We start from the raw sequence: 65,239 nt of genomic DNA, 5'->3' as shown, positions 1-65,239 counted from the left end.
ATATTTCTGATGATATATTGCTGTCACAGGTTGTCGCAAATACCTCTCTCGCAAAAAAAATTATTAGTGACGGGCCGTCGATGATTGTATATTTCTGACCATTTATGGTCATCATCATTAATGTATTAGCAGATGAGGAAAATGAATGATGATTTTTTTTGTGACAATAAGATATCCATTTTTTGTGAAAATGAATGTGATCTCTTAAGCTTGGGCATAGCATTTTTTTCAATTGCCCCTTGTTCAGTGTTTTTCAGGTTCTCTATCTTGTCTACTGGTATCTACAATTGCTTGATCAAAATGCATTCCCCCTAGATCTCTTAAGCTTATATGGAATTTATAATTGTATACATTATACATATAGGTACATCCATATATACATGCATATTTTGTGTGTGTGTGTGTGTGTCTATATATAGTTTGACTATTGGGAAGTGAGGCATACTATTTTGGTGAGTAAATTTGTTAAAACTAGAAATAAAGATGGTGCTGTAGACTAATGAACTCTATTAGTTTTCCCATGTCCTCTACTCATGCAGGAATTCTTTTTTTGAGAATCATTTTCCCTCTCTAAAAGTCAAATCCCATCACAAAAAAATATTTCTGATGATATATTGCTGTCACAGGTTGTCGCAAATACCTCTCTCGCAAAAAAAATTATTAGTGACGGGCCGTCGATGATTGTATATTTCTGACCATTTATGGTCATCATCATTAATGTATTAGCAGATGAGGAAAATGAATGATGATTTTTTTTGTGACAATAAGATATCCATTTTTTGTGAAAATGAATGTGATCTCTTAAGCTTGGGCATAGCATTTTTTTCAATTGTCCCTTGTTCAGTGTTTTTCAGGTTCTCTATCTTGTCTACTGGTATCTACAATTGCTTGATCAAAATGCATTCCCCCTAGATCTCTTAAGCTTATATGGAATTTATAATTGTATACATTATACATATAGGTACATCCATATATACATGCATATTTTGTGTGTGTGTGTGTGTGTCTATATATAGTTTGACTATTGGGAAGTGAGGCATACTATTTTGGTGAGTAAATTTGTTAAAACTAGAAATAAAGATGGTGCTGTAGACTAATGAACTCTATTAGTTTTCCATGTCCTCTACTCATGCAGGAATTCTTTTTTTGAGAATCATTTTCCCTCACTAAAAGTCAAATCCCATCACAAAAAAATATTTCTGATGATATATTGCTCACAGGTTGTCGCAAATACCTCTCTCGCAAAAAAAAATTATTAGTGACGGGCCGTCGATGATTGTATATTTCTGACCATTTATGGTCATCATCATTAATGTATTAGCAGATGAGGAAAATGAATGATGATTTTTTTTGTGACAATAAGATATCCATCGCAAATAAGATTCAACCATCTCTATCTACATTCATTTTGATTAGATTCGATCAGAGATCTTATAAATCTAAGATATATATATTTTATTAATATAAGCTTGTATGAAGAATCGAACCTAAGACCTATTGGACATTTGTCTACCATCTAACCACTAGGACAATATTAACATCTCATGTGAAGTCATAATTTATTATACTTATTTAAGACTTTTCATATTATAAAATATTTTTATTTCAAATATATTATGACATATTTTATTTTTTACTATTGTTTTTTATAACAACTTAATCATCTTCTTTTTCTAATGTCCTTTAAAAGTAGATAATATATGACTTCTTTTATTTATGCTATAATTAATAAGTAATAGTATTTAATATAGAATATTTATTATACTTATTTAACAAGTAATAGTAAATTATGAAGTCATAATTTATTATACTTATTTAAGACTTTTCATATTATAAAATATTTTCATTTCAAATATATTATGACATATTTTATTTTTTACTATTATTTTTATAACAATTTAATCATCTTCTTTTTCTAATGTCCTTTAAAAGTAGATAATTTATGACTTCTTTTATTTATGTTGTAATTAATATGTAATAGTATTTAATATAGAATATTTTTTTTAATATTTTATACTATATATTTTAGTGAAGTTAGATTGATGATCTAAATCCTTAGTTAAATCGATCTCCATGAAAGTTTTTAGTAATTATATTTTAAATTAACAATTAATAATCACGACTAACTTTGGCCCTCATAAATAGGATACTTTCAGAATAAATTTTATATTTTTAATGACGTCCGATTATAAATAATATACTTTTTATGCGGGCATAGATTCATTCGTCACTAGTATATTGATATAAAATTGACGCCAATGCTTTCCTCTAAAAAAATAATATTTATGATGGCAAAATCTAATATTTGTGACGGCATTTCAAGGTAATTACCAATATATTAAAATCTTGACAACTAATAATGATGACTGAGTTCTGTCGTCATAAATAAGGCTTTTTGTGAGGTTGTTAGTGCTCCCTCACTATATTTTAGTCATAAATGAATATGTTATTTATGAGAAAATCTTAATGTAGTCAGTAATGTATTGAGATTTTAGTAATTAACAATGATGACTAATTTTGGCCCTCGTAAATTAGATACTTTCAAAATAAATTTTATATTTTTAATAACGTCTGATTACAAATAATATACTTTTTATGAGGGTGTGGATTCATTCGTCACTAGTACATTTGTATGAAATTGGTGCCAATGCTTTCCTCCAAGAAAATAATATTTGTGATGAAAAATTTAGTATTTATGACGGTATTTAAAGATAGTCACCAATATATTAAGGTCTTGATAACTAATAATGACGATTGAGTTTTACCGTCCTAAATAAAGCTTTTTGTGAGGGTGTTAGTGCTCCCTCACTATATTTTGGTCACAAATGAATATATTTTTTGTAGTACTTTTTTAATGATGCATCATATTGAAAAATTAGAAATAATTGCTACATGATAGAAAAGTTGCAGTTGCAAAAAAAAATCATTCCTAAATCTTCAACATGCAATGTCATGGAAATACCATTTGTATGGGGTCCAAAAAATTGACGAATATTTTTTTTTTAATGTTATATGAAATATGTTATATTTTCTTATGTTCAAGTACATCATGGACACCATGCCTTGTCTTTATATTGATCAAATTATGTGTATTTTCATCCACTAGTTGTCATATTGTTACATTAGCAAAAATGATCAGAAGTTTGCATGATTTAAATTTCCTTATATTATAGTTTTTGTTTACTAACACGAGATTGTATTGTCATTCTGAATATTAGCAACAATATTAGCATAATGTTTGATCTCTTCAACTTCCTATTTGAAAATGGGTATGATTTAAAGATGTCTGTGCTCTCCTCATTTGTCATCAGATGCCAATTTCTAAAGCATGCTCCCATTTAATGCAGAATATTTTCAGATCAACCTCTTTGTGCTCCATCAACACTGCTTACCAGCTAATCAAACCTGAATAACATGGATAAGATTATCCATATTGAAGATATATGCTGTGCAAATGGATACATATATATCATGGTGGGATCAGTATGCATAACAAATCGAATCTAGTGCTTCAGCTGTGCCTTATATAATTACCATGGATGATTCAATTCGACACCTCCTCCACAGCTGCAAGCCCTGGGTCGAACCTGGAAGGCCTGAAGGATGTCATAGTCTTACACCAAAAACTATCTATACTTCCTCATATATGCATTACATGTGCTGAGCACTAGTTGTTATGTTCATTTATCATCTTCTTTTTTTGATATTAATATAGCACACTTGATTTAGACTTATTTAACAAAAAGAGATGTTGACAAGAAAAAAAAAAGGAGAACCTTCCAATCATATAAGGTGCAGCTAAAGCACTGGATTCGATTTGTTATGCATACTGATCCCACCATGATATGTATCCATTTGCACAGCATATATTGTCATGCCCCAAATATGGGACATAACATGCACGGCCATACTACTGAGGAGTGCCGTCCTTGAAAATACGAAGCCTATCGATCATAATTAGCTAAAATCTATCATAAATAAGTTATAATAAAAGATTCAATTCTATTATTCATCAAGCAAATAAATCAAAATTTTCAAGCATCTAATCCAAAATCAAATATCAAACCTATATCTCAAAGATCAAAAATAGTTAGACTACAAATCCATAATTATCCAATAAACTAAGATTCAACCATAAAATCTCTAAGCTCGTTAGCATAGACCCTCAAGCCTAGATCATCCTTCATTCCTAATCTTATTCATCTAGATGAAAAAAAAAAAAAGAAAAAAATATGAGCTACACCAGTAAGTAAATCTTACATTATCTTATCTGTATTAAGCATAAGTTTATACATGCATCAATAAATCATTTAGAGAAGATTATTATTATAAGATAAAACTTTCATAATAACAATATATCATAACTCAATGAGGCTCTTGCATATGCATAAATCATGCAATTTACAAAAACATAGTTTCTGATGCATAGCAGAAATAAATTCATAAATCATATTAAATTTATAGATAAAGTAATAAATCATATACCATTTTGTCATATCATAATTTTTAATACTTCTTTCAAACTAAATGCTAAGATTACTATTATACCCATGATAGGGTCGTGATCATGTATCAACTACTATTATCCATTGGCAGGGTTGTACACTAACTACTATTGTTCATTGGCAGGGTCATGTACCAACTATTATTACTCGTTGGTAGGATCGTATACCAACTACTATTATCCATTACCAGAATCGCATGCCAACTACTATTTTCTATTGCATGTCCAACTAAGACTCTATTATTTATTTATTTATTGTGTGTGTTCTATTTGAAATAAGAGTAAGAGTTTGTATTGTGGTGGATTTTTATTTTGTGAGTCAAGATAGAAGTCAAACTCCCATCCATATGGTGGTTTATTTAAAGAGACCCTTGGTGTCTCCTTGGTGAGTGGAAAACTGTAGAGAAGGATGCGGAGAAAAGAGAGAGGAGAGACTATTTATGCGTGTGTAGACTTCTTCGTGAAACACCTTTGTGAGATTTTGGTATTTTTTCTTTTTGAATAAAGTATTTGTCTCTTCTAATTTTTTGTTCTTCCACAATTATTTTTTTCTCGCTATCTCCACAATTTTTTTTTTGTTTGATGTTTGTTTTGGATCTCGGGCTGGCACGATCGATACACTACGTGTAGCGTGCCATTCTACAAACTCCATCCTTTTCCAGAAAATCAAATAGCATCCAGAATTTGAGATAAAGATTTAGAAGATCTTCTGATAATCTGGTCATTCCTCAAAATCCAGATACACGAGAACATATGTTGGGCCAAAAGAAAAGTAACGATCCAATTGCTAAGTCCATTGGCTAAAAGAAGCTTAGAATCGGAATCAATCAAGATATATAAATTTTAAAATATGTATCAAGGAATACTTTGTGTGGGAACAAAGAATTAGAAAAAGGTTTAGCTAACTGCTATTGCAATGTAAAGATCTCATAAGCTGTTTCCTGCAAGGAAAGAAAGAAAAGAGAGAGAAAACGAAGATAGGTCAAGGCAAGCTATATACCTGGAAAGAACTGTAACCATCATTGAAAGGGAGTACAGAGGGGGCGCGGATTAGATACCAGTGCCACTGCTACTTGAGGGCATCCCAGAACTGCTGCTGGTGGTGTTGTCGTCGAAATTGGTAGTGAAGCCGAAGGGGGACTTGCTATACGAGGAATACACCGATCTATCTTGTGAGTATACATGCACCTCCTGGATGTCTTGGATCATTGGCCACTCTGGGCTGGCCCTTTGGCAAATCTTTCTTATCAGTTCCATGCTGCAGTGGATCTCCAGCCTCTCCAGATGTGCTACTTGTACTCTTTTTCTTTTCTTTGTATCTCTTTGCACTCTTTTCAGCAAATATTATGGGAGTGATTTCATGTCATAATCTCTCAGTGTCATCATTTTCAACGATGGAAGATTTTCCACAACTTTCAATTTTGGGCACTGCTCAATATAGAGGGCTGTGAGCGCAGGGAGGTTCTCGATTGTTGTTAGGCTGCCAGCTAGCTAGATTATCAATTTTGTCAGGGAGGTTGTGTGGAGTAGGAGACCCTCGGGAAAAGACATCAACTTGGGGCAATTAATAAGGTACAGATACTTTAGACATGGCATTGCTTGTGTTCCTTTATCCCAATGCCATTCCTGCCAATTAGGCATATCAGAAAACCATATTTCCTTCAACTCGGGGAATGCATGCTTGAAGGTATCTACTGCTATTCTGCCGCCGCCTCTACTAATGCTACTAGTACCAACCGAAAATTCAGGTCCAACGTCTATGACTGATGCACTAGAACCCTCAATGCTAAGATATTCTAGATTAGGGAGCAGCCCACAAATGCTGAAGAGAACTCACTCTGCATACAACACGCTAAAGAGTCTTGTACAGGGCAAGGAGACGTTTCAAAACTGTATCACTAAGTTCATAAGATAAAAAACTAATGCAACTGTAAGTACCAAAAATTGTGAAATAAAAACGTTGCCATTTGAAACTAAGTAAAACATGGCCTTCTAAATTGATCGAAAGCAGATGCATATTTAGCACCAAAAATTGAACTCCATTCTTTTTAAAAAAAAATTCAATATCATACAGAATTTGAGATAAAGATTTAGAAGATCTTCTGATAATCTAGTTATTCCTCAGAAACCAAATCCACAAGAACAGATATTGCTTCGTCTATTGGCTAAAATGTAGCTTAGAGTCCCTGTTCTTCTAGTTTGCTTAACAAGAAAAATAATTCTAATAAACTTTCTCCATTATTGGAATTGTCACACCCCCGAACCAAAATTTATATCAAAATAATTTTTGGGGACTTGAGCAACCGCCGCATACCTATAGAGTACCCTCCCTATAGGCATGCAAGGCATTCAACCTGGCAAAACTTTAATATAATATGAAAGATACCATACTCATTGCACAGGCGACGGTAGAACAGAATAGCTACTATCTATTTCACCGATTAATTAAACTTCAAGTTTATAGAATTTACATCAGATAAGTACAACCATCAATATACACTTACTACCCAAGGAACTAACCACCTTTTGCAGACCGGCCTCACCTTCTACATACAAATCTCAAAAGTCAGGTCTGGACCCAAAACTAGTCTCGAAATCTGAAAACAATAGATGAAGATTTATGAGCTTCATGGCTCAGTAAGTAACAGATACATTTATAAACTAAATGTAAATCATGATGTTATGCAATTCAAATACATCATACAGGATATGATATCAATCTGATCAAGATCAAAATCATGTAATTAAAGATATTCAAGATGCAGCCTCATATCAGCTTTTCAATGATGTGGAAATCGATTAGTACAAAAATCCAATATATATATTCACTTTCATTATACTATACTTAAACATGAGTACCCAATTCTTTTTGCCCTCAGCCCTTACCATGGTGCCACGATTACCCTCGTGGCAAGATATCTCAAAAAGTCCACGCTTGCCCTCGTGGTGGAGATCTCGAATCCATGTTTGCCCCCGTGGTGAGGATCTCAAATCCACATTTACGTCCCGTGATGGGTATCTCAAGTCCGGACATCAACGCAGTTGGGCTGAGAGTCAAGTGATACATAATATTAACCATGATTTATATATTCCTTTTCTTTTCAATACATCTTTTATACAGCTTTGATATAACTTGATACAACTCTGATACAGCTATGATGCACGCATTTCAATAGGCAATAATCACAATTTATCAAGTCTGATCTGATCATAGCATGCCAAATCATTCAGTTCAACTTACAAGTCTCAATTCATGAATCAATGATTCATAATATATAATTTTTCATGATTCACATCATTCAAGCATAATTAGAACAAAAATCAATTATAGTGATTCACATCAGATCAAAGAGATGATACAAAGCAATTTGATGCATAATCGGATCTGATTGAATCTATTATAGTCTGTATAATCTCAAATAAATAAAAGGATCTTCACTTGATTCAAATTGATCATGATAAAATATAATCGATTAAGATGATTCTCATATGAATCAAGATAAAATGTAAGTGTCACATATGATAATTCGTATCATGTCAAAGAGATGATATGCCATAATTTCATTCATTATTAGATCGAATATACCTACAATGATTTGCACTGACTTAACTGAACAAGATGATTCTCATTTGCTTCAGGCAATCATGTTAACATGCCAGTGATATTTGCAATAATTCGTATCATATCAAAAGATAAGTGTTACTTACAATCATTTATATCATATCAAAATATAAATATTACTTACCTCACAGGTTCCAACAACCAGCAATCTAGGTGCACCCATGGGGTTCCTCAGGACCTAAAATTTAACATCACATATATGTATCAAATTAATGGCACAACAACATTCTTAAATTTAATTTCTAAAACCCTTAAGAGTCCCAACATTCTTCCTCAAATTCTTAAAATTCTAAACTCTATTTTATATACTAGCTATTACTATAATAGGGAAGCTACTAACCTTGTCCAATTTTCTAATATCCAAGGTTTTCCAAACCGGTACCGACGGCCGTTCCGACCGGCCAGCGGTACGGTACGTTATGATTCCGTACCATATTGAATCGAGGCGAACCAATGAAGGAACCCAGAGCCCAATTGGGAGAAGAAAAAGAGAGGAAAATAGAGAAAAAAGAAGAAAGAAAAAGAGGGAGGGGAAGGAGCCGACGGGGCCGTCGGACGGCCTCCGACTGGCCGCTGTGGCCACCGGAGGGTGCAGTCTACGCGCGCGATGCCGCGGGCATGAAACAAAGGAGACGCCCATGTTTCACGAATTTTTTTTCAAAATCGAGTTTTAAGTGAAGCCAACTGATTTTTCTTTTTTTTAAATTCTAAAGTCGGCAACTGGGTTGCCGACTTTATGAGTTTAAAACAAAAAAAATGGAAAGAGAACGCCGTCTATTTCGAAAAAGAAGAACTGTGGCTTCGCTCGCTCGACCATCCTCAGGCCGTCGGCGTCGGCTCATCGGCTATCGGGAACCTCGCGATGGAGGCGCCATCCGTCCGGTACGTCACCCCCCTAGTCGAGTGCTTTCTCTCTTTCTCGCTCTTTCAAGTTCTTTATCGGACGATAACGAGACTTGAAAGCCCTCCGACGGCCGCAACAGGCCACCGTCGGCCTCTGACAGCTCCCGCCTCCCTCCTTCTCCTCCTCTCTCTCTTTCTCACTTTTTCTCTCTTTTCCTCCCGGTACCCCCGATATACTATTTGAACCGACCGAACCATGCCGGTTCTCCGTCGGTTCGGTACGGTACGGGATGTACCGATCGGTTCGACACGGTACAGAAAACCCTGCTAATATCCACAGGACGAGGGCACAGCTTAAGAAATTTAAGAGAAATGATAAGGATATCAAAAGAAAGAGAGAGAAATCCCCTCCTTTTTCTTCTTTTTTTTCTCTTTTTTTCTTTTCCTCTCTTTTTCCTTATTTTTTTTCTTCTTCTTCTTTTCCTCTTCCTCTGTTTTTCCTTCTCTATCCCCGCTCACAGCACACACACAACACACACACCACACACACACACACACGTAGAAAGAGGGGGAAAGAGAGGGAGAGAAAGAGAAAGCGGGAGAGGGAGAGAGAGGGAACACGGGAGAGATCGAGAGAGATAGGCGGTGAGAGAGAGTGGGAGAGAGAGGGAGAGCATGGAGAGGGAGAGAGGGTGCAGGAGAGGGAGAGAAGAGAGAGAAAGAAAGAAAACGGGAGAGAGAGAGAACGTGGGAGAGAGCGGGAGAGAGAGAAATGGTAGGAGAGAGCGGGAAAGAGAAAGAGGGGTTTCCGACACTGAACAGGGCAGGGAGAGGGTTTTTTTTCCTCCGCAGTGGCGTGCGCACGGCCTTCTCTGCGAGCAACCACAGGTCTGCAACATGCGGACTCCCACGTGCAGGCAGGGAATCTAGCCTTGGGCCAGACCAAGCTGGGCTAGATAGGCCGGGTCTCACAATCCTCTCCCCTTAAATAAATTTTGTCCTCAAAATTTACACCTTCAAACTCGAATTTATTTCAGATCCTAAATTTGTTATTACTAAATCCATATTACTAATCACAAGCTCTATTAACAAATTCCATCATCATTGCTCACATACTAATCTCCGGCTAAAATCTTAATGGTGGACCTTACTCTAAAGATTTCTAATCTCTGAGCTTATTAGAGTTCTTGTAAATTTTCAAATATACTTATAAATAGTTAGTTTTACTAAATTTCACATCAACTCTTGATACCAGCATCTAAGATTTAGTATCAAGAATTAAAATTCCTTGTTCTGCCCATAAGAATCCTATATTAGCTAGTCTTGGCAAATTTCAAATGTTTTATAATTAGGGTACCAAATGATAATTATTTTAGTGTATTAACCTAGATCATCAGAATCATCTTAACATTTATACCAACATAGTTCTGCTCTCTTAACTATCTTAATTCCAATTTCAGCATTTCTTCTAATATCGAACTTTCTAGAACCTATTAGTTCTTCCTTCGTTTTTCTTAACAACCTACATCAACATTTATTTCACTAGATTCCATATATTCTTCTACACGATATGCTGGAAACCTTTGCTAAAATCATTTCCTTTCTTTTCATAGCATTACTGTAATCAGCATACACTTAACTCTTCCCAAAATAATTCCAATCTTTCATAACTATATACATATTTATACTATATCTAATGCAAGAAATTATATTAGTAGAATTTTAAATGAAACTTAGTATGTCATTTCTTATTCATTCCAAATCTTAAATTTATTTCCAAGTTCATTAAAAATCTTAATCAACTACCAATCTTTTAAACACAGATATCACCTTGAGTCTTTTTCAAACCATACCAAGCATGTGGGTTATGGGACCCACCATACTTCTGTTGCACTACTTTGATCATAAAAAAAAACTTTTCAATGCGGCAATCAAAATGTATGATCAATAACTATGCCTAGAATAACAAAGAAATTATTATTATTATTATTATTATTATTATTATTATTATTATTATTATTATTATTATTATTATTATTATTATTATTTTACATCCTATTGTCTAATAACTATCCTACTTACATTCAACACATGCCTTGATCCTAATACATTCCTATAACTTAAACCTATGTGCTAATACCACTTTAACTGTCACACCCCCGACCCAAAATTTATATTAAAATAAATTTTTGAAGATGTGAGCGGCCACTGCATACCTACAAAATACCCTTCCTACAAGCATGTGAGGCATTCAACCTGGCAAAACTTTAATATAATATGAAAAATACCATACTCATTACACAGACAGCGGTAAAACAGAACAACTACTATCTATTTCACCGATCAATTAAACTTCAAGTTTACAAAATTTACATCAAACCAGTACAACCATCAATATACACTTACTATCCCAGGAACTAACCATCTTTTGCAGACCGGCCTCACCTTCTACATACAAACCCCAAAATATCTTAGGTCTGGACCCAAAACTAGTCTCGAAATCTGAAAACAACAGGTGAAGGTTTACGAGCTTCACAGCTCAGTAAGTAATAGAAACATTTATAAACTAAATGTAAATCATGATGTTATGCAATTCAAATACATCATACAGGATATGATATCAATCCGATCAAGATCAAAATCATGTAATTAAAGACATTCAAGATGCAGCCTCATATCAGCTTTTCAATGATGTGAAAATTAGTAAGTAGTACAAAAGTCCAATATATATATTCACTTTCATTATACTATACTAAAACATGGGTATCTAATTCTTTTTGCTCTCAGCTTTTACTGTGGTGCCATAATTACCCCCATGGTGGGGATCTCAGATCCACGTTTGCCCCCATAGTGGGATCTCAAATCCACGTTTACATCCCGTGGTCGATATCTTAAGTCCGGATATCAACACAGTTGGACTGAGAGTCAAGTGATACACAACATTAATCATAATTCATATATTCCTTTTTTTTTTGATACATCTTTTATACAGCTTTGATATAACTTGATACAACTCTGATACAGCTATGATGCATGCATTTCAACAGGCAATAATCATAATCTATCAAGTCTGATCTGATCATAGTATGCCAAATCATTTAGTTCAACTTATAAGTCTCAATTCATGAATCAATGATTCACAATATATAATTTTTCATGATTCACATCATTCAAGCATAATTAGAACAAAAATCAATTAAAGTGATTCACATCAGATAAAAGAGATGATACACAGCAATTTCACGCATAATCGGATCTGATTGAATCTATTATAGTCTGTATCATCTCAAATAAATAAAAGGATCTTCACTTGATTCAGATTGATCATGATAAAATGTAATCGATTAAGATGATTCTCATATAAATCAAGATAAAATGTAAGTGTCATATGATAATTTGTATCATGTCAAAGAGATGATATGCCATAATTTCATTCATTATTAGATCTAAATATATCTACAATGAATTGCACTGACTTAACTGAACAAGATAATTCTCATTTGATTTAGATAATCATGTTAACATGTCAGTGATATTTGCAATAATTCGCATCGTATCAAAAGGTAAGTGTTATTTACAATCATTTATATCACATCAAAATGTAAATGTTGCTTACCTCATATGTTCCAACAACCGACAATTTAGGTGCACCCCTGGGGTTCTTCGGGACCTAAAATTTAACACCACATATATGTATCAAATTAGGCACAACAATATTCTTAAATTTAATTTTTAAAATCCTAACATTCTTCTTCAAATTTCAAATTCTAAACTCTATTTTATACTAGCTATTACTATAATAGGGAAGCTACTAACCTTGTCCAATTCTCTAATACCCACGGGACGGGGCACAGCTCAAGAAATTTAAGGAAAATGATAACAGTATCAAATGAAAGAGAGAGAGATCCCCCCCCCCCCTTTTTTTCCTTCTTTTTTTCTCTCTCTCTTTTTCTTTCTTCTTCTTCTTCTTTTCCTCTTCCTCTGTTTTTCCTTCTGTCCCCACTCACAGCACACACACGCACGCAGAAAGAGGGGGAAAAGAGAGGGAGGGAGAGAGAGAGAGAGAGAGAGAGAGAGAGAGAGAGCACGGGAGAGAATGGGGGAGAGAGAGAGCAGGAGAGAGAGGGAGAGCGGGAAGAGGGAGAGAGGGCGCGGGAGAGGGAGAGAAGAGAGAGAAAGAAGGGAAACGGGAGAAAGAGAGAGAACGCGGGAGAGAGAGACGGTGGGAGAGACAGCCGGGTTTCCGGAATCGAACAGGGTATTACGAGGATTTTTTTTTTTTTCCCCCCCGACGGTGCTCGCGGCCTTCTCTGCGAGCAGCCACGGGTCCGCGACATGCGGACCCCCACGTGGCAGGCAGAGAATCCGGCCTTGGGCCGGACCAGGCCGGGCCGGATGGGCCGGGTCTCACAGGAATCAACCAAACTAATTTTTAAAACAGGGAATATTTTGAATGCAAACAAAGAATTGGAAAAAGGATTTAGCTGGCTGCTATTGCAATGTAAAGATCTCATAAGCTGTTTTCTGGAAGGAAAGAAAGAAAAGAGAGAGAAAATGTACCTGTACTCTTTTCCTTTTCTCTGGACTTCTTTGCATTTGTTTCACTAAGTATGATGGGAGTGATTTCATTTCGTAATCAAGCAGTGTCATTCTTTTCAAGGATTGAAGATTCTCCATAAATTTCAATTTCGGGCACCACCAAACCGTGAGGTTTGTGAGCGCGGGGAGGTTCGAAACTTTCTCCAGTTTCAGGCAGGCATTAACCTGGACGGTTGTGAGTGAAAGGAGGTTCTCAATTGTTGTTAGGCCGTCGGCACTCCAGATCTCCAATTTTGTCAGGAAGGATGCGTGGAGCAGGAGACCCTCGGGAAGAGACATCAACTTGGGGCAGTTGAAAAGCCTCAGATACTTTAGACGTGGCATTGCTTGTGTTCCTTTATCCCAATGCCATTCCTGCCAATTACGCATAATATTCAAAATGTATAGCGACTTCAGCCTGAGAAATGCATAGTTGGAGGTATATACTGCGGCTGTGCCACCGCCGCTGCTAGTACCAACCGAAAATTCGGATCCAACATCTATGACTGATGCAGCATCAAAGATCTTAAGGTATTCAAGATTAGGGAGCAGCCCGCAAGGTGGAAGCTGCTCACAGTACTTGCAACCTTGTAGATATAGCCGCCTCAAATTTGGAAAAATAATTGATGCTCATGAAGATGTCACTGCCATCCATTTTGGGAACTCACAGCCGAAGGAATTGTCGATCTGCAGTTCTTCTAGGAAAGGTGGAGGGTGTAGCTCTTCAAACACCTCCTCGATTCTTCTCATCTCTTCCTCACTGGGTTGAACGTCTAGCGTGCATTGTAGCCAGAGGGTCCTAAGCTTGGTTTTGTTTCTAAGTTCGGCTGCTCTTGTCTCGGAGCTGCTGGATATACACTCCAATTTTTCGATTGAGAGGTTCGTGAGACACGAAAGAGATCTCAGTTCTTCCACCGTGCACCATCCCTCTGACCTATTCCTCTGCAGCGTAAATCCTCTTAGTGTATGAAGATTTTGAAGCCTTCCTAGCCCTGCCGGCATCCCGAACACCTCCATTTCATAAAGATTGAGACTCCTTAGGTTGTGTAGATTCACGATATTGTTGGGAAGGCGAGAAAGGAACCTAACAATGAGAGAGATCCAAAAACTGTAGATTACTAAGATTCCCTATGTTTTCCGATATGACGCTTATCCAGGTCCATGAGATATTTAGATACCTCAGGTGTACGAGGTTACCCAAGGAATCTGGCGATCTTTGAATTTTTGAGTAAGACATATCCAGCACTCTCAAACGAGAAAGTTTATTAAAAACGACATCCATCTGAGCCTCAGACATCAAACAACAATGCCACAATAGAGTTCTCAGCGACCCCTGTTTTACAAATACCCTCAGGGATTTCCGTTGCTTCATTGTCTCTCAGAAATACATGGCGCTGCTTCATCAACTCGTTACTGCTGCCTACTTCGTGCACCTTCCTGAATCCTCTGATCATAATACATCTTTTTAGCAAGTGTGGTCTTGCCAATTCCCCCCGCACCCACAATTGCGAAAACAAGAATGTTTCTCCGTCTGTCATCCTTAATTAGCATATCAACCAAGCTCCGAGTGTGCTCTTCAATTTTAGATCCTACGATATCGATCTCACCTACAGGAGATGTCTTGTGAAATGTCACTTGCTGCTTGTCATTGGAAGTAAGTTCGAGATTGAATTCAGACCTCCACCTCCAGATCTCATCAATCTTCTGATTGAGTTCTCTAATTTTCGTGCCAATATCATGAGGCGCTTGGATCCCAGAGAGAAAGGGAAAGGAGAAGCGTACCGAAGAAGTGGAGGAAGATCCTTCGCTACGCTTGTCGGCTTCGATGCGACTGAGGTCGAGGATGTCATCGGCATCATACATAACATCCTTGAGCTGCTCGAGCCAGTCATCAACGGCCTCATCATTCAACCTCCTCCTCTCGGCATCGGCAAGGACTTTGCTGATCATACGGAGCTTGTTTTGGAGCTTTTTGATCTCACCAGGCACACCAAACAGCATTTCAACCTCTTCCTTCCCCAAATCGAATAGTAGTTCACCAAATCTCGAGACGAAGGAGCTCAATATCATCGCCATTTTCTTCCTCGACGAGTTGAGACAGGGAGCAAAGGAAGAGATAGCTGCATCTGATTTCTCTCACAGGCTATCGGCGATCAGGACCGGGTGTCAATGCAGGAATCATGCAAGAAAAGCATTGTCTCCATGGCATTAACTCCAATCGGGATCCTCTGCGGTGCGGGGTTGCACCATGGAGAGCTGTACAGCACTCGGTCACCCCCACATCATCCGTCATGGATATGCTGAGGACAATAAATTTAGAATCCAAAAGGAGATTTTTACATGAGAAAGAAATAACATAATTAACTCTGACGGAGATCTGGATAGAAGTGAAGGAATAATAGGAAATGAAGTAAGATGGATAACGGAACACGGCTCTATCATGCCCACTAGCTGTTGTCTTCTTCTTCTTCTTCTTCTTTATTTTTCTGAATATATATAAAGGAATCCCACTGGCTGTTGTCACTTACTATAACTAAAGCCATCAACAAATGACAGATACATATGATCATCCTTATGATACATTAAGAAGAAATAATTTAGCTCATCTCAACTGGTCACAACTCGTCATCACCATAGCCCATATGCTGGGGATAAAGTTCCAGAGTTTAATCCCGGAAAAATGAAGCATTTAGAGGAGCTACCACATGATACCTGTTTGACCATAGCCCTTTAGCAACAAAGAAAAAGAAAAATACATCAACCAACTCCACCAACTGACATGATATCTGTTTTATCGTCTTCAGAGCTGATTTTGTGCTGATTTGAAATTTGAATTGTTCCAGCTCCACCAACGGATTTTCCCCATCCTGATGTTCTTGGGAAGCTTACAGAGATGATTCTGCCTGTTGCCACTGTCCCTCACATCAGAACAATTTAGAGGCCTGATCAGCTATAGCCATGTTACTACTGCGGGTACCGGTCTACGAAGGTAGGAAACCAAAAAATCACAACCTACATGATGACCATAGAAGAACTATTGTTTAACACATTTCGTTGGACACCATGGAAATCACTTTCAATGGACATGAGATTGACAAACCTGGGCCAGCATGCTTCTTCCAAAACCTGGTGGGTTATTATGCATCAGATAACCAGATAACCTAGCTGATCGACTATACAACAGCCGATGTACAGCTTCCAAATCCCAAAGAACTCGGTTTGGCGAGCAGAAATTCACTAAAAAGAAGGGTTTTAAAATTCATGAACATCATATTATCTGATACACTTTATTCAATTTAAAAAAAAAAAAGAGCTGCAAACATACCAGTGAAACCCAAGGACCACGAAAATACCGGAAAAAGAATTGATTACTTTGAAACTGGAGCACAAGTTGAATAGTCCTGCTGCCATTTAAAAAAAAAGGGACCCTAAGATCAAGCTTCCTGGTCATTGCTATTGATACTATTGAACAATTCCGCACCCCAACCCTCCCATTTCACTAGAATCCTATAATGTAAATTAATGCTGCACCAATTATAATTACAACGGTTATCTGATAACCTGCCATCATTGCTCTTTTAGTTGCTAAAGTTGATCCTTCATGGTCCTCCTGTCCAATCATCATTATCATCTTCTCCATGCTCATCATCTTCACCTTTATCCCACGGTCCTTTTCCATCTCTCAAACTTCTTGGAGTAGGGCGTTTCCTCTTGGCATTAGCTCTGTATGGAGCATAATTTACAGTATCTTTCCTAAGCAACCTCTCAAACTCCTGCATTACAACATCATATTATGAATTATTGCAATCCGGAATCTTATTTTATTGTTAGGGGCACAAGAAAAAGCTCAACACTACAAGATAATAGATTTAAACATCTAAAGCACAGTCAATAATAGGGCCATGTATTAGGAATGTCCAGAATATTAGAAATGTGCATTGTCTAGAATAATTTGTAATTATTATAGCATGATTCTTTCGGATTGGGAGGATCATGATATTAGGAATGTATATTGGCATGATTTCTTTGGGATTAGGAGAATCATAATATTAGGAATGTACATTACCATGGCATGATTTTTTGGGATTAGGAGGATCACGTGACTGATATCATAATCTCCCAATTTTCTGTCTGATTCTCTCTTCTTCACCTCTATATATGGATGTACATATCACAGTAAAATATAGTGAAGAAATCTTTTCCACTTGCTTCCTTGCGTTTCTCCTTTCTCCACTCATTCCTTCATCTCTTGGGCATTTCTTTACATGGTATCAGAGCGGGTCGCCTTTGATCCGAGTCATTCTTTCGATTAGCGCTTACGGCAAGTTATTGCTGAAGCGCCTTCTTTGCACGTAGCTGGAGGCAAGTAGTTGCCACATCTCATCTTCATCAACATTTTTGACCAAATCGATCAGAGCACCATAATTGAATCTATGGTGGATGGTTCGTCATCGACCTTAAATACTGTGCATGATCTAGCATCTCCCTATTTTCTGTCACCTTCAGAGATTCCTGGGAATACTCTTGTGATATCTCTAAAGGGATCAAACTACCCAGCATGGCGAAGAGCCATTATCACAGCTCTTCAAGCTAAACGAAAGATTCAGTTCGTTGATGGGACACTCGCACAGCCTACAGATGAATCGTGGGACTATTTTCTATGGGATACATACAATTCAATGGTGATGTCATGGATCTACAACTTCATTGTACTAGAAATCTATGACAGCATCTCTTTCTTTGAAAGTGCTCCAGATATTTGGGTCGATCTTGAGGAAAGATATCCTCAAGGCAATGCTCCCCGTATTCATGAGTTAAAAACCCAAATCTGGAGTCTCAGGCAAGGCCATGACATAACCATTGCCACTTATTATGCCCACCTTTGAGGCTTGTGGGAGGAATTTGCCGCTTATTCTAAGGTGCCGACTTATTTTTGTGGAGCCATAAGATAGATTCAAGTTGAGAAAGAAGAAGAGAGATAACATCAGTTTCTTTTCGACTTCAAGGACTCCTACGATACATTGTGAGATTAACTGCTATTTATGGAACCATTACCAACAATCAATAAGACGTATGCCTTATTGATTCGAGGAGAAAAGCAGAGGAAAGCTGCCAGAGTTAGAACTTCTCAATCTGAAGCCGTGGCTCTCATTGTTAAGGCCATGACAAAAAGGGTGAACAAGGAGATCGGCCCTGGAGAGAAGAATAAAAAATATTCTCGGTGCGACCACTGCAAGAAGACAAGACATGTCACTTGACAGATGCTTCGAGTTAATCGGGTATCTACCTGGATGGCAATTCAAGGACTGAGTTAAGCGTAGAGGCAATGGAGCAGGGACCGATAGTGAGCATAGAGGAGGGGCTGCTGTGAATGCTACCACATCACCAACTATAGGCGAAATCTCCCCAATATTGAGTCTTTCTCTCACAAAATATCAGCAACTTATTTTCCTCAGAAAAGGTAAGACTCAAAGTGCCGTAAATTTTGTTGTTAAGGCCTCCTTTGGTTTTTGTCATTGTTCTTAGATCCTTGATAGTGGTGCTTCTGAATATTTAATTTTTTGTAAGTTCTTTCTTCATGATATTAAATTCCTTGACATTGTACTCTCAGTTACTCTACCTAATGGAGTCAATATGCCGGTACATTCATATAGTAATATTATCTTAACCAAAGATATTACCTTACATCGTATTTTGTATGCTCCTAATTTTATATGCAATCTTGTTTCAGTAAGCAAGCTTGTTCGAGACCTTAATTGTATTGTTCTCTTCTTTCCCATATTTTGTGCTCTACAGGACCTTGCCATGAGGAAGCTGATTGGATTGAATGAACTCCCGAATAGTCTTTATTATCTCAAAGACTTGACAATAAGTCCTGCATGGGCAAATAAAGTCGATGTTTCGGTTAATCTCTGGCATGCTCGGTTAAGACATTGCTCTTTCAAGCATTTGAAGCTTGTCCTTTTTCTTTCAAGTACTTCTTTTGATTCCATGAATAATTGTTGTGACATTTGCTATCATGCCAAACAGACAAGAAAGTTCATTTCCTTGAGTATTAATAAATCTGCTTCACCATTTTAGTGCATCTTGATATATGGGCCCCTTATCGCACCTCATCACACATGGAAGCACATTTCTTTTTCACTATTGTCAATGATTGCACAAGGGCTACTTGGGTTTATCTGTTACAAAGAAAATCTGAGGTATATCAATGCTTTGTCAATTTTCATGCTATGGCCAAAAATCATTTCGATGCCAATCTTAAACACATATATAGTGATAATGCTCAAGAGTTTGTAGACGGGCCATTGAAATCACATCTCCTAGAACATGGGATTATATCATAAACTTCTAGTGTCAAGACATTAGAACAAAATGGGGTGGTTAAGTGCAAATATCGACATCTATTAAATGTTGCTTGTGCTCTAAGATTTCAAGCCAACTTGCCTGTGTCATTTTGGGGTGAATGTATTTTGACCACTGCCTATTTAATTAACTTGACACCCACACCACAATTGAATGGCAAGAGTCCCTACGAACTCTTATTTCACAAACCACCCACCTATGATCATCTGAGAGTATTTGGTAGCCTATTTTGTGAGTTCCTAGATCATAGACATGATAGCCCTTTCATGAGAACATGTTTTCTTATTCTCAGACATCATCTTCTTCTTCAGTAGTACCTTCTTTTCCACAACTGTACCAAATTAGATGGACTATGACATGTGATTTCCTTTGGCAACCAACAATTTACCACATGTACTTAATTTGGGCCAGGCTCAAGGACAAGTCTCAAACCCTATTCTTTCTCATGAGTCAGATCAAACGCAAACCAATTCTATTGATTCGAACCAAATGTCAAGTCCAAACCAAACTCTTGATGCAATCAATCGACACTATCTCTCCTGAGTAGGCTTCATCTTCTAAGACCATTGGGCCTAACTCATGGCCTGTCAGAGATTGGAAGCAATCCGTAAAATTACAGGACTATATCATCGATGCTCCAGAAGTGAGGAGACCCCGCACACATTTGCCAATTCAATGACCTCAACTAAGCCTTATACTATTTCTTGCTATCTCACTTCTTCAAAGCTTAATGCTTCCCATCAAGCTTTCCTTTCAACTATCACCACTCATGAAGAACCTAAAACCTTTTCCCAAGCTATAAAGGATCCTAAGTGGCAAGAAGCAATGGAGGCCGAAATTACAGCTCTCCAACAAAGCGGTACTTGGACCTTGGAGCATCTACCTCTCAAAAAAAAATCCATTGGATCGAAATGGGTATACAAAATTAAATACAAGGCCGATGGCTCTATTGAGCAATACAAGGCTCGATTAGTGGCAAAGGGATACATACAAATAGAAGGTCTTGACCACACTGAGACTTTTGCACCGGTGGCTAAATTGACTACAGTGCGATGTCTTTTAGTTGTTGCTTCTGCCAAACATTAGCAATTACATCAATTGGACGTCAACAATGCTTTCCTCCATGGCGACCTTCATGAAAAAGTATATATGACACCTCCATCAGGATTTCTAAAACCAAGTGATACATGTATTTGTCGGTTGCATAAGTCTCTTTATGGGCTCAAGCAAGCATCGAGATAGTGGTTCGAAAAATTCTCCCACTCCTTGCTCCAATATGGCTACACTCAATCCAAAGACGATTACTCTCTGTTCACCAAACAGGATGAAGATTCTTTCATTGCCATTCTTATTTATGTAGATGATGTGATTATTGCAGGGAATAACCCTTTGAAATATCGGGCATTAAAATATTTTTTGCAATACAAGTTCTACATTAAGGACTTGGGCATCTTAAAATATTTTATTGGGTTAGAAGTGGCTCAATCACCTTCAGGCATATTTGTATCCCAACAAAAATATACATTTGATATTCTCCAAGAGATCGAGATGTTAGGGACCAAGCTTATGAAATTTCCTATGCAGCAACAACTCAAGCTCTGGTGGATGATGGGAAACTACTTGATGATCCAGGTCTATATCATCGATCATTGAGCGACTCATTTATTTGACCATTACCAGGCCTGATATTGCATACTCGATGCATGTTCTGACATAGTTTATGCAATCTCCTCAGCAACCACACTTAGATGCAGCCTTTCACATTTTATGGTATTTGAAAGGATCTCCAGACCAAGGCATATTTTTTTCCAAGTATCAATACTTTTCAGTTATATGCTTATTATGATGCAGACTGGGCAAGATGTCCCATAACCGAGCACTCTACTATAGGTTTCTATGTTTCCTTAGAAGATGCTCGATTTCTTGATGTGCCAAGAAGCAGACAACAGTATCTCGTTTCTCCACAGAGATCGAGTATCGAGCTATGGCGCACACCATCAGTGAATTACTATAGCTTCGAGCCCTCTTATCCGATCTCAATATTTCACATCATAGTCCCATGTTCCTTTATTATGATAATCAAGCAGCTTTGTACATCACCACAAATCCTATGTTTTATGAGTGGATGAAACACATAGAAATCGATTATCATTTTGTCAGAGAGCGACTGCAGTCTCAAGACATTGCTACACAATATGTTCCTACATATCGTTAGCAAGCAGATATCTTTATCAAAGCTCTCGACTGTGATCATTTTCAAGAGATTCTATGCAAGTTGGGCATTCAAGATCTCAATGCTTCAACTTGAGGGGGACTATTAGGAATGTATAAAATATTAGGAATGTACATTGTCTAGAATATTTTATAATTGCTATGGCATGATTCTTTGGGATTGAGAGGATCACGATATTAAGAATGTATATTGGCATGATTTTTTTGGGATTAAGAGAATCATGATATTAGCAATGTACATTACCATGGCATGATTTTTTGGAATTGGGTGGATCATATGACTAATATCATAATGTCCCAATTTCCTGCCTGATTTTCTCTTCTTCACCTCTATATATGGATGTACATATCACAGTAAAATATAGTGAAGAAATCTTTTCCACTTGCTTCCTTGCATTTGTTCTTTCTCCACTCATTCCTTCATCTCTTGGGCATTTCTTTATACCATGGTTGGGAAGTAAAGGGAAATGCAACATGAAATATTTTCAGCCAAGTATTGCTTTATAGTTATATGACTAATTAGCCAATAAAATGAAAGCATATTTACTTTAATGTGATGCTGAAGATTGACCAAATTGTTGATAGATTTATGTCCAACAAAATAGGTTTTCAACATAAGATAGGAAAAACGACAACCAAATGTCCTGAGGTTCCAAACCAAACACTTCATGGTGAAAAATATGAGACTATAATATTCGTAGTGCGGAAATACCGGGTATAAATAAAGAAATCTAGAGTTTCAGCAGCAAACCTGGTACTTTTTAACCACATCTTCATAGGAAGTAGGCAAATTGGTTGGAGCATCATGGATGTTGAAGGAAATATTTTGTTTAGATATCATCTCTCCAAGCTTTGGACGTTCCTCTAGAGAAAATGCCTAATTTGGAAAGAAATAGAGATTTCATTAACTGGCTTGAGATAATTAGATGTACATGCTCTGCAGCTACATAGAACAGGCAAGAAATGACTACTAAGTTAAGAAAAGAACAAGCCTAGCACCAAGCATCATTAAAACCATACACAAATTTTTAAATGTTTTTTTACATTTAGGAGGAGTTGCAGAGATATTGCATCACGGCAATCAGCCTGAAAAAACAAACAAAATGTCAATAACCAATAGTAAATAATTTGTAAATGAGACTAAGATAACAATACAATAAAACTACCATTATGGCCAAATAGACAATCCACGACTTTTATAAAAGAACAAAACAATATTAAATCATATATAGAAAAAATATGAAAGCAACATAGGAATGGAAGCTTCAATATAAATAGCCCATTGACGGAAACAGAGACAATGGTGAAATGGGTATGATTTAAAGATGTCTGTGCCCTCCTCATTTGTCATCAGATGCCAATTTCTAAAGCATGCTCCCATTTTTTTTTAATGCAGAATACTTTCGGATCAACCTCTTTGGGTCCAAGTGTAGGGAATGTTGCTATAATTTTGTGCTTTATTTACCTTTTATAGATTCGGTCCCCTTTAACTTATTTATTTATTTTTAGGTAATAGAGCTAAGTTTTCATAGTAGGATATTTATGATTCTGGAATCTTGTATAATCATCTATGATTCAAATCTTCATAGTAGGATATTTATGATTCTGTGTAATCTTGTATTAATAGTAAAATCTTGTATAATTATCTATGATTCTGTGTAATCTTGTATAATCATTTGTAACTAGATTTGTATCATCTAACCCTCTATTTAAATACAGCAGACTCATCCTGATGAATAAGGTGAGGTTTATAGAACTTTTTCTCTCTCAAATATTTTCATGGTATCAGAGCCAATTTGGGCAATTTTCTCCATTTTTTTTTCAAAATTTTTGGATTTTCTTTTCATAGATCCTCAACACTCCAACTTTTCTTTCAATCAGGGCCGATCTCTCAAACTCATCAAATACACAAACACTTCTCTCTATTATTCCCAACTTGCCTATCAAACTCAAGGGTCCAAACTACTATTTATGGAAGAATATGATAATTCGACTTCTTGGAGCTTACAAGCTTCTCGGATATACCGATGGCACACTCAAGGCACCACCGGCGATGCTCATCGACAAGGATGGTGCACCCAAACCAAATCCTGAATACGATACATGGTTAGTTCATGATCAATTTACTCTCACTGTGCTCTTGCTCTCCGTGGATTCCTCCATCGGATCCAACCTTATTGGACTCTCCTCTGCTCATGCCGCCTGGACTACTCTTGCCAATCTTTTTGATTCTTACACCATGGCTCAAAAAGACTTTATTGATTTGCAATGGCGTAAACTGAGCAAGAATAATAAATCCATGATGGCTTATCTAAAAGAGGTCCGTGATGTTCCAAATCAATTTGCATAGATCGGCAAGCCCATGACGTCGATGCAGATTAATCAATGAATTACTTTGGATCTGGGCTTGGAATGGGAGCCGCTTGTGCTCACCCTTGCTCCCACTCTTTCAACCCTGTCCACCAATGATTTGCATGTGCTACTTCTCCAGCAGTAGGCACGACGCAATTTTGCCACCACATCTAAGCCATCGCCACCCCTTACCAGTCTCTTGGGGCCAACTCCACAACCCACAGTGCACTGGGTAGACGGTCGTGACGGCACTTCCTATGGTGGCGATCGGAGCACATGTGGCTGACGGGGTGGACATGGTGGTCGTGGCAGTCACAGCGGAGTTAGAACTCCTTCCGCTTTCGAGCTGATTCTTACACTAGTTTTAGGTGCAACAATGGCATGGGCTTCTCTCCGACTGACTATTATAACCGAAGCGGGCCTAACAATTCTTCTTAGTCCAACTCAGCTGCATCATGGTCTAGCCACTCTGGTCAGCCAATTGGGCTTGCTCGTGACTTCTTTGGCCCAGCCAACCAAACCTAGTCCACTTCCAATAATTCACACCATGGGCCCAACAAATTTTTCAGGCCTAATGATCAAGTTATTTGTCAGATGTGTGCACGACCCGATCACACAACCCCATTCTGTTCTCCTCATACACAGATAGCCTAGGCTCATTCTTTACAAGGATCAATATCTGAGACTCATGATCTAGACTAGTATATTGACTCTGGTGCAACGCATCATGTGATATCTAATCTCGCCAACCTCAGTATTAGGGATGAACAGTCAACCACAAATCATGTCTTTATCAGTGATGGTTCAGGTTTGCCTCTCCTTGCCTCTGGCTCTTCTACTTTATATACACCTTATTGTCCCTTACATATGAATAACATTTTATGTGCACCCAAAATTTTCAAAAATTTACTTTCTATATCCAAATTTATTTGTGATAATACCTACTTTTTTGAACTTCATCTTGATTATTTTATTGTTAAGGACCTCCACACACGTCAGGAGCTTCTATGGAAATCAATTAAAGATGGATTGTATTGCCTCAGCCCCAATGCTAGCTGTTCTTTAAACCCACAGGCTCTCCTATCTACCATGGATTCAACTGTCTTGTGGCACCAATGTTTAGGTCATGCTTCATTTTTCATTATTCAGCATAGTTTATCTTCTAGTATTTCTTTAAATAAAGATCATACTACCCATGTCTGTTTAGCATATCAGATGTGTAAGATTGTAAACTGCTCTTTTCCACCCACCATGAATAAAAATTCTATGTTATTTGAACCTGTGCATACTGACATTTGGGGTCCGGCACCTATTACTTCTCATTCTGGTCATTTATATTATATTCATTTTCTTGATGATTATAGCAAATATTCTTGGTTCTTTGTCATGAAAAATCATTATGATGTTACACGAATATTTCGTGCTTTTCGCTTGCAAGTTGAGAATCTTTATTCCTATAAAATAAAGAATCTTCAATTTGATGGTGCTAAAGAATTTTTTCCCATAACTTTCAAAATAAATTACAAAATAATAATATTTTCATCGTATATCATGTTCAGACACACCTCAGCAAAATGGTGCTGCTGAGCAAAAACACAGATACATTATTGACATGGATCGCATACTTTTTACTCATTCTCACCTACCTCCAAAGTTCTGGGACTATGCATTTGAAATATCTATTTTTCTTATCAACTATCTTCCCACTAAATCCCTCCATTTTCAATCACCTTATCAACTTTTGTATGGACACACTTCATATTATAATTTTCTTTGTGTCTTTGGATGTTTGTATTTTCCCTATCTTCGGCCCTACACATAATACAAACTTGAACCACATTCTTGACCCTGTGTTTTCCTTGGATATCCTCAGCATTACCTTGGGTATAGATGTTTAGATCTTTCCACTGGTCGCATTTTTGTCTGTCATATGGTAGTGTTTAATGAATATTCTTTTCCCTATGGGTCCAAGACATCTACATAGGCCAGTTTCAGTATAACCCGTGCAGGCTTCATGAATGCTTCTAGTGCATCTTGCCCTTCCTCTGACTCCTGTACCCTACCTGTTCCACCATCTAGACCATCTATTGATAATTTGGTGATTGATCCTCTCTCTTCGGCTGGCGCAACTTCTGATGTCTTTGAGCCACCTAGTTCACCACCACGGACTCATCACATGGTGACTCGTTCTCGTGATGGCTCTCTTCCTCCACCTTAGTTCATTATCTCCAGGCATCTGGCTGCCTTTTCTGTTTCTACTATTCTTCAAGAACCAAAATCTTTTACTCTGGCTCAGAAAAATCTCAAGTGGGTCCAGACAATGCAGGAGAAATATCAAGCTCTTATTCAGAATCACACATGGGATCTTGTTCCGCCCTCTTCTACGCAAAATATCATTGGCTGCAAATGAGTCTATAAGATCAAGCAGCATGCTAATGGCACCATTGATCGTTATAAGGTCCATCTTGTGGCTAAAAGTTTCAATTAATAGGAACGGATTGACTATGAGGAGACGTTTAGCCCTATTATCAAACTAGTTACTATTCGGACTGTCCTATCTATTGCAGTTTCTCTTGGTTGGTCTATTCGACAACTTAATGTTAAAAATGCATTCTTACATGGACACTTGAATGAAGAAGTATATATGAAACAACTGTTTAAATTCTCAGATATTTCTCACCCTCATTTTGTTTGTCGATTACAGTGATCTCTATATGATCTTAAACAGGCCCCACGGGCATAGTTCCAATGTCTGAGCAGCTTTCTTCAGCACCTTGGCTTTTCTAGTTTTCAGGTAGACTCTTCTCTATTTATACTACGATGATCTGGTTATATGGTGCTTCTCTTGGTCTATGTTGATGATATTATCCTCACTGGCACATCTGGTACTCCATTCACGTCTCTTCTCATTGATCTCAGTCGAGAATTTATGGTGAAGGATTTGGGCCCTCTTCATTATTTTCTTGGTATTGAGGTTGTTTCTAGTTCCTATGGTCTTCATCTTACATAGTCAAAGTATATTTATGATGTTTTAACCCGTTGTGCTATGCTTGACTGTAAGCCTTTCCGTACTCCTGTTGCTATAGGATCTCATATCTCCTTATTTGATGGTGATCTGTACGACAACCTCTCTCTCTATCAAAGTATGGTTGGCAACCTCCAATATCTCACCCTCATGAGATCTGATATTGCTTATGCTGTTAATCAAGTTTGCCAATTTATGCATAGGCCTACCACATCTCATTGGGTAGCCATCAAATGAATTATTTGTTATTTGAAAGGTACCATTACTCATGGGCTCTTTCTTCGACGTGGTTCTTTATCTCTTTTGCATGGTTATTCTGATGCTGATTGGACTGGCAATCCTGATGATCGACACTCGATTAATGGATATGCCATTTTTCTGAGACCAAATCTCATCTCTTGGTCCTCTAAGAAGCAACATACTGTTGCTCGATCAAGCACAGAGTCTGAATACAAAAGTTTAGCTAACACCACTGCTGAACTTATTTGGATATAGTCTTTGCTTCGTGAACTTTGTCTACAACTTCGCTCTCCTCCGTCCATGTAGTACGATAATCTCTCTACTATCTATCTCACAGCTAATCCGATTTTTCATACTCGCACCAAACATATTAAAATTGATTGTCATTTTGTTCGGGAGCGTGTCTTTCAGAAGCAGTTATCCATTGGCTTTATTAATTCCAGTGATCAGCTTGCTGATGGGCTTACTAAGGGACTTGCTTCACCATGCTTTGTATTTCTGTAGTCCAAGCTCAATGTGCTTGACTCCCCATTACGCTTGCGGGGGGATAATAGAGCTAAATCTTCATATAGGATATTTATGATTCTGGAATCTTGTGTAATCATTTATAATTCAAATATTCATAGTAGGATATTTATGATTATGTGTAATCTTGTATTGATAGTAGAATCTTATGTAATTATCTATGATTCCGTGTAATCTTGTATAATCATTTGTAACCAGATTTGTATCATCTATCCCTCTATTTAAACACAGCAGACTCATCCTGATGAATAAGATGAGGTTTATAAAATTTTCTCTCTCTCAAATATTTTCATTGAGAATAATTTTTAAAAGTTTTCGGATGCTTTCGCCCTTGGCTTTAGCAAATGTAGTCCAACTGTATGTTTAAGCAGAGTCGAATGACATATGTTGCAGTGAATGCATGCAATTTTTATGTGAATGCACATAAATTTTATAATGAATGCACATATCTGTTGAGTGTACAATGCACATTCACGGGCTAGAGTGTAAAAGTGGAAATAAACAGGGCCATTTCTGCAGAATGCCCCCAAATGTGTATGGGAGGATTATCATGCGAAAATGTGAAAGTTCGTGTTTGATCGGGAATATATTTGTTGTGAAGAACCTCAGTAGAGATAAGTGATATCCTGCTGCATCATCAACTCAAAAGTACAATTACTATTTAACTAATGTTTATCTCACTACAAGAAAATAGGAATTTCCCGACCTTTTTTTGCCGACGCTTTTGGAAAGCGTCGGCAGGTTGCGCTGACCTGCCGACGCTTTTAAAAAGCGTCGTTTCTTAACGACGCTTAAAAGCGTCGTAAAATTTGAAACTGTCAACGCCGACGCCTTTAGCAAAAGCGTCGTTAAATAAAGAAAATACCGACGCTTTTTTAGCATATTTAACGACGCTAAAAAGCGTCGTTAGATTTGTTTAATACCCCCAATCTTTCGTGCCCTAATCCATCTACTGCCGCCCCTTTCCACCCGACCCCATCTCCGCCGCCAGCAGCGCAGCCGCCGTCCACGCCGCACCGGCCGTCCTCCCCTCCCCCCTCCCGGCGATCGAACGGGCTTCCAGATTCAGTGCCCGGTTCACTGGTTCAGAGCAGTCCTACCGCCCCAATCTTCCCGTGCGCTCCCAAGCCGCCTTTTCGCCCTTGTCTCCCTCGCTCCCGTGGTCAGGTGAGATCTCTTCCTCCTCCTCTTCTCTTCTTCTTAAGAGCTTTTAGAACCATGGACTCACACCGCTCTGCCATCCTTCTTCCCCCATCATCTCCGCCCCCGGCCCCTTTCCGTCCGTTAGCACAGCCGCTGCCGCCACCGCTCTGCTGTAATCCTCCAAACCATCTCTCTCTCTCTCGCATTTACATCAAAACCTGCCCCTATCCCCGCTTCCTCCACCCCCATCTAGTGACCCAGCCACCCCGACACCCAAGCGGCTTGTGGCGGCTCGATGATCGGGGGGTCATCTTGGATTTGCTACTATTCTCTGAGCTGATATGCATTATGTTTATTCCGAACGATGATGATGCTGATACAGGATATACTGATTTCTATAATGAATGCTTGTTTTGGTAAACTGTTGTTTTTCTCTCTGGATCAGCTGCATATTGTTCTTGGGGATCCAGCAGGTAGACATTCCTTGAGCAGTGTAACTATGACTTCATTGTAAAACGCATTCTTCAGATATTTCAAATGTTTATTATGTTAATATTGCTCCCTTGGTTTCAAATAAGCAGAATTAAGCAGGTAGCCTTAGTAATTGGTTTTGGGGTATAAATTACTCATAAATGTGAAGCTTGATCTGATAAGAAACTAATTATCGATATTATTGTGGCTTGAAGTATCAGCCACAGTCACAAGTTGAATAATTTTGTCAAATGCTAAAGTTCGGAATTTGTGAGGGGAAAGGAGCTGGAAAAAGTAAGATCTCAGTTGATATTTGAATTTCTCGGTGAAAAGACCCGAAACACTTTTGAAAGGTCCAAAAGGAAGTAATAAAAATGGGGGAAAAAAAAACTATTTTTCCTAGAAATGGCAGCGAAGGAAAAATTTTCACATTACCAGGGATTTTCTTTTTCCATGATAAATTGGTGAATTATTACAATCACTAGGGCACTAGATAATGAACCGTGCTAAGCACCATTTAGAACAATCCCATGGAAAACGCTCCCATACAAAAGAGTCTAAAGATTCAGATTAGTTTTATTGGTTGTTATTATCATATTAACAGTAACTTATGTACCAATAATAAAGTAATGCCAACCTACATAAGATATCTAAAGATTAAAATTATTTTTAATCCTAGCATATTAAGTCACACAACACCAAAGAAAACTTCAAAATATAAATTATTCACCGTATCAGCTTTCTTGAATGTTTTAGAGTTTTGAAGCTCACTTGTTGTTAGTTTGAGAAATGTTATGTCGAAACCACAGAATATTGACATGAAATCTCCAAATAAGGGCTCGGCGAAGAGAGGGTAAAGATCAGACCTTTATGACAGAGGAAAAATAATTAAACATTTATTTGATAGAAAATAATCAAATCTTAAATGAACAAGAGAATGTAAAGATCGGGCCTTTATAATAGAAGGAAAAAAGATAAATCTGTATTTGAATAGAAAAAAAAAATCAAATCTTTAACGCAAGTGTTTTCGTGAGGGACCTAAAGAATCTTCAAGAGGCGAGTAAAAAAGATTAAATCTTTATTTGAATAGAAAAAAAATCAAATCTTTAACGCACAAGACAGGGTAAAGATCGGAGATAGCAGAAAAAAGATTAAATCTTTATTTGAATAAAAAAATTAAATCTTCAACGAAGTGTTTTCGTGAGGGTCCTAAAGAATCTTGAAAAAGATCGACTCTCTGTTCGCTAGAAAAATAACCAATCTTCAACGCACAAAAGAGGGTAAAGGTTGGACATTTATAATCGAGGAAAAAAGATTAGATCTCTTTTTGAATAGAAAAAAAAAAAAATTTAAGAGGCCTAAAAGAATCTTCAAGAAGGGAAATCATATGACAAGAAGTTGAGATAACTCTCTCCTTTCCCTCTCGCTTGAAATGCTTGAAAGGCGCAAAGGAGTTATCACCAAGAATGTGTTTGAATTGCTTCTGGGTCTTCTCCTCAAGCTCCGAGCAGCACCGCCGTCCGGCCACCCTCCGCTTCCACGGGTGCCAGGAGATCGCCGCCACGACACTGGAGCCCAATGCGACGCACACGAAGGCCATGATCGCATCGATCGTTTCTTGGCCCGCAATTGCCGAAGCTCTCCCCCTCGGCTTCGCAAGAACCATCGGAAGTCGGCGAAGTAAAACCGAAAGGAAAGGCCTGGCAGCCTGGAGGGAGGCTGTGCGTTTATATCAAACTTAATATAATCATTGTTTATTATATATTATATAAATAGCGGAACGGCTCACGTTAGGCCATCACCTACTGGGCCTGGCAACGTAAGGGAAGGAGGCCATGCGAACGTGGCGTGTCTGTAGGCCTCCAAAGCGAGGATCGGGCCAACAACACTGTCTGGCGGACCGAAAATGTTCCTTCACCGCTGCATCTTCCTTGCTACTTGCTCCAAAAAAAAAAAAAAAAAAAAAGGTTTACAAAGTGCTTTGTGTTATGACAAATGTAGTTAACCATTGAAGACCCGGGCATGGTTGACCTCAATTTAACCCAATTTCATTCTTAGGTCTTGACTTTGACCCAAACCAAAACCATTCGTTGATCTCAATAGGTCTGATTGAGTATATGAAAATAATTTTAGACCTCACAGATCATTCGAGTTGGGTTGGACTGAAGTATGATATCTAGGTTAGGATTAGATTAAATCGGTCTATAGTTCAAGTCAAATATTTAGCTATTATCTATAAATAAAAAATTAAAATTAAAATTAAAAATTAAATATGGATTTTTTTTTTAAATTTGATCCCAAAAAATGATCATCCTTAAGGTACAACTTCACATATTATAATTTTTCAAAATAGGTATTGATATACTTTATATTTAACATAATTAAAAAAAATTAGATGAGAGAAAATGATATTAATCTAATGATGAGAAGGAATTAGTTAAAAAAAAATATTCGATGATGTTGTGTACCTTATCTTTGCTAATCTGTGGATACAATATTAATTAACAATATTGTGTACCTTTCTATATTGGTGTGTGCTGAGCATGCATTGTGTTATGATAAACGCACCAGACCTCCCTAACCTTTGTTTTGTAGTGTTAGTTTTGTTGATCTTACTTTAAAGATCAATGTACCAAATTTTTCTTAACATTCTATATTTTCAATTTCTTTAAAGATTCTTTAAACATTCTATATAGTACAATTAATTAAGGTTGTGATACATGGTTGATGAATGGATAATTTCATAGTTTCATGAATCCTGATTGATTGCTTATCTGACATGTGGCGCTCGTTATGTGGCTGGACCCTGATATCGTGTGGCCTACGTTATCCTTATCTTCGTGACTGATGAAGACTAAGCATCTGGATTAAGCTGGGCCAAGTTTCTTTGTCCACTACTCCCCAAGTTAATATCAGGTATTAAATCAAGTTAATTATGAATTAATTTTAAAAAAATTTGCATTGCATAGAAACATAGACCCGTCTTTTGATTAATGTACATATTCTATTGTATCCGTACATTTATTTATTTTTGTACGGATAAAAGAATTATGTACATTGATCAATTGATTGTCCAGTATGGACAGTTTGGAAAATATGAGTAATTCTATAGGTCATTACCATAATCAAATGGTATGCTGAGGGTTCGAAAAAAATTTCGGATGGTATTTTCTTTTTGTTCTTTCTATACGGAAGAACTAAGGGGAAATGCTGCCGAAATTTTTTTTGGCTCTTGTTGCATATCATTTGATTTCGGTAATTGACCTATAGAATTAATGCATTTTCTGAATGGGATAGGACCTTCTTTACCTATTAGTTGATGATAGCAAGCATTTACTATGTAAACTTTATCTAGCTGTTATTTTTTTGAATTTTATGAAATGACTGATATTTTTTACTCATTGCATTAATATAGATTGTATAATTTTTTTTATTTTTAGATAAATTGCAAGTTCGGTCATTTTTATCCTACAATGGGCAAAAGTTGGATAAATAAACCAAGGAATAGTAAAGAATATTTAGATGGAGTTCATGACTTCATTAAATATGGTATGGAGAAAAGTAGTTTGAATGGAAAGATTTTATGTCCATGTCGGAAATGTGTAAATAGTTCTTCTTTAGATCCACAAAATGTTGAAGAACATTTGGTATGGAATGGTTTTTTAAGAGGTTATACCGACTGGATTTTTCATGGAGAATCTATATTGCCATCATCATGTAACCAATCCCTGACTCATTTTGGATCCACTAGCCTAGAAGACAATTCTGCAAGAGATGATGATATAAGGGGTTTGATCACAGATGCTTTTGGATTTGATGTTCAAAATTTAGGAGAATCCAGTAGTATACAAGAAACAGTTGGGATGTTTGATGGATGTACGCATACGGAACGTATGCATGTTGAGGAGCCCATACATACATCTAAGGATGAGACAGCTCGTTATCACACCTTAATGAAAGATGCAGACGAAGAATTATATCCGGGTTGTACAAAATTTTCTAAGATTTCTTTTCTTGTACATTTATTTCATATAAAATATTTGAATGGATGGTCTGAAAAGAGTTTTACCATGCTGCTCAAGTTATTAAAGGATGCATTTTCAGAAAGCACTCGTTTACCACCATCGTATTATGAAGCCAAGAAAGTAGTAAAGAAATTGGATCTTGGATACGAAAAGATTCATAGTTGTCCGAAAGATTGTATGTTATATCGGGGTGAAAACACTAATCAAGAGTCATGCAATGTATGTGGATCTTCAAGATGGATAACACAAAAAGAAGATCGAGATGATGTACTGAATGAATTGGATGCAACGCGGAGTAAAAAAAAACCGGCCAATGTATTGCGTTACTTTCCTCTTATACCTAGATTGAAAAGGATTTATGCATCATCAAAAACAGCTTCATCAATGAGATGGCATCATGAAGGACGTACAAAGGATGGAATGTTGAGACATCCAGCAGATAGTCTTCAATGGAAAGCATTTGATGATAGACATCCTGATTTTGCCTCTGATGTTCGCAGTGTTAGGTTTGGCTTAGCTTCTGATGGCTTCAATCCATTTCGGACCCTGAGTTCTACCTACAGCACTTGGCCAGTCGTTTTGATACCTTACAATTTGCCACCGTGGATGTGCATGAAACAATCATCACTTATCTTGTCAATGGTTATTCCAGGAGATAAGGGTCCAGGCAATGATATTGATATTTTTCTACATCCTTTGATAGAGGAATTGAAATAGTTGTGGGAGGGTGTTGATGCATTTGATGCTTCCAACGGCTAAACATTTAAACTACGGGCAGCTTTGTTATGGACTATTAATGATTTTCCAACATATGCCAATTTATCTGGCTGGAGTACAAAGGGACGGGTCGCATGTCCTTGTTGTGGAGATTCAACACATTCAATTTGGTTAAAACATGGAGGTAAATTTTGTTACATGGGACATCGTCGATGGTTGGAAGCAAATCATCCGTTTCGATTTCAGAAAGATTTGTTTGATGGTACTATAGAATTGGGATGTGCCCCTATTCCACCTTCTGGAACTGATATTCATAGACAAATGGATGGCATGAATTACAGCTACGGTAAGCACTCAAAGTCCTCTAAAAAAAGAGGAAGGGATGATGTTGAAAGCTCAGTGCACGAAGGGTTACCAGAGGAAGTCAGTATCAGTACTATAGATGCAGAGGTGTTTCAAGATCCAGACAATTATTTCAAGGATGAAAATGAGGAAGACACACAGATAGCATCTACACAACAGCCAAGTAAACATTTATGAAAAAAATAAAGTATCTTTTTTGACTTACCTTATTGGAAACATAATCTTATTCGGTACAATCTTGATGTTATGCATATAGAGAAGAATGTTTGCGATAATTTACTTGGAACATTTTTAAACCTTGATGGAAAGAGCAAAGATAACATGAAGGCACGTCTCGATTTAAAAGAAATGGGTATCCGACATGAACTTCATCCTAAAATGCTTGCTAATGATAGAATTTATGTGCCTCCTGCATGTTACACAATGTCAACTCGAGAAAAGGATAATTTTTTGGGAGTTTTGAAAAGTATCAAAGTACCCGATGGATATGCATCAAATATTTCACGATGTGTGCATCTAAAGGATCGAAAACTTTCAAATCTTAAAAGTCATGATGGTCACATATTGATGCAAGATATTTTTCCAATAGCTTTAAGATCGTCATTGCCGAAACAAGTTGTTACAATTGTACTTCGATTATCGTCATTCTTTAAGGCATTATGTTCCAAAGTTATTGATCCTCGGGAACTTGATCAGTTAGAATCCGATATTGCAATTATACTTTGCCAGATGAAAAAGATTTTTCCTCCTGGATTTTTCACTATTATGGTACATCTGCTCATTCACCTAGCTTCAGAAGTTAAAGTTGGTGGACCGGTACATTATAGATGGATGTATCCTATTGAGAGGTATTATTACAAACCTTAAATCTTTTGATAATTTTATTAGAAACAACAGCATACTGATATTTTAATAAATATTTAATTCTTGAAGGTATCTTGTGCGTCTTAAAGATTATGTGCGAAATAGAGCCTATCCCGAAGGCTCGATTGCTGAAGCATATATTGTGGATGAATGTTTGACATTTTGTTCAAGATATCTTCAAGGTGTAGAGACTATTTTTAGTCGACCTCAATGGCATAATGACTTTGTGAAGAATGCAGAACTGTATAAGTTCTTAACTGCTGGAAAATTCTTGGGAAGAGCTGAAAGTATTGTACTTGATCAAAAATCCTTAGCACAAGCACATCGTTATGTGTTACTTCATAGTGACATAATATCTGACCATCGCAGGTTAGTATATTTAAGGAATGACATCAAAATTTAAATTTTATATTAGATATAATGTTCTAAATGATATATTTATATTTTATGCAGTGAATTTTTAATTTATCAGAGACGAGCCAATCATAACATTCATCCTAATGCAAGGATTGAACAGCGATGGTTGGTCGAGTTATTCCCTATGTGGCTTTCGAATCAGGTGTGATTTATATTTAATTATGGGATATATTAATTTTTGATACATATTTAATATCAGATAACTCAACTGCACTTCGTCATATCATTTTTTGTTAGGTATCAAAGATGATGGAGACAAATAATTCAGATGAACTAATAGCTCTTGCTCGAGGACCTAACAAGATTGTGAATAGATATAACGGTTTCATAATTAATGGCTTTAAATTTCATACTAGAGAACGGGAGAAATTTAGAAAAATACAGAATAGCGGTGTTATAGTGGAAGCGGATGGAAAATCTTATTATGGTGCACTTAAAGATATCTATGAGTTGGATTATTATAGAAAATTTAAAGTAGCACTGTTTAGATGTGATTGGATAGACATAAACTCACCAAGGGGTTTGAAACAAGATGCAAATAGATTTACACTTATAAATTTTTCAAGGTTGATACACACTGGTGTGTTATTGAAGGATGACCCATTCATTTTTTCATCTCAAGCTCGTCAAGTATTTTATGTACAAGACGCAAAAGATAAAGATTGGTTTACTGTCATCAAAACAAAACCTAGAGACTTATATGATATGGAAAACCAAGTGGAGGATGATGACGATGACACTTATACACAATGTATGCCCTACAATTTTGTGCCAGCTGATGATTTAAATGCTACGACGACGTTGGTTAGAACAGAATTCGAAGAAAACACTACTGCTTGATTGTTACTGGTAATAATTATTTATGATGTATATATTTTGCATTAATTATTGTGTTATTTTACTCCATATATTAACTGATTCTACCTTTTATTTATATAAATGCTAGGTGACATCATGCGTCGCAGGGGACGATATGCTGGTGTGCAGTTCCAGTTTTCACAGACAGAGGCCGGTACGTCTTCTTCAGCACAGCAGCCTGAGGCCAGTTCAGCTGCACAGCATTCTGAGCCCTGTCCTTCATCATCAGCACAGCACGATCCTCCTGTTCATCAGCCAGATGATGAGATACACGTGCAGGGTATATATTGTCTTTCATGTAATTTTTTTTTTATTTCATTTTATGTATATTTATGATATAGTTACTTTTATGTATTTTTTGCAGACGGATCCGGAAGAGTACGCCCCAGACGCGGACCCACAGTAGTATGAGATGTGTGGCAGATGCGTGAGGGCGAGAGGATTGTTGTGGAGTGCAATCAGCTAGGTCAGCCAATTAAGAAAGCTGCCTGCTTATTGACTTCATTTTTGGGGACTGTTGCTCGGAGGCCTCAGCTATGTCCGTTGGGCTATGCAAAATGGAATGACATGCTTCCAACGTACAAAGTTGAGCTCCTCTGAGTTATAGAGGTAATGAATTGATGTTCATACTGTATATTAATTGTTAATCATTTATATAATTTATTTCATTTAATTTTTTTTTTATAGAGCAAGTTTGTTCTCCCTCCATCCACTCATGATTTTGTAATGAAGTCTCTCAACCGCAAATAAAAAGAATATAGAGCATAATTGAAGAAGGACTATATGAGACAGGGTATGACAGAGGAGGAGGTTGCTAGAAATTATCCTCCTGATGTACCCGCTCATCAATGGATGGAGTTGGTTCATTATTGGTTCTCCGAGAGGGCATAGGTATATTATCTGTTTATTATCTTTTTTTCCTAAATATTTTATAAAAATATTGATTTTTATTATATATTATATATATAACAAGTTTTTTACTTTATTTTACAGACTTATTCTGCTATTGGTAGAGCTGCACGAGCAGCTCAGTCTGTTCCTCATACATCGGGATCGAAGAGTTATGCACGACTCCGACAGGAGTTTGTATGTTCCTTAAACTTTCATAATTAACTTTTAATTTTTATGTTGAAATATTTATATAACTAATATCATTATGTATCGTGGACTATGTCTGTATCATGATACTCATATATTTTTTTAAATTATTATAACTGTTTGCTTAAAATTGAAATTATTTGTGTAGGAGGATGAGCATGGGAGGAAACTCGGACAAGTGGAGTTTTATCGGATGACTCATACTCATCAGGATGGTACTTTTGTTCGAGATGAGTCGAGAGATTTATATGTACGGTATTATTAATATTATATTTTTTGCAATGATTTAAATTTAATTTTGTTAGCTATTAATGTATAACTCTTGTTTTCAAAAAAAATACAGGAGAGGGCTACATCTCTCATTGCGGAGCGTGACGACGAGTCCGCAGCATCTACGCAGCAGAGCCGTATCGAGGCCGAGGTGTTCACAGAGTTGATGGGACCAGAGCGCTACGGTCGAGTGAGAGGTTATGGAGTAGGAGTCACCCCCACTCAGTTATCTGAGGTTAGTAGATATACGCAGCATGCTGCAGCAGATGCTCAGGATTCACGCGTTCGCAGACTCGAGGCGGAGATACAGGAGATTGACAGAGTCGTGCCGCTGAGATGGAGGAGATGCGACAGAGCCGTGCCGAGATGCAGGCCATGAGGAGACAGATTGATCGCCTTACATCTTTATTAGAGATGTATGGTTCATCTCAGGTAAACACATAATATTAAATATATATTTTTGTATTAATTTAATGATTTATATATTTTTATTTATAGATATGCAAATCATGCTTTTGATATGTTTCTTGTAGGCTCCTGGCACATCAGGCACCCGTCGAGATAGCGGCACGTCACGTGGAGACAACGACGACCATCCGCCTGCAGATTGATATTATTTTATTTTTATTGTATTTTTATATTTTTTTATATTACTCTTGATTGTAATGGACGATTAGTACTTTATTTTTATTTATATAAAATATTATCTTTTGGTTTGGTTAAATTTTCTATTTAAGTTTGCTTTTGGTGTGAATGGTGGTGATTGTACAGGTGTGAATGTGGTGATTGTACAGGTTTATGTTCGAATAATTGATATAATTTCGTACAGGAATGTATGTATTCTTTTTTTTTTGTAGATAATACCTGTATTTTTTTTTTCTCTTAAAACCTTTAACGACGCTTATAAGCGTCGTTAAAGACAAAAAAGCCGACGCTTCGAAAAGCGTCTTGGTAGAGTGGATGACGCGGAGTCATTAACGACGCTAAAAAGCGCCGTTAAAATTGTATTTTGCGACGCTTTAAAGCGTTGTTAAAAATATATTTAACGACGCTTATAAGCGTCGTTAAGACAAGTTTAACGACGCTTATAAGCGCCGTTAATGTTAAATTTTATGACGTTTTAAAGTGTCGTTAAAAAATAACGACGCTTTTAAAAAGCGTCGGCGCTTTTCCTCTCCACTCTTACATAGGCGACGCTTTGCCGACGCTTTTCGAAGCGTCGTAAAGCTAAATAGCGACGCTTTAAAGCATCGTAAAATAACATTAATAGCGTCGTTAATGACCATTTTCCCTGTAGTGTCTTCCTTCTCTTTTTCTCCTCGTGATTATTAAGTTTCAAAGAGCTCATGATGTTATCTTATGTGGTAATATAAGACCTGCAAATTAGAGACACCAACATGCCAGACAATAATTATATATACAAAATTAGAAAGATCATAATGCCTGACGATAGTTAATTATACTGTTTAATTATTTTTCTACTTTTAACTTTTATGAGCACATGTAATCATGCACTCCCTCTCCTACTTTAGTATATCAATCAAATCCTTTTCAGTGGGCGAAAAGACGACACCTATCTATGGCTTTCTCCAACTACATAAATTAATGTAATTTAACCACCAAAATCTCCATATTAGTTATACAACTTCTATTCAAACTCAATTATTAATATGTGACTCCTCTGAAACTGAACTTATTTTTAGTTATACCAGCCTCTTCATCCAGTAAAGGATGTCATAGGAAGTTCAGATGCTGAATTACATCAGTTTCATGTGTTTGTTTTCGCTATCTAAAATATACTTAATGTGGTATGACCTTCTGTATCAATATTAATGGAATTTGTAACTTTGTGGGTTTTTAGTTTTTACAGAAGCTGCTATGTGCTGGTGGGCTATTTGCTCAACTTTGGGGATCTTATGGCCATTTGAGGGCAAAGGAGGCATCATTGACTCCTGAATTTTCTTTCCTTATTTAGCAGGCTGCAGAGGTTGACATAATATTTCCACTTTAACCTTCCACCTCTTCTCTGACTGTTCGTCTTGGTCTTGTTTCAAATAATTTTTGCATGCTTGGACTTCTCATTCAAACATTTGTCATACAAGGTACAAGAGTTTGATGGTAGCATGTTTATCTAGGTCATCGGTTAATATCTTCTGCCTTAACAGTATGGACTGAATATATTGTTACTTGCTACATATCATGTGTTATTTCTGTGGTGGTTTGTTCAAAATCATTAGGATATTCATTGCGTCGCCTTGTTAATACAACCGTTCCATATCGACTTATCAGCTGTCTCTTTGTCACAAATCCCTCTGAACATGGATTATGGTAATCTCCAGTGTTTAGTTTATTATGGGGATCTTGGTTATGATCATCTGGAATTAGCACTCATTCCTTGAAACCTCCTGCCCAAGTCTTTTTCCCCTTTAGCAGGGGTAGGTATTTGCAATTTGCCGTAAACAATGCTTTGGATGATTCATTTCCTTGGAACTGAATGGCCTGACTGTCTTAAGAGGAGTGGATAAGAAAAGTCATATTAAAATGCTCCTAGTTCATGAACCTTAAGAGTCCAGTCAGGTTATGAAATGCATTGCTGATGAATGATTGCAAGCCAAAAGTTGGGTACTATAATCAAAGTTTACATACCATGTATTACATGGTGTGTAATTTGTTAACTGTTGCAAGCCATCCTCTGTTGGTGAAATTCCACTTCTGATGACAGTTGAGAAATTAACAGTCTTTGCAGGCTATGAGCGGTGTCCTATCAGTATAGGATCAATATAACATAATTCTCTTGCGTTCAGATTTGCTTATTTTCATAAATTTTTCTACTTCCAAAAAAATATTGGAATTTGAGAAACAATCTGCTGCAGATTTGCCATTTGTTTTCGTGATAGTGGGTCGTGGCAATCCCCATGTTGATTTCTCTACTTAACTCAGGATTTCGTTTTTCTTCTTTTATGGCTAAAGTTTGAGATTTATTTGATGACTTTTAAGTTCTCTAGTTGGCTGAAACTTTTTAATGATTGAGCAAAGTTTTTATATATGAGGCATCTTGTTTTTCCTTCTCAAAGGAGTAAGCTTTTTATGTAATAGAAGATGCCAAATTAATGTTGCTGCTGGAACCCAAAACTAAGGTTGTACATTGCTTCCTCCATCATATAGTTTGCGATCTTCTGAACCTAGAATTCATCTGCTGGTGATTTTAGGTTCTCCAGCGGCGCAAATGTTCCGTTGCTGGACATCTTTTTCACCTTTTAAAGTTACACAGTAATTATGTCTGCAGTGTCATTATGGATTAAAATGTTGCACATTGAAGAGTATCATAGTGTTTTTTCTGCACTGCAACAATGTTGGAGTTTGGGTATCTCCGGGGCAAAAACAGTGAGGAGTTAAACCTGGTTTATTTCACCGAGCTATGAATTATAAACTTAGATTTTGCCAACTTTCAGTATTGAAAGTTGTTAGGATTTTGACGTCTCAAATTCGATCCATGAGAGAATCATAGATGTGGAGAAGTCTAGCTTGCAGCACACGACGTGAGGAGCTCAGAAATAGGCCCAGAGACACAGCGCGCATGGGCCCACCGGTGTGCGTAGGCCCACGAGACGCGCGGCTCAGATGGACATGTGAGTGCGCACACGTGGCCCAACAGGGAGATCTATCGTGATCCATAGTGGACCGCATGGGATGGCGCAGTCCACACAAGCGTCATGGACCGATGTGGTCTACAGGCCAAAAATTATGGCATTTGGTGAGCGTGGGTGTAGGGCTGTTTATTCGGTTTTACTCGATCCGACTGATCTGATCCGAAATTGAATAATAAAAAAATAAAAATCAAAAATAGATCCAAATAAGAGAGGAATCGAACCGAGAATTTCGATTCAGTTTAGTTCGGTTATTCGATTTTTTTATAATTTTTTTATTTACAATTATCCATTTTTGATACAGCATATTTAAATAATTATTATCGATTCATTGTTAGTTTGTTACATTATATTTAATTAAATTCAAGATATGTTGAATTTGTTGTTCGGTAATTTTTTATATTAAAAATCAGTAATTGATAAAAAATGACACATTGGTAATTTATAAATGATAAATCAATAATAAATAAAATATAATATATTAAAAATTATATTATCTAAAATACAAACAAGCAATCAAGCATCACAGTAAATTATAACAATAGACCAAATCAATATCCAATCATCCATCCATGTAATCAATAAGTTCTTAAAATAATAAACAACACAAATTTAAATTATAACTTCGATTTTTGATTCGATTTTTGGATTTTTCGATTTTTAACCGAACAGAATTGAAAACTGAAATTTTTGAAAATGAAAACTGAAAATCGAACCGAACTATATCCGGTTTGATTTCAGTTCGATTTTTTGGTTTGGTTCGAGCCGATTTTCGGTCTGAAACTGAATTATGAACAACCCTACATGGGCGTGCGCGGGCGATGTGGTGAGCATGGGGAGGTTCCGGTTCACACGCGGTCCATAGGAGGTTTTGCATGATCAAGCAGTATGCAGGCCTTGCAGAAGCGATCGAATGTCCGAGACATTTATGGAGTTCGATCAGGCTATGATTTCGATTTGGAGTGGGTTTTGGCTCTATAAAGAAGGCTTGACAGTCTGAGGAGACCAGAGCGCATCTCAGTGCCTCTCAGTGAAGGTCTGAGAGAGATCGTGAGCAGCTGAGAGCATCCAAAGCATCAACAGCAATGGCAGAGAATGGCTGAGGAGCGACTTGATGTGAGCAGTAGGCAGACTGGCCGAGAGTGTCTCAAAATGACCATGAGAGTGATCATGGGTGTAAGAACAGAGACTGTAAAATGATGTAGTGGTGGAGAGTATCACAGGAAGCATCCAGGGGCATCGAAGATCTTGGCTCGGCAGGCTTGTAAGAAGATCTTCTTGGATTATTTTGTGAGAGCTTTTGCGAGGGTGAGTGTTTCTTATTGAGAGAGGTTTGTATATGAGAGTTGAGGGGGTGTGATCTCTTCTTGTACTTATTATCTTCTTTCATAGTAAAGCTTACGTGCCTCATGGATGTAAGCCTTGGGCTGATCCACATATTAATTGTATTCTCTTTTATTTCTTCTTTCTTTCTGCCACAACAATTGATACCAGATCTCCAACAATTGATATCAGAGTCAAATGGTACCAGGATGCACAATTGGTATCAAAGCCAGATGGTACCAGGGCATGCGGTTGTCTAAGTTACGACGGTGTTGATCGAGATTGAAGAAAATAAAAAAGTTAGGCATAATCAAGGTAGAGATCAATCGCGAAGGGTTGATCGATGCTCTCTTCTGTAAGAAGAAGTCATCTATCATGAAGGATCTCCAAGGGAGCTTAGTGCGAGGTGGAGCTCCAAGTAGAGATGGATCAGACACGAGACAAGAGACTTGAGAGGATGATACGTGACGTCATCAGAAGGCTACCCCAAGCAAGTCTCAAAGCATAGCATATGATGGAGATGGGATCAAGTGGCCTAGCTCAACTCACATATTAGCCCATCCATGAGTAGCAGACGTTTGTCCTAGGGTATGAGGGTGAGATCATACGAAACTCTCAGAGTTAGATGAAGGCCGAATGTCAAGTCGAGATGGAGATTATTGAGATTTTGATATCTCAAATTTGATCCATAAGAAAAAATTTTAGATGCAGAGAAGTCCAGCATGCAGCGCACAACGTAAGGAGCCTGGAAACATGCCTAAAGACACAATGCACACAGACCCACAGCAAAGTGGGGCCCGCAGGTGTTCGAAGGCCCGTAGGATGCATGGCCCAGGCAGTTGTAGTGTGCAGGTGTGCGGGCATGCAGGCATGTAGGTGTGTGGCCCAGTGCGGGCACCCAAGCATGCGGGTGCGTGCACGCAGCCCAACAGGGAGATCTGTCACGATCCACGATGGATCGCGTGGGATGGTGCGATCCATATGAGCATTATGGATTGATGCGGTCTATAGGCCAAAAATCATGGCATTTAGTGAGTGTGGGTGAGTGCAGGTGATGTGGCATGCACAGGGAGGTTCCAGTTCACGCTAGGGGAGGTTCGCGCATGGTCCATAGGAGGTTTTGCGTGATCAAGTTGCGTACAGGCCTTGCGGAAGTGATCAGATGGTCCAGGATATTTTATGCTTCTAGGTTTAATCTCCTCTTGTAATTATTTTTTTCATAGTGAAGCCTTTGCATGCCCCGTGGAGGTAGACTTTGGTCTAATCTACGTATTTGATTATGTCCTATTTTTATTTTTTCTTTCTTTCTGCTGCAACAAGTGGTATCAAATCTCCAACAATTGATATCAAAGCTAGGTAGTACTAGAGAGCCGAATTGCGGTGGTGTTGATCAAGATTGAAGAAGATGGAGGAATCTGGCTCAATCAAGGTGGAGTCAACCGATATGATGGAAAGAGTAATTTCTCCTTGTGGTAAGCGAGGGTGAAAGATGTGCTCATCCAATAAAGATTGATTGATGCTCTCTTATACGAGAAGAAGCTGACTACTATAGAGGTAAAGGATTAGAGGTAGCTCTAGATGTAGACGGTGAGCATGATTCGCTTGTACTTGATGGATGATGTAGTGATCAGTGTGCTTGATGAAACTTTTTTGATGGCGATATGGAGGAAGCTCAAGGAGATGTACATGACGAAGTCACTCACAAATACGCTCTTCCTTTAGAAGTAATTCTACCAGCTGTGGATGAGTGAGGGATGAAGTATGTAAGAGTATCTCAGCAACTTTCAAAAGATCTTCACCGATATCCTCAGTGTTAGTGAGAAGGTTGAGGAGAAGACTAGGATGTTGGTCTTGCTTTCATCACTTCCCCCTTCTTTTGAGTCTTTGATGATTGCTCTTCTAATAGGAAAAAGCAACATCAAGATGGTGGAGATTACTTCTGTCCTACTCTAGAATAAGATTCTCAAGAGGGAGAATTGAGCTTCGAGTTCAGGTGGCGACTTAACTTTGGTGATGATTAGAGGTGGTGGTGGCAGAAGACGAAGCAGCAAAGGATCGCAACATGGGCAGTCCAAATCCAGGTCGAGGGATTCAAGCAAGATTGGATGCTACTAATGTGATGAGTTGGAGCATCGGATTAGAGATTACCCACAGCTCAGAGATCGGATGAAGGCTACTATGATGATAGTAGGTAACGATATAGAAGAAAGTGATGATATTCTTCTGGTAACTTATGAGGTATCTACTTCTTCCCCCTACTAAATTTTAGATTTCACTTGTTTACATCATGTGTGTTACAGAAAGGAGCTGTTCGACTCCCTATAGAGTAGTGAGAGCAATGTTCACTTGTCGGATGGATCGAGCTATGAGATCAAGGGCAGTAGAACGGTCAGCTTACAGACACATGATGGAGCAGTGACAAAGTTGGGTAAGGTCCGATATATATCCAACTTCAGAAGTAATCTAATTTCACTAAACAGATTGGATTCAAGCAGCTACAAGTGGAGAGCTGATGGTGGAATCCTGAAGGTCATACGTAGTACTAGGGTTGTGATGAATAAAAGAAAGTAGGAGGATACTACCTCCTGGCAGGAAACTCAACGTGAGGTAGAGCTTTAGGAGCCAGTGAGAGCCCAATACGAGGTGGAGCTCCAAAAATAGGTGGATCAGGTATGAGATAGGAGACTCAAAAAAATGATAGGTGATGTCATAAGATGAAGTTCCTATTGCCGCAGGAGGCTATCCCGAGCAGATTTCAGGTTAGATGGGTCACAGCATACGATGGAGATGGGATCAAGTGGCCTAGCTCGACTCCTATATTTGTCCATCAATGAGCAGTCAAGCATTTGTCCTAGGGCATGGGAGGCGAGATCATCCAAAAGCTCTCAAAGTTAGACGGAGGCCAAATATAGAATCGAGGTGGAGATTATTAAGATTTAACACCTCAAATTTGATCTACAAGAGAAAAACCCAAGACAAAGAAGTCCAAAATGCAGCGCATGAAGATGTGAAAGCCCGAAGATGCAGCGTGCGCAGGTCCGCAGCAGGGTGCAGCCCGCAGCCGCATGCAAGCCCTGGGACACGCGGCCCAGTGCGAGCGTGTAGGCACTTGTGGCCTAACACCAGTGCATAGGTGTGCGGACCAGGTGCATAACATGCAGCACTGCCTTACAGGGGAATTTGGTGCGTTCCATGCAAGCGCTGTGGACTGGCCCAGTCTATACTTCAAAAATCATGGTGCACACCTCTTTTTTGCACGATCCGATAGTTATGGTGCGATCAAAGGGGTGTTTTACACAATCTGGCGGCCAGGGATGCGAGTGGAAAAGATCCAATGATTAGGAAGATAATTGAAGTCCTTTTAAAGATAGGATTTCGACACAGAATGAGTTTGATGCCTATAAAAAGGCCCTGATGGCCCGTAAAGCAAATTGTAGGCATCAGGTAGCAGCGGCAAAGGTCTCAGGTGGCAGCAGAGATTATCAGAAAGCGTCCAAGGGCATCAAAGGATCCTGGTACGGTTGGTTTGAGTCTCTTTGAGTTTTTGTGAGAGCTTTTGTAAGGAGTGAGAGGTGAGTGCTTCTTGTTGAAAAAGAGAAGTTTATGAGAGATAAATATGTGATCTCCTCTTATAATTATTTTCTTTCATAGTGAAGCTTTTGCATGCCTCGTAGAGATAGACTTTGATCTAATCCACGATGTCAAGATCCGAGCCAAGGGAGGTGTATAGGATGGACTAGCCAACCAAGCAAGCCTAACGAACATATCAAATGAGACAAATCAAATATACAAATTCTATCGAAACTTGACAAAGTTTTTCCTAAAAGTTAGACATTTCCAAAGGTATGATTTTCTGCTTAATTCAGTATATTGATACATACATATACAAATTCAGATTTCTAACAATCAAAACATCTATACGATGCATAACAGGAGTACATATATATACATACAGTCATTCTAATTAAGTAAATACAATGAAAGCTAGATCCTGCCTGCGGATAATGGAGCACGTCTAAAATTTATACACAACAAAAATATATCAAAAGGAAACACAACTATAGGGCAACAAAAGTAGACGCCCACACACGCAAGTGCTAGGCTCATCAAAAAGGACGACTGCTCCTATCAAGCTGGGGAACCTGGACCCTTTACAACACTAGCATCTGAAAAAAAGATATCGAAGTAATAGGGTGAGTAACAAGACCCAGGAGAGATAATATATCTATAACAGAAATGGGACAAGCTCAAGCATGGGTGTTTTAATTAAAAGCATTCATACAACTTTTCCAAAAACATAAACATAGAACATTCCTAGTAAAGTAGTGTAATAAAATAGATGCAAAGCAAAAAAACCACGTTCCTTTAATAACTACAATTCGAATAATCCTCTAAACAATTATCAATGAATAGATCAATTATAATGTACTAAATTTTAAAGTAATTATATATCCAACATATGAAGGAAGGTTTCTAATCCAAAATCAAATAGTTGCTCGCTTATCTGAGACTTTACCGATACCGCACGTGTGTATCAACACGTCAGGCTAACACTACCCCTACTAGTCAGAAAAATAAAATCAGCTATGTAGACTAAATACATCGGGCTAGCACCATCCTTGCCAATTAGGGTATCTAAAATATGGTACATCAAGACTAACGCTAACTGCTGCTAGCTACAGTGTTCTATCAAAGTTTCTTTCCATAAAATTTTATTATCATCTACCCAAAACACAATTTATATCTTATTTTCTCATGCAGAGATAACCAAATGAAACTCATCATCAATATCATCTTTTCAAACATATCCATTATTTTCATGTTCACTTTTCTTATTAATAGTTAATGGTATTTATATCATATATCAAAAGAAAAAATTTAAAGGTGTCTGTCTCAAGATTCACATAAGTTCTAGCAATTGAGAAAGTTAGAATATTTTCAAAGCTCTTTGATCATAAAAAATAAAATAAATTTTTAAGATATTCATTAAGACAAACCTGCTGAAAATAAGACATCAAAAATAAAATTTTAATTTACTAAAATTCCATAAAAGAGTGCGGCATATGATATATAAACTTTTATGGGAACGAACAAACTGAGATAAATATGTTAAGAGAGTTTAAAGGATATAAAAATATATTATAGAGTATATTATCAACTCACCGCACGAGCCAAAACTAAAGGGATCCAAGTTTATGTTGCCTTGGAGCCAACAGAAACAATGGGAGGAGCTCCTAACGAATCTCTTATGGCTGCTAGATCATTTTGGTGTCTAATTCATTCAAAACATCCTTTTTTTAGCTCTATTCCATTCCTATAACATTAATAAATACTGATAAATATACTTCAAGATAATTCATAAATAGAACTAGGCATATTTTGTTTTTAAATTGATTTCTTAACTCTTCTAATCCTTGAGTTCATTCAATTCTATTTTGCTTTGATTATAGTTAATTAAACTTTAATATGAACTTAAGAATCCTAACAATTCAACTGTAATATAGTCTCATGACTTATTCTAATTCAACCAATACCAATTCTAAACTATTTGCTGAAATAATTTTTAACTAATTTTAGTGAATTCTAATAACAGCACACTACTTTCCAATTCAAATTTAATCCATAACTTAACTCATCCAAAACACTAAACCTAATAATAGTTATTCAAGATTCAATTTAAATTCAGTCTAGGATTTGAAATTTTTATCTTGCTTTGCTGAAACACTTCACCTACTAACATAAGTACAGTCTTCTCCTTCTTCTTCTTCTTTCAAAGGAGTTTACTACCAATTTATCCTTTTCCAACTGACTTTTTTTTGATTTTTGGTTGAGAGTATGACCTTCCTCAACCTCTCTTCCTCTTTATTTCGTTCTATTTTTGCTAGAGAATCAGAATAATCCTAAAACAAGGAAAACTGGTGAACAACCCCTTAGAAAAATAAATTTTAAAAACTTACCTGGTTAGGTGCCAATTTGATGAATTAGCCAGTAATTAACTTGATTTTTCTATCCCTTTATTTACACAAAATATTTACTGAGTTGGCCCTTTGAAAATACTTTTTAAATCCTAAGTTAAAGCACCTCGATTTTAACCCGCCACCCTGCTGTTCCCGCAGCTTAGTCGACTCGATTTCAGACTGAGTCGGCTCATCCACAACTGAGTTAGTTCAACCCAAAATTGAGTTGACCCATTAGTGTACCACCACAAGCCTTATGATACATTTTCTGTTTTCTGTAACTTAGCCAACTCATTAATAAACTGAGTCAACCCAGACCCATTAATAAACTATTTTCTAAAGTCAATGTCCTCATTTATTTTACTTTCTATTAACTTTAAAATATAAATATAAATAAAAAAATATCTTCTTATTTGGGATCAATAAAAATATCAGAAAAATTAAAATCATTAAGAATAAGAAGTCAAAGCTTGGATTTTAGTTCAAATTTTTTCGAATTCGAAACTTTTAAAACTTTTCTTCTTCAGAACGAATAGGTTAAAGGATCTCAAAAATTTATTAAAAATCATTTTGTGACTCACTAGCATCCAAAGGTTAATTACTGCCCATTTTAGTTTCAAAAAAATATATATTTTATATAACTCTCTATTTAGAGGCTAGTTTTCAGATTTAAAAAATTTTCAAGATCCGTAATGGCAGATAGTCATAAATGGTGCCCAGATGGCTTCAACAAATTTTGACAATATAAGTTTAATTCAAAGTAGTTTATAATTGAGATTAAGCGGCTCTCAAGGTCAATTTTAGAAACTTAAGCTAATACAAAAGAAACCACATGTAATCCGAAAATTTTATACAAGACCGAGTATTACACATGTATTTGATTATATTTTATTTTTATTTTTTCTTTCTTTTTGCTGTAACAAGTGATATCAGTTCCCCAATAATAGTAACTCTTTAAGGTGCCTCCAGGATGTTGTGAGAAAGGACTTTAAAAGAGTTTTTATTTGAAGAATTGGTGCTTTGTACAATGATTGGTGAATATTGGCCTACACAAACTATTTTTAAGTCTGAACTTCTTGGTGATGATTGCAGTTGTCATTCTGAATGATAATTTTGTGGTAGTTCAAGTTAAAGATTTGCAATCGAGAAATGATTACTTGAGCGGCATTTAGAAGGTGGGAGAACTGCAGATGCACGGTGCCTGGTGGGCACCAAAAAAATCAACTGATGTAAACTTTGACTTGTGCAAAATTCCGCATCTTGTGAACTGAACCACCATTAGTTGGTGCCCCTGGATTGCTTTGGAGCCACATTTGCAAAAGGAGTATATCTCAATTGCAATCATCAAAGCTAGCTCCTCCATTGAAGCTTGAAATTTTCTATTATTCATCTCATCCATAACAAGAAACAAACATCCTATATCCAGATATGAAAGAGCTTCTTTATCATGATGTGGAAGATCAATTCAAAATAGTCAATCATTACTATATTTCGTGTCCTTGAATCTCTTATCACAATTTGTAGGCCTTCTCTGCAGTGTAAAAGCCAAAGAGGATGATTAAGTAAAATTAACTCACTTTGATCCATCCAACTGGATACTCATAGGTTTCATATCATGTTATTCCAATAGCTAGCTATTTTTTTACCCGATGTTAGAGAAGTTGGCGTCAAGGTTTCTATTGTACATTGTGCATATTATGGTCCAACCCTTTTCCCACTGCAGATCTGCAAAAGTCTAAAATCATGTGAAAAAAAAATTTCTTGGAGAACTGATACTGAAACACCTCCTAGCATTTCCACATGTACTTCCTTTATATCGGTGGATAATAGCAACTCAGCAAGTACTAAGGCTAAAAAGTCAAGCTGTACTGAAGATGATTTGCCTTCTCTATCTGCTCCTCCTTTCCCACCTCTGCAAGTCCAACTTGTATATTTCAATGGTAACAGGTAGGGTTTACATGCATGGGCTAATAGAAAGCTGAAATAGTTTAGTTGGGACAGCATTCTATTTTGACTTTCTTTTGCAGCACAGGGAATGCTACTCTGGTTTTTAAGAGCACATGTATTAAGTTCTTGGAAATGTTTTCTCAGTTATCTATCTGGGTAAATGGATAGCTATCAGTTGCCCCATTTGTCTTCAAAGGTGTTGTCAGAATTTTGGAATTTATTGGTTGCATGTGGGGGTTCATTAAGTTTGAAATAGAAGTATCATCAGCTGTCGTGTTCTAGCTTTAGAACCTCTAAGTAGAGGGATGATAATATTTTTTATGCTAGGATTCAGTTCTTACACCAGCATTATGTCAGACTTCTGTTGCATGACAGTGCTCATCAAAGAATTTTACGCACCGACCTGAAGAATTTTGGATGAATTCTTTGAACCTAGCTTATGTGATATTTAGTGGATCAGACTTCACATGGATCAAACTGAGCACTTGGCCAACTTCACATTCTATGCACATTTTGCATGCTTTAGGCTGACATTTTTCATATGCTCTTCCTTCTTTAGTCATAAAGGTAGCAGTTATACACCTAAGTTGCAAAATTTTTGACTACACATGCATGGATTGGTACACGTTCTGAAAGATTCTCTGCGAAGATACAGGACCAAAGTTACAAACTGCTTAAGTTAGGGTTTACCTCCAATTGCATAAATTGTTCAGACATAAATAATTCCCAATACTTCTTCTTCTTTTTGTCTACGCTTGATTAGGATTAAGTTCTAGCCATATTTTAATTTGATATCACTCATGATAAGAAGCAGAATGCAAAATGGTAGCGAAATAGCAGTACGTGTTTATTCATGTCATTCTGATGGTACGTGTTAGGCTTCAAATTTACTCGATTTTTCTCTCTAAAGCTTATGGAAAGTGGCTAGGCTCCTATGCTACTTCGAAGCGAGCACTGTCCAAGTCCTTTCGGATTTTAGAATTTGGATTATGTTAAGTTGAATCTAAAGCAGCGAGCTATATGATTGGATTCTCTTTAGGTGTCATATGAGGTTCACGAATAGGCATTAGGCAAATATTTAGCTGCAACATATTGTTATATTAGTGCCTGCCTATGAAATATGACCTGCTCATGTATTTAGGACTCTGGAAATGGATATCGGAGAGATTATGGAGTTCATTGCCTGTAGTAGTTGTAAATGCAGCACATTATCTAAGTAAAATTTTTTGTGTACTATGGGTGATGTAGAAAATTTGATGTGGAGCGCACTATCTTATCCAATTGATCTATGTAGTCGTCATTTTTCAATGTGTATTTAACATCTGCAGGTCAGTTTTTTCGTTTAAAAATTTTGTATGACTAAAATATTCGTTCTTTGAAAAGATTATGACATTCTATGTCCATATTATGACATCCTGTATCCAAAAAATCATAATTTTTGTCCATAAGATGTCATAATATAATGCAGGATGTCATACTATGCATAGGATGTCATAATTTTTCTAAAGAACTGGGACATTTTCATCATTCAAAATTTTCAAGCAAAAAAATCAACCTAAAGGCATTAAATGCACATTAGAAAGTGGTTGGATAAAAATACCCCTTGCATATTATGATATCGTAGGCCATATTATGACATCCTAAGCCATATTATGCTATAGGATGTTATAATTTTTTTCAAAGAATAGAGGTTTTTTCGTCATATAAAATTTTTAAATGAAAAACCGATCTGTAGGTATTAAATGTGTATTGAAAAATGATGATTACGTAGATCAATCGGACAAAACGGTGTGCTCCACGTTAGATTTTTTATACCGCCCACGGTACATAAAGAATTTCTCTATTATCTAATCAACCTGCTCTTTTGTAACCTTCTTTGCCGGTATTTTTTTTTTTAATAAATATAAATGGATTTTTTTCTTCCCTTTTCATCAAAAACAAAAAAAAATCCTGCTCTTCTATATTTCTTTGTTTCTTTTTATGCTTCCTCAATGTAGAGCTATGACAATATTGAATTTCCTAAGTTGGGAAAATCCTTAGCATAATTCTGTAGTAGAATCATTGTAAAGTTCTCGGTCTACATTGCTGGTATATTCGGAAAAACTGGTTTTCTTTGGTTCTTGCCATGCACGTCTCTCCAAGCTTTTATCTTCTCTCTTCTTGCGTGTTTTTTATTTCATGTCTGGGTCCATGACCTTGTAGTCCTAGCGTGCCAAGCGCCTTTGTGGCATTGGTGGGCCTAAAAAGTGGAAAGAGTCGCATACCCTCTCCCCACCCTTCCTTTTCTCTTTTCTCTTTTCTCTTTTCCCACCCCTTTATCCCACTCAACTTGGTCTTCCTTTCTTTAAGAAAAAAAAAAGGGGATTTGTTGTGTCTCCGTGTCCCTCCATGATTACTGCATCGAGATCTTCACCCGTGTACAAGGCCATGTCCATGCGCTACTTGGCACACCTGTTAATATAATGATTAGGGCCACAAATTTGATTGAGTTTGGTGCTAGTACTGATATTATAATGTAATTAATTTAACATCATGATTTGCACCATTAGCTGAAAATTCATATTTAAAGTCCTACTATCTACACCTAAGCAAAGCATTATAATTGTAACCCATCTTATTCCTTGGTAAGATTGACTTGCTTCCTTTTTCTTTTTCTTTTTTTCTTTAAAAAATTATATCAAGCTTCTCGTTTTGTATCCAAAAACATCAAGCATTTCTGGCTCTTGCAGATTGAATCGAAAGTCTTTATCTTTTATCCACATTTTTTGAGTAAAATGAAACAAATGCAATATAAGTACATAATTTTTTAATTTATCTCTATATTTTTTAACTGAAGTTGTTGTTAGAATTTTTCTATCACATAAACTTGCGGTATAGAAAAATTATTAATATTTTATGTACTCATTGTTATTTTCTATTTTCCCTCGATAGCCATTACTTTAAGGGTGTATTGGTTCGCAACTGGAATTGAAATCATAATCAAAATTGAAATGGCCTGAAATATGAATCGGAATTATCATATTCTTTGATGTATTTGGTTCATGATTAGAATCAAAATAAAATTTGAATAATAAAGAATAATAGAGATTGAATTTTAGGAGATTGGGATATTCTCATTCTCCTTTAGAATCGAAATAAAAAGAAGATTTCTTCCAACCAAATGGTTAGAATAAGAATCACTCATTTTCATTCCTATTCCAAAGTCCAACTCCCTCTAATTGAAACTAGAATCGAAATGAAAACAGATTAAAATAGAAATCAGAATGGCCTATCATCTGAAGTATCTGGTCCGTGATCAAAATTGGAGTGGGAATCAAAATTGAATTTGAATTTTATGAGAGAGTAGGATTGGAGTTTTGAAGGATTAAGATATTCTCGTTCACCTTTAAATCGTAATAGAAATGGGATTTTCCGACGATCAAATGGTTGGAATGGCGATCATCCATTCTTACTCTCATTCTTAAATCCAACTCCCCATAACCAAATATATCTTTAGTTTTATCATCAAACAAGAGAAACATCAAATCCAAATAAACTTGAAAGACATAAACTACATTCTATCACCTTTCGCTCTTTTTTCCCCGTTTAAACTTACCAAATGATGGGAATTGGTTGCCTTTGGATGGCATCTACTCAAATTGTTCCCTTTGTCTAAATCACGGATGGCAACTGGAATGGCTGGCCATCTTTTGGCGGCCAAAATGTCATGGGTATAGCCAATCTACTTGGCAATGTTGTGGTGGAAGTAGGAAAGCCCGTTGCCCAAATCCATTGGTCGCCATCTTTTAATTCCGTAGCTATTCATCTCCCTTGTTGGACGTTAATCTCATGGCGGTTCTAACATGTAACTCTTGTAGTCAAGGATGAGGCTTATAAAATGACAAGAAATCAGCTAGATTCGATATAGATTTTACAGATGAGGTGATATTTCTTTTATGTATTACGTCAAGATTGTGGTCAAAATATGTAATAGATGCCACGTGGTAGCGAGAAAACAAACCCCACATGCAAATACTACTGCATAGTACATCAATTTGCAACTTAGACCTTGTGATTTGCTTGACTATTGATGATACATAGATCACATGACTCATTAAGAGTTGTTAGTACGTGCTTGAGATTCTCATCACCCATCTTACGGAGTTAGAAACATAACATTGAGATTGTAGTCACTTAATTAGAGTATAAAAGAATTGCATTAAAATAGCAAATTAGGAGGGACCACCAATGTATCGATGATGGACTTCGTATATTTTGATTCATGACTATACGAGAGAGATAAATAATAGTTAGTTTGTTCACCAATTTGAAACTTAACATGTTATCCATAGCCATAGTTAATTTTATTATAAGCCATGACAATCAAGTAGTTTACTTAACCATCAAACTTTAGATTTCTTTTTGATGTTGCTATTCTCAATTAAAGCCCGAAACTCTATTTGCTGAGCTCTTTTTTTTGTATCAATTGTCTAGATCCTATTTTTGCGGTGTGCTGCCACGTGTTCAAGTACCCAAGCGCCGATTCTCAGATCGCAATCATCCAATTCTTGGGGCATTCTATAGCCCCATCAACCTATCATTTTCAGGTCATTTAGCGCAACATTTGAGAGCTACATGCACCGCCATAACCATTCTCCACGTAAGATATGTGACCCGCTCAATATTGGACCTTTCCAGTGGTAGTCCCACGGTTCGCGCTGCTCGCTACCAAATGGAAACAGATCGATCCATCTCCTAATCAAATTACAAAGCTCCACGACATCCTCCAATTAATTCCACGAACTATTTCTAGATCATTTTATCGTCATTAACTTAGATGACGTCATATACAAAATAAAATAAAATCAAATCAAAATAAAAAGAAAGAGGCTTCACCTGACTGGCACGTGCCTGACAGGCCCCCCTGGATTCACTCCACGCTACCCATGATAGAATGGCCGTTCGCGGACGACACGTGGTGGGTTAGCCGCGGCATCGGGATTCCCTCTCACCAACCACTGACGTGTCCACCAGAAGGCGATCACTCAAAAGATCTCCGTGCCTCCTCCCTTCGCTGACGCCACCTTCCTCGCCCCGCCGTCCCTGTCCCCACCGGTCCGCTGTCGCCCACGTGTCATGGAATCTTGATGGGGCGGTCACCGCAATCGGGGACGTGGACACGAACGCACACTCGTACGCGAGAAATTATTGTCTACACTGCGCTCGCCAGCGTCGATGTCCCCGCAGCCAATAACGACCGCTGATTTCAATGACGATGCGTCAAGATGCGCGCTTGTTAGAGAAGGGAATAATTTATCCTCGTACATGGAGTCATATCTGTGCTCATGTCTGCGTGTATCTCTAATCATCCCAGTCTCCCCGATGCGCTGTCCGGCCTCGAACTGCTTTCGGTATGTGGAACGCCGGGCTCCGCAGAGACTATGCGTTGGGCGATGTCTTCTCAGTGGCTTCCTACACGTCATCCAACAGCGATGGACGGTGCTGGTGGTCGGGACAGGGAGGTTTCCTCTGGCCCCGGGTTTTAAATTTCCTCAGGGCCCGAGTAATCGAGCCGTGAGACACGTGTCGTGATCGGGTGCCATACCGGCCGCTAGTTCCGGAGGACAGCTAAGAGAGAGGGTGAGAGAAAAGCCGACCGGCACGTGTCGACGCGATCACGACAGTGGAGGTCACGCCATGCGCTCGAAGACGCTTGTTTGGCGCCGCTGCTAGCTACCAAATATCGCCACGTGTCCGTCCGGCGCCCCGGTTGGTAGACACGTGGAACTCGGTGGGTGTTGCAGGCTGCTTGCAGGGGGGCATTTTGGGATTGCTCGAAACTTTCGGGCCACTCAAAATCTCCTCCTCCTCTCCCTTCTGTCTGCTCTCTCTCCCACCGTCTTTGTTCCAATAATGTCTCTAATGGCTTCTTTGCTTCTGTTCCTAACTCCTCGATTTGAAAAAGGCTAATATATGATCTTCCTCTTGCTGAATCTTTATACTTCGACTCCTCTCTTCTCGGTTTTATGACTTTTTATTCAGGTTTTGCCCATTTTCTCATAAAATAACAAAATCCAGCGTCCAAGCTTATCTAAATTGCGATCAGAAGAGAGAATCGGTGAAGAAGTACGACAAAAATCGATTTTTTCCCTTATTAATGGCCACGGAGGCAACGGAGGAGGAGATAGAGGAGCTCTCTGCTCGGATACAGCGCTGTCCTCGTGATTTTTTGAAGCGTTTTGGAGGGAATCGCTGCCATGATGAGCTAGCAGTTGTGGCAGCGAGAGAGGAGGTAGAAGAGATCGAGCTTAGCCTTGGGTTGTCTTTGGGCGGTTGCTTTAGAGTGGAGCCCAAGGAGAGGAGGCTTCTTCGATCGTCGTCGGTCGCCACCCTGTCAATGTTCCCGTTGGAGAATGACCTCTCGGCGGTTTCTCCCCTCCAGAGGACGTGCTCTCTGCCAACAGAGACCGAGGAGGAGCATAGGAAGAGGAAGGAGCTGCAAAGCTTGAAAAGATTGGAGGCAAAGAGGAAGAGATCAGAGAAGAAGAACTTGTTGAAGTTGGCAGCGGCGAGAGATGAGAGGGATGAGAACTTTAATGAGAGAGTGAATGGTGGGCATGGTAGGGTGCTGCCGATGGTGGTGCAGACTGAGGTCAGTGGCTGCCATGATGTTCCTGCAAGCAACCAAGTTAGAGGCTTGATGCATGGAGCTTCATCTTATGGACTGCCCAAATCGGCAGCCGCGTCGGGTGCTGGTGCTCGGCCGATAGATGCCGGTGGAGCATCTCAGGGTTCCATTGGATTGCAGGGGAGTAGCTCGTCCGGCGTGTCGGACTTCAAGAGCCAGTCGGTGCCAGGTACAATTTTGATTCTGTATTCTTCCAATGTTTGCTGGAGTATGACATATATTCGATCACTTTTTCTCCTTGCTTTTGAATGTTTAGAGATTGTGCACAAGCTGTTGGTCTTCCTTGTTTTAGTGAATTCATGATGAGAGTTGGATGTAGATTGGGTTTGGTTTTGATGGTGATTTGAGTTGGAAACTTGGCTGTTTGTTTTTCCCACTCCTTGAGGAAACTTTGGAGTGGGTGGTTGAGGTCTTGACTACTTTTCAATCGTACTGCCTTTTTTTTTTTTTAATGCTCTCTACCCTTCTGTCTTTATTGATTGTTTCTTGTTGCTAGATGGTGGCCTAGTTTCTTTTTATGTTTGGTAGATGGAGAATCACCTTTTTGTATACTTATTATTTGGTGAACATCTAGTACTTTTCTTGTTAATTGACGACCACCCTCTTAATTCCTTTCAGTGATTGTTAGAAAATTACCTGAGGGAAATATCTCCTTCTGCCTTTTTGTTCCAACTTCTTCGATTTATTGTTTTGATACTTCCTTTGTGAAGCTTGCAGAACTATGCAAATAAGTCCTACTTGAACTATGGCTTTAACTCTGTTTGTCAGTCAAGATGCAAAAGCTTATTAGAAACGAAAGATTCATAAAGTTAAAATATCTTTTATGCATCTCCAGCTTAAGATAGGCGTTCATTTGAATTATGTGGGCTCTTGCAGAGTACAACCTATAAAATGGTAGGTAGAGAAGCTGGCTGTTTTTATGAATTATAATTTTAAATTATAGTCAAGATGCAAAACCTATATTTTAAATTATAGGCATCCGAATCATGAAAAGCCAGAACTGAAATGTGGTCTTACAATTATTTTCTCCTTATTTCGGTTTATTATAAAGCAAATGAATCCTACTTCTCTCTACTTAGGCATGGTTATAGGTTTCATTGGAGGTTTTGGTCGTCTGTTTCAGCTTAATACTGATGCTGGAAAAAGTTTAGTAGAAACAAAATGCAGATTTTGGAAATTATTTGATAATTTTTCCAATGCAAAACCTAGACTGTCAGTGTCTCCACCTTATTAAAAAGCTGCACATCCTTTGGACCTTACTCCTTGAGAGCCAGTTTGTGATTTACCGGCATATCATACCATTGCCTTCAAACCATCTTCCCTCCGGGAAGAGATTTAATTCTTTATCTTTTGGTATATTGCTGCAACCTATTTCTTGATTTTGTGTGTTTCCTGAAAGTTTTGTGCTCATAAGATTCTTCAAATTGTGTGACATATCATCGATCCCAGCTCATTTTCATATTTGACACTTCCATTGCTAATCCAAAAAACATTTATCTGCATCTATCTTCGTGTTGCTGGTCCATCCATGATATTTGATATCGGCAGGCTAGCGCCAAACTTTTCTTCAGTACATAAAGTTCTGGTTATACTTTATGCTTGTTCCTTCACAGGGCCGGCCCTGGGGCAGGTCAAACTGGGCGACCGCCCCAGGCCCCAGGCCTAGACCTTGTATTGATGTTCCAATAGGGTGCAAGAATGGCTTTTTACAATATTATAACAAGAAAAATAATTAAATAGGTTAATGATGGATTTTATACACTGCTTAACGAATATATCTATAGAAAATTATTGCACATAGATTAATTTTTCAATGATAATTAATATTTAAAGTATGTTAATTTTTAATAGAGAAGGTCCTATTTTTTTATTTAGCCCTAGATCTAAAAAATATCAGGACCGGCCCTGTTCCTTCATTTAGACTAGAGTGCAAACACTTATCCATATCACATTTATCTTATCCTGTTGCAGTGTCGATGTAACACCCAAAATTATAACAAAAATTGACATATTTAGATAGATGCATGTCTGTCTGAGAAAATAATGAGTTGTGGATTGGCCTTTCAGATTGTTTTTTCTCATTCTTTCCTCCCAATATCAGCAAAATGAGCACATTCATGATGTCGATGGGGTGTTCATCTCATGTAATCAGGGCATAAATAGAAGCAAATAAATTGAATGATCTGTCTATATTCCTGACTCTGTTGAATGAAAATCCATAAGAAGTGTGTTGAACTCCAGATTTCTTTTTGGATGAAGCTGAAGTCCAGATTATGCCCTTCATTACGCATTCTGATTCTGTAATATTCTAGTGACCTTTTTTTACCATTCCATTTTAATCTTATCACCTTAACGTATCAAATGGTTGTGCAGTAGTCGGTACACCCACGACCACCCTGTCATTACCTGAGAATACCAATCATAAAGCAGCAACTAGCCCTGCGACAGTGGCGGTTGGGAAGCCTGCTATCTCTGCTAGAAAGGAAGAAGAATCCTCGAAGAAGGCTTCAGCAAGACCGAACGGAGCGGCGAGAGAGATGGAGAGGAACATGATGGAAGAGATGCCATGCGTGTCGACGACGGGGGATGGTCCAAATGGGAGGAGGATTGAAGGGTTCCTCTACAGATACAGGAAAGGAGAGGAGGTGAGGATTGTGTGCGTGTGCCATGGCAGCTTCCTCACTCCCGCAGAGTTTGTTCGGCATGCCGGGGGTGGGGATGTAGCTCACCCTCTCAGGCACATTGTTGTCAACCCAACCCCATCAGCCTTCTTGTAATGGTGGTCACCCTTAAGTCTTAGTTACCCAGGACCATGGCAGAGAAGCCTTGTTCCAACCTTTTGGGGACTATAAAGATCAAATCCCCAAGAGGGGAACTTAGAGAATGAGAAAAGTTAGTTTTACTGTTTTTTCCTGATGATGCTGAACTTTAGCTTCATTTTCTTACCCGACTGCATGGTGTCTTTTGTTTTGATAATATGCAAGCAGAAAATTTTCACTTGTTAGGTCTTCCTCGTTCTTATTTTCTGAAATGGTTGTATAGTATTTGCCCTGGTGGATCGGATTGCAGATATGCGTTCTTCTATTCATGATTGTGGGATTAAGACTCTTAGTTTTGTCATTGATCTAGTGCATTTGATTCGACCAAAGCTGCGAGTACCACATTTATGAGGTTTTTTTTTTTGTTATAAATAAATTCTTCTGCCGTGTTTTCGCTGGAGGCTTGGGTGATGGTGAAGTTGGGCTAACTTTCATGTGGGCTGGGAGTGGGAGCATGGAATTGGGCAAGGGTTTAGCTTTTGAGAGGATACAAGTTTTACAAGTATACATCAAGTAACTTCTCCTTTCTAATTTATTTTCCAATTAGTCAAGCGAACGTTTGGGCATCCTACATTAAGCTGGGCAAGACGTCGGGACCACCCCCAAATGGGCAAACTAGATCAAGGGGATCTCCAATTTGTACCCCCTTAAAAAAAAAAAAAAAAAAAAAAAAAAAAAAAAAAAAAAGGATAATGTTCAGCTGTCCCACGTTCATGTCTCTAATAATATTTAAATAATCTCGTAGTGTACTAATTTTTGTGCTTATCTTTTAGCTAAGTGGAGCGTACGAAATAAACCAGGGATGTGTAGAAAGAGATGTGACCAAAAGCACATGGGCTGGGACTATAAAATAGTCCATTAAGCCCATGCATGGAGCCCAGGGCAATATACTTAAAAGATATGTTTGATTAGAAGGGGTTAGGCTCTAAATTAATACAAATGGATATAAGTGACTTTTATTTCAATTATTTAGTTAGGGGAAGTTCTATTCCCATTTAAATTTTATGGAGGAATGAAAACTTTTCTCTAGTTTTTAACTCTTATTCCAATTCAGATTTCGAATTTGATCGTAAGTCAAACATGTTGACATATATAATCTTTTTTGTTTCTATTCCTGTTGTGGTGTAGAGAGGGTTTCTTTAGTCCTACATTAGTTATGAGTCAAGAGGAAATATAACTTATATAGATTAAAACTTTCTCTCCCAACACGAGATGCCTTTTAAAGAATAAAACCGTGAGGCTCTAAATGATCAAGGTCCATTGAAGCCTAAAGGCCCACTAAAATTTAAAAATGGGAATGCCTCCTATCTACACATACTTCTTCTTGAGTCAAGCGGGAATATGACTTATATGGATTGGAATATTCTCTTCTAACGTGAGATGCTTTTTAAAGGATAAAATCGTGAGGCTCTAAATGATCAAGATCTACTGAAATCTAAAGATGGTCGTGAATCAAAGCGAATAATATGGATTAGAACATTCTCTCTCAACGTGAGGTGCCTTTTAAAGGATAATATCTCACGTATGTGAAGGTGGAGACATAAATCAACTATCTGAGCCATTCGACCCCTTGATCCATAACCATAATAATTTCAATCAATTTTGATTTTCATTTCGCTTGCAAACTAAATACCCCCTTCAAGAAAAATTACAAGTAAAATGACAACCAACTATAATTCCTCGAGCTGCCGATGGATCCATAGGAGAAATAAAATAGCACCATAGGATCAAATCATGTACCACAAACAAATTAGTTGCTCCACTGCTTTACTGGATCATGGTTAAAATCCAAGGTAATTTTTATTACTCCTCCAGTGAGCCTAACCCGGCTTTTAAGAATGAAAACACTGACACAATGTCATTCACATTCTATCTCGGCAAATGGATCGTTGCATCAAAAGACATGCTCTCCTTTGTGAGATATGGACCTCTTTTTCCCTTTTTTCTTTTTTACTCTTTGCGCAGCCATTTACATGCTGAGGAAAACAAGGACAAATATCATAGGGACAAGATCTCTCCAGAGCAATGCTGACGTGTAAGAGACATTCCAAAGCACAAAATTCTTATTTTCTTAACAAAAAAGAGAAAACTACATTGACGGAAACACAATTATATTAATCGACTAAACTATGGCCATACATAGGTTTGTCATGGCACCGGTCAAAATGTGTGAACTACTTGAGCCAAATTTTCCTAATAGCCCGCCTTGTTGACCATTGACTTGGAGTCATCCATTCCAGACGTTCTAACCCCAAGCTTTTTCTTAAACGTCGCCTTCCGTCGACCAATCCGATGGGTCAATTCCACGGTGGCTTCGGCCCATGCCGTCTTCGTAGACGCGAAGGTCAACTAGCGCGTAGAAAACCGTGTGGACCTTTTGCTTGGCTCTCCACCTCAGCGCTTCCATTCATGACAACACGTGGGGGGAGAGAGCGCGATCGAGAGGTAATCTCGCAGAAGAAAAAGAAAGATAATTTTTTGATTAATTGGAAAAAAAAAAATGCTGATGAGACAAACGTGCATTCAAACTATGATGCCAAACTTGGATTGTGGTCCTTGGTTTTCATATAAAGGTCTACATTTTCTTTATAAATTCTGGATTAAATGAAGGCACTTTCAGTGCATGAGTTTATGCAAAGGACAAGCAGAGCATCCCCCCGGACCATGGCCCATATTTTCAGTGGGACAGATCTTATGCGGAGAAAGCATTAATAGTTATAACAAAGAAGACCGAATTTTAGTTTGTACACGTATCGAGCAACTTTCAACTAATTGTTGATACACTTCTACCAAAAAAAATAAATAACATGTTCATACACAACAGGCACGAAGACGATGGTGTAAACTGTACTAGGTTTGATATTGACTATCCTCCTATGAATCAACTAATAAGGTTCAGCTCAACAAAGAACAAAAATCCTCGAGTGAAGGTACAGTGGAAATCCCTTTGCATTTTTTTTATTTTGACATGTAATCTTGGCACGTATCTGGAAGAGGCAAGACCCCTATATATTAATAAACTCAGGCTATCCTTACTTTTTGCAGAAAAAGCTATCCCTCTCATTTCTTTCCTCTCCCATGTCCCTTTTTTTTTTTCCTCCTCCCGTATTCCACTTTGGACCGCTTCCCTTCCCCTTTTGAAGTCATGCCTCACTTCCTTCATCCTATCGAAGAATTATTTTATCTCTTTATTTTTAAATAAGATCTGATTGATATATATTAATATAATATTTTAAAAATTATACATCAATTTATCTAAAGATATGTATTGAATTATTAGTTGATTAATTTAAAAAATATATATTATAAATTATGTACTGCTAAATATCATGTTCTGCAAATTTATTTGAATATATGTATTGAATTGCTACTATTTTTTGTAGTATATATATATATATAATTTATAATATATATAAAAAGTTTGCCGAGTATGTATTGGCTCCATGTAAATGATGTATCGGAAAGTTGTGTGGTGGCACAGGAAGCATGCTTAAATGAAGCGGGGTACTTGTTTCGTTGACACTAGGGATGACCTAAAATAAAATCTAGAGGATCCCAAACATGTTACCCATGAGCCAGGGAAGAGAATGAAAGGGGCGAAGCACAGAGGTTCTGTCAGCAACTAATGAAACAATTTTCCTCCCTTATGCTTTATGTTGGGTGGATGTCTGGCCAGAATACCATCTTTCAAGATCTTTTCAGTACCACACGATGCAGCAGAAAGAAAGAATAAACAAAACAAAAAGAAAAATAATCAAAATACGTGGATCAGCCACAAAAGGACTCGCCTCCACGGGGCATACAAATTTCACTATGAAAAAGAAATTTTACAAGAGGAGACATCACCCTCAATCCTTGTACACCCAATTCTCTCTCACTAGAAGTTTCCCTCACAAAAGCTCTATCTCTCTTGGAAGACCCCCTGAACCCTGAAGTGCCTGGCGACCGCTGTCCAGGAGCCTTGCTCCTCTCACAGCAATGCTTCCACCTTTCTCTTCTTTCGGGTTCGTACGGCTCTGTACGGCGAGAAAACCCGAACCACCCCTTTACTGTTCGTCCACAGACCCTTTTAAAGAGTTAAAACCTAATTAGATTAGGTTTAAGAGTCCTTAATCAACCCAAATCAGGTTCTGAACCGTCGGATCAAAAAATAGATCAACCCACGCCCTCCGATCGCGATCGGTCCACGAAATAGTACCCTGGATCACGCAAAATGCATGGGAAACACCCGCGCGGTCCACAAGCCCAACCGTGGACCTCCCGGTCCACGGTGGACCGGTGAACAGGGCCAGCAGGCCGCCTGGGCCTGGGCCGGCCCGCTCCCGTGTGCGGGCCCACGCGCGCCTGGGTCGCGCGTCCCGCACGC

At 37.7% G+C, this 65,239-nt stretch overlaps 2 protein-coding genes, 1 long non-coding RNA gene and 1 pseudogene across 4 annotated transcripts; 2 read left to right on the top strand and 2 right to left on the bottom strand.

Moving 5' to 3' along the window:
* Positions 1-5,431: 5,431 nt before the first annotated feature.
* LOC105033170 (uncharacterized) lies at positions 5,432-16,640 on the bottom strand (annotated as a pseudogene).
* A 476-nt stretch (positions 16,641-17,116) lies between these two features.
* On the bottom strand, positions 17,117-22,986 carry LOC140855448 (sister chromatid cohesion protein SCC2-like). Its single transcript, XM_073251330.1, has 2 exons — positions 22,897-22,986; positions 17,117-17,320 (listed from the first exon to the last, which is right to left on the bottom strand). Exons 1-2 carry the CDS (start codon positions 22,984-22,986, stop codon positions 17,147-17,149), a joined length of 264 nt encoding a protein of 87 aa, XP_073107431.1. The 3' UTR covers positions 17,117-17,146.
* Positions 22,987-38,414: 15,428 nt separating this feature from the next.
* Positions 38,415-39,257, top strand: LOC140855447 (uncharacterized). Its single transcript, XR_012138373.1, has 3 exons — positions 38,415-38,493; positions 38,587-38,945; positions 39,047-39,257. It is a non-coding gene; the product is annotated as an uncharacterized lncRNA (long non-coding RNA).
* Positions 39,258-57,222: 17,965 nt separating this feature from the next.
* On the top strand, positions 57,223-61,058 carry LOC105033168 (ninja-family protein AFP3). 2 transcript variants are annotated; one of them, XM_010907860.4, is made up of 2 exons: positions 57,223-58,223; positions 60,431-61,058. In XM_010907860.4, exons 1-2 carry the CDS (start codon positions 57,524-57,526, stop codon positions 60,829-60,831), a joined length of 1,101 nt encoding a protein of 366 aa, XP_010906162.1. In that variant the 5' UTR covers positions 57,223-57,523; the 3' UTR covers positions 60,832-61,058. The 2 variants fall into 2 exon arrangements, with proteins under 2 accessions (XP_010906162.1, XP_010906161.1); XM_010907859.4 differs by having other exon boundaries at positions 57,227-58,223; positions 60,428-61,058.
* Positions 61,059-65,239: the final 4,181 nt, after the last annotated feature.

Source organism: Elaeis guineensis, chromosome 2 (genome assembly GCF_000442705.2).
Source record: "Elaeis guineensis isolate ETL-2024a chromosome 2, EG11, whole genome shotgun sequence".
Lineage (NCBI taxonomy): Eukaryota > Viridiplantae > Streptophyta > Magnoliopsida > Arecales > Arecaceae > Elaeis > Elaeis guineensis.
Note: the sequence above shows the minus strand (reverse complement) of the source record. Positions and strands in the feature narration are given on the sequence as shown.

What these genes read in the sequence shown, in the direction of transcription:
- LOC140855448 (XM_073251330.1), bottom strand. Translation starts at nt 22,986, where the DNA reads ATGATATCTAAACAAAATATTTCCTTCAACATCCATGATGCTCCAACC. An exon ending in ATGTGGTTAAAAAGTACCAG is followed by an intron (nt 17,321 to 22,896) that starts GTTTGCTGCTGA and finishes GTTGTAATGCAG; the next exon opens with GAGTTTGAGAGGTTGCTTAG.
- LOC105033168 (XM_010907859.4), top strand. Translation starts at nt 57,524, where the DNA reads ATGGCCACGGAGGCAACGGAGGAGGAGATAGAGGAGCTCTCTGCTCGG. An exon ending in CAAGAGCCAGTCGGTGCCAG is followed by an intron (nt 58,224 to 60,427) that starts GTACAATTTTGA and finishes ATGGTTGTGCAG; the next exon opens with TAGTCGGTACACCCACGACC.